The 61,016-nt window shown below is 50.9% G+C and overlaps 2 protein-coding genes across 4 annotated transcripts; both read right to left on the bottom strand.

The window, feature by feature from the left end:
• Positions 1-5,091: 5,091 nt before the first annotated feature.
• On the bottom strand, positions 5,092-23,297 carry LOC147097431 (RCC1 domain-containing protein 1-like). Of its 2 annotated transcripts, none has more exons than XM_085972405.1 (8): positions 22,994-23,297; positions 21,056-21,292; positions 17,831-17,984; positions 13,265-13,386; positions 12,319-12,438; positions 10,138-10,317; positions 8,452-8,481; positions 5,092-7,839 (listed from the first exon to the last, which is right to left on the bottom strand). In XM_085972405.1, the coding sequence occupies exons 1-8, from the start codon at positions 23,232-23,234 to the stop codon at positions 7,691-7,693; spliced, it is 1,233 nt and encodes a 410-aa protein (XP_085828531.1). In that variant the 5' UTR covers positions 23,235-23,297; the 3' UTR covers positions 5,092-7,690. The 2 variants fall into 2 exon arrangements, with proteins under 2 accessions (XP_085828531.1, XP_085828530.1); XM_085972404.1 differs by having other exon boundaries at positions 5,093-7,839; positions 10,175-10,317.
• A 163-nt stretch (positions 23,298-23,460) lies between these two features.
• On the bottom strand, positions 23,461-59,962 carry LOC147097432 (protein unc-45 homolog A-like). Of its 2 annotated transcripts, XM_085972418.1 has the most exons (20): positions 59,790-59,959; positions 56,082-56,240; positions 55,909-55,945; positions 53,154-53,329; positions 51,738-51,830; positions 49,797-49,964; positions 48,576-48,744; positions 47,633-47,803; positions 46,139-46,310; positions 44,773-45,073; positions 43,472-43,566; positions 36,991-37,132; positions 36,142-36,282; positions 35,302-35,429; positions 33,465-33,531; positions 32,534-32,647; positions 31,433-31,548; positions 29,447-29,564; positions 28,636-28,791; positions 23,461-26,390 (listed from the first exon to the last, which is right to left on the bottom strand). In XM_085972418.1, the coding sequence occupies exons 1-20, from the start codon at positions 59,799-59,801 to the stop codon at positions 26,118-26,120; spliced, it is 2,808 nt and encodes a 935-aa protein (XP_085828544.1). In that variant the 5' UTR covers positions 59,802-59,959; the 3' UTR covers positions 23,461-26,117. The 2 variants fall into 2 exon arrangements, with proteins under 2 accessions (XP_085828544.1, XP_085828545.1); XM_085972419.1 differs by lacking the exons at positions 23,461-26,390; positions 28,636-28,791 and having other exon boundaries at positions 29,471-29,560; positions 59,790-59,962.
• Positions 59,963-61,016: the final 1,054 nt, after the last annotated feature.

Below are 61,016 nucleotides of genomic sequence, written 5' to 3' on the forward strand. Positions count from 1 at the left end.
AGTTTCACAACATCCTCCTCACAGCTTACCCTCCCACCCAGCTTGTGCTGCACTGTCGGAGGGGCAGTACTGAGGTAGCACTGCACTGTCGGAGGGGCAGTACTGAGGGAGCGCTGCACTGTCGGAGGGGCAGTGCTGAGGGAGCGCCGCACTGTCGGAGGGGCAGTACTGAGGGAGCGCTGCACTGTCGGAGGGGCAGTACTGAGGGAGCGCTGCACTGTCGGAGGGGCAGTACTGAGGGAGCACTGCACTGTCGGAGGGGCAGTACTGAGGGAGCGCCGCACTGTCGGAGGGGCAGTACTGAGGGAGCGCTGCACTGTCAGAGGGGCAGTACTGAGGGAGCGCTGCACTGTCGGAGGGGCAGTACTGAGGGAGCGCTGCACTGTCGGAGGGGCAGTACTAAGGGAGCGCTGTACTGTCGGAGGGTGGCCTCTTTCAGATAAGATGTTAAACTGAGGCCCCGTCTGCTTTCTTAGGTGGATGTAGAAGATTCCACTGACACTAATTGAAGAAGAGCAGGGGAGTTCTCCCCGGTGTCTTGGTCCATATTTATCCCTCAACTAGCATCACTAAAATAAGATTATCTGCTCATTATCACATTGTGGGATCTTGCTGTGCACACATTGGCTGCCACATTTCCTACAATAAATCAGTAAGAAAACTTCAAAACTTCAATTGGCTGTAAAGCACTTTGGGACGTCCTGTGGTTATGAAAGGCGCTATAGAAATGCAAGTCTCTGCTTTTTACATAACAGGGCTGGAAGACCTTTCTATCAGCTTCACTCCAGTGTTGGGTTATACTCGGTTCTGTGGGACCAGATCTGCTGGAAATATGTAATGCTCTGCCTCTCCAAGCATAGAAACATAGAAGATAGGAGCAGGAGTAGGCCATTCGGCCCCTCGAGCCTGTTCCGCCATTTAATGAGATCATGGCTGATCATCCAAATTCAGTACCCTGTCCCTGCCTTCTCCCCATATCCCTTGATCCCTTTAGCCTTAAGAAATATATCCAACTCCTTCTTGAATATATTTAATGAATTGGCCTCTACTGCCTTCTGTAGTAGAGAATTCCACAGGTTCACCACTCTCTGGGTGAAGAAATTCCTCCTCATCTCTGTCCTAAATGGCTTACCCCTTATCCTTAGACTGTGACCTCTGGTTTTGGACTCCCCGACCATCGGGAACATCCTTCCAGCATCTAGTCAGTCTAGTCCTGTTAAAATTTTATAAGTTTCGATGAGATCCACTCTCATTCTTCTAAATGCCAGTGAGTACAAGCCCAATCGACCCAATCTCTCTTCATACATCATTCCTGCCATCCCAGGTATCAGCCTGGTGAATCTTCGCTGCACTCCTTCCATGGCAAGAACATCCTTCCTCAGGTAAGGCGACCAAAACTGCACACAATACTCCAGATGTGGCCTCACCAAGGCCCTGTACAACTGCAGCAAGACATCCTTGCTCCTGTACTCAAATCCTCTCGCTATGAAGGCCAACATACCATTTGCCTTCTTAACCGCCTGCTGCACCTGCATGCTTACCTTCAGCGACTGGTGCACAAGGACACCCAGGTCTCGTTGCACTTCCCCTTTTCCCAATCTATTGCCGTTCAGATAATAATCTGCCTTCCTGTTTTTGCCACCAAAGTGGATAACCTCGCATTTATCCACATTATACTGCATCTGCCATATCACCCAACCTGTCCAAATCATAGCGGAGTTTCTCTGCATCCTCCACACAGCACACATGCCCACCCAGCTTTGTGTCGTCTGCAAACTTGGAGATATTACATCTAGTTCCCTCGTCTAGATCATTAATATATATTGTGAATAACCGGGGTCCTAGCACTGATCCCTGCGGTACCCCACTAGTCACTGCCTGCCACTCGGAAAAAGACCCGTTTATTCCAACTCTTTGCTTCCTGTCTGCCAACCAGTTCTCTATCCAAGTCAGTACCTTGCCCCCAATCCCATGTGCTTTAACTTTGCATGCTAATCTCTTATGCAGGACCTTATCGAAAGCCTTCTGTGACTCCAGACCCACAGCAACGTGGTTGACTCTTAACTGCCCTCTGTGGTTCAAGAAGGCGGCTCACCACCACCTTCTCAAGGGCAATTAGGGATGGGCAATAAATGCCAACCTTGCCAGCAATGCCCACATCCCAGGAATGAAAAAAAACCCAACCAACCTTAAAAAGGTGACATGAGGAAATACTTTTTTACATAATGAGTGATTAGCCTTTGGAATGCACTGCCTGATAGGGCGGTGGATACAGATTCAATTGTAACCTTCAAAAAGGAATTGGATAAATACTTGAAGGAGAAAAAATTGCAGGGAAATGGGAAAGAGCGGGGGAGTGGGACTAACTGCATTGCTCTTCGAAAGAGCCGGCATAGACTCGATGGGCCGAATGGCCAAATGGCCTCCTTCTGTGCTGCACTATTCTATGATTCTGGTTGGTGATGAGGGAATGGAGTTCGTGGTCAGGGCCGAAGATGTCGGATTCAATCTTCCCAAGTTCATCTGGAGGAGGTTAAAGCATCCCCGTCAGATAGAAAAATGCTACAGATGCTGGAAATCCGAAATTACAACAGAAAATGCTGGAAAAATTCAGCAGGCCAGGCAACATCCGTGGAGAGAGAAATAGAGTCAACGTTTCAGATCGAAACCCTTCGTCAGGACTGAAAAAACACAGGAAATGAAACAGATTAAAAGGCCAGTTTGGGGGCCGGGAAATGGTGATGAGAGAACAAAAGAGAAGTGAAGAGACATTAAGAGGTATTCAAAACCAGACGAGATGGTGATAGGACTGGTGGAGAGTGGCTGTGAAACTGAGTCTGATCAAACACGAGAAGGGAAACTGAAATCAATGGAGATGAACAAGGTTGAAGAGCCAAAGGGAGATCCCGTCGAAGAGAAGAGCAGAACTTCTTCAAGGTAGGCATTCCTAGAGGGGGTGTGGCAGTGAGCCTTTTAATCTGTTTCATTTCCTGTGTTTTTTCAGTCCTGACGAAGGGTTTCGACCTGAAACGTTGACTCTATTTCTCTCTCCACGGATGTTGCCTGGCCTGCTGAGTTTTTCCAGCATTTTCTGTTGTTATCCGCGTAAGATGTTGCTCTGCTCCTCCAGCTCTATAATTCTTAATTTGCCATTTTCAAAGTTGATTTTAAATCTTTTTCTCCCTTTATCTTACCCGCTGAACCCATCCGTGCGGGGGAGGGCGAGTTGCTGTTTAAATCTCACTGAGCGGGGGCTTCCACCCACTGAGTGAATCAATGAGCAGGACAGTCGCTGGTGACAGGCTGCTAATATATGCAAATCACCTGCCTGCTGGGTAATAGCAGAATGACAGAAACTGTATTTATTTCTCACACAATTATAATTATACTAGCTGGAGTGCCTGGTGGTGCCGAGGCTTTTTCGAGGGCATGTTGTTGTTGGAAGAGAGAGAGAGAGAGCGACTGGGGGGGAAGAGAGTGCACGACTGGGGGGGAAGAGAGCGAGCGACTGGGGGGGAAGAGAGCGAGCGACTGGGGGGGAAGAGAGCGCGCGACTGGGGGGGTGAAGAGAGCGCGCGACTGGGGGGGTGAAGAGAGCGCGCGACTGGGGGGGAAGAGAGCGCGCGACTGGGGGGGAAGAGAGAGAGCGACTGGGGGGAAGAGAGAGAGCGACTGGGGGAAGAGAGAGAGCGACTGGGGGGAAGAGAGAGAGCGACTGGGGGGAAGAGAGAGAGCGACTGGGGGGAAGAGAGAGAGCGACTGGGGGGAAGAGAGAGAGCGACTGGGGGGAAGAGAGAGAGCGACTGGGGGGAAGAGAGAGAGCGACTGGGGGGAAGAGAGAGAGCGACTGGGGGGAAGAGAGAGAGCGACTGGGGGGAAGAGAGAGAGCGACTGGGGGGAAGAGAGAGAGCGACTGGGGGGAAGAGAGAGAGCGACTGGGGGGAAGAGAGAGAGCGACTGGGGGGAAGAGAGAGAGCGACTGGGGGGAAGAGAGAGAGCGACTGGGGGGAAGAGAGAGAGCGACTGGGGGGAAGAGAGAGAGCGACTGGGGGGAAGAGAGAGAGCGACTGGGGGGAAGAGAGAGAGCGACTGGGGGGAAGAGAGAGAGCGACTGGGGGGAAGAGAGAGAGCGACTGGGGGGAAGAGAGAGAGCGACTGGGGGGAAGAGAGAGAGCGACTGGGGGGAAGAGAGAGAGCGACTGGGGGGAAGAGAGAGAGCGACTGGGGGGGAAGAGAGAGAGCGACTGGGGGGGAAGAGAGAGAGCGACTGGGGGGGAAGAGAGAGAGCGACTGGGGGGGAAGAGAGAGAGCGACTGGGGGGGAAGAGAGAGAGCGACTGGGGGGGAAGAGAGAGAGCGACTGGGGGGGAAGAGAGAGAGCGACTGGGGGGGAAGAGAGAGAGCGACTGGGGGGGAAGAGAGAGAGCGACTGGGGGGGAAGAGAGAGAGCGACTGGGGGGGAAGAGAGAGAGCGACTGGGGGGGAAGAGAGAGAGCGACTGGGGGGAAGAGAGAGAGCGACTGGGGGGGAAGAGTGAGAGCGACTGGGGGGGAAGAGTGAGAGCGACTGGGGGGGAAGAGTGAGAGCGACTGGGGGGGAAGAGTGAGAGCGACTGGGGGGGAAGAGAGAGAGCGAGAAAGAGGGGGGAGGGAGGGGGAGGGAGGTGGAGGGGGCGGGGAGGGGGAGGGAGGGGGAGGGGGAGGGGGTGAGGGGAGAGGGAGGGGGGGAGGGGGGATGGAGGAGGGGAGGGAGGGGGAGAGGAGGAGGATGAACACAAAATGGCTGGAGCCAGGTGAGATCTCTCTGGTGATATGCAAATAAGAACATGAGGAGCAGAAGTTGGCCATTCAAGCCTGCTCTGCCATTCAATAAGATCGTGGCTGATCTTAGAGTTATACAGCACAGAAAGAGGCCAATCGCGTCCGCGCCGGCCATCAAGCCCTGTCTAATCTAATCCCATTTTCCAGCATTTGGTCCGTAGCCTTGTATGCTATGGCATTTCAAGTGCTCATCCAAATGCTTCTTGAATGTTGTGAGGGTTCCTGCCTCTACCACCCTTTCAGGCAGTGAGTTCCAGATTCCAACCACCCTCTGGGTGAAAAAGTTCTTCCTCAAATCCCCTCTAAACCTCCTGCCCCTTACCTTGAATCTATGCCCCCTTGTTATTGACCCCTCTACTAAGGGAAAAAGTTCCTTTCTATCTACCCTAGTTTACCTCACGGACGCAACAATTAAGCTCTGACTGACCCGAGGCTCTGCTTACTTAACGCCGATTAGACTTTGTGGCCTTAAAAGGACACAGGTCCACCTCAGCGTAGACCGTGCATTACATTGTACAACACTGCTGTCCTCGGGATCATCCGACTCTACCTCAAGTCCACTATCCCCATATCCCTGATTCACCTTAATATGACATACACATAAGACCCCAGTTGCAATTATGAGGTACAAATGGAGCGTGCACCACACACCTTCCATCAATTTGTACCAGGCGGTGTGCAGCCTAACCAGGGGCTCAAAACATCCCAGAAAATGCAACTTTCTATTGATGGGGCCAAGAGGAGGAGTGGCTTCTCCTGTACCCACAAAAAAGGTCCACCCCGTTATTAAAAATAAAAGTATTGAGTTTTTGCTGCTCTCCTCTGCAGATTTTGACCAACTTTTGTTTGTCTTTCAGCTCCTTTAAGATTGTCCTGTAACCTAACCGTGGATCATCCGTGATGGGAAAAGTCAATCGACCTCCCTGGATCGTTTGGCCCTGTGGGAAAGATCAGTGTTCTCCTGATTCCAGTAACTCTGACTGTTAATTTTTTTGGGGGGAAGAAAGGGATCTTTGACTAGAAATTTTTCATCTGTATCACAGCATCAATTTCTAAAGCTACAGTATTCAAAGTAATCATGTTTCAAAATATCAATATTTGATTTACACCAGGGAGGAGAAAAAAGTTATATTTTGTGACTAGAATGCTTACAATGACAGAAACTAACATTTATTTTTACTGTGTAATAAAGGTATTTTCATCCTAAGCACTCACTGTATGGGTCTCATCAGTTTTAGTCTCATTTCCAGCTCCTGTTTTTCCCCCTGCAGTATTCTCCCAAATGTGCTCCCCCAGCTAACATGGCCGAATGATGAATGTTTTTGGAAGCTGACAACTTCTCAAAGCCAACGCCAAAAAGCAGTGGGAGCTTTTCTGAGCAAGAGCAGGATCCCCAACAATTCTCTCAGATTTGCAATGCTACAGGACACAGGCAAAATAGAAACACACCGACACTGCGTACCTTGGGAGACAGGCTTGGAGAAAGCTAAATTCTTCAACGCTCATCTCTCCGCACCAAAACCAAATCAGAAAGAATTCAATAGTGGCTGGGAAAAGGAAGTGTACCATGACATCCCAACACAACCAGAATTGTTCCAAATACGAACACAGAACCTAGAAGAATACGCCCCCTAATAAAACGCAACTTTCTCGGCCCAGCTAATTGTTGCTGCTGCATTGCAGCAGATGTAAAGGAGCATGAGAGAAAGCCCCAGGAGAGGATGGTATCACCAAAGGTATGTTCAGGAAAGCACTTGGGAGACAATGGCCACGGCAGCCGAGGGCTTCACCAGCCTGTTGAGGCCGGGCTAATTCCCAAGGTGCTGGAAGCCTAATGGGAACCGTGTTCACAATGGTCCACATACCAGACAAAGATGTTAAGGATCCCAGCCTCAGGCATCACACACCGTCTCTCTAATAGCAACTTGAGGACACGGATTTCAACTCAGGCCAGGGTTCAGGAGAGGATAAGGAACAGGTTTGAGGACCCATTTACTGTCAAATCTATCAAGGGGGTCTCTTGAACACTCCCTCGCTACAGAAAAGTTAAAACTTTTTAATGAAGTCAACTGAAAATTAATTTAGTTTATTTTAATTTCCACCTTATGAATATTAGGTGCTTATAAAAATGCATTTGTTATTATAAAATACTTAATTTTAATATTGCATTAATATTTACACAATGGGGTTTGGCCAGTATGAGCTGGGAGCGCGCTACGGGAAACAGCCAAAGGCAAGGGTGGAGAGATGGATAGTGAGGAAGGGGGGACAACAGAGTAGGAACAATGTACGTGTAAAAGGAGAGCGATATGGCAGGAAATCTGGCCCATACACAATGCTTCCTGTATCAATAGGAACTAATAATTTAACAAAGTCTCTAACTTATTGCTGTCTTTTATAAACATTTTCTGATCCTAATCATTGTGTCATTCGGTCATGCTGTTCTGATACCAAGGCAAATTTTTATCTTTGGCAACACGGCTTTCCTCCTTTTCCTTAGAGTGCCAACTCCTGCAGCGTCAGTCCTGTGGGCACTTTAGATCCTCCGATACTTTGCCCATGTGACCATTCTTCTCAAAAGTTAAGATGTCAGCAGACAATCCTGCCCTCATCAGGAGCTATACGTGCACAGTTTCCAACACTGGATAACAAATCAGGAGCAGGACACACAGCCCAGTTTGTCCCTTTCCTAACCCATGAGCACGCCAACTAGTGCGTTGGGTAACTCAACCTCGACTGGGAATCAAAACCAACAATCCCAGTTCCGTGTAGTATGGTTCAGCACCACACTATTACCTACGAGGCCGCTGCGCTGATTTTCCACACAATCTTAAACACCACTGAATTGACACAACACAGTCCGTCCAAGGTTTAAAGTTCTTCCTGTTGTGCAAAGACAAAAGTGTTCCACGGCCCACAGACAACATCCAGGACAGAAAGGTGGTTTTGTGTGAAGTACTCAACAAGCCTTGGAAGATCAGAGCTATCGGTCTGTCCGTGGCCAAGTTGTCCATAGTTACCTGGAAAATATAAACAATCTGTAAAACCTACTGTGGAAATAATATACTTAATATCCAATAACATAAATAGGAGCAGGAGTCGGCCCTTCGAGCCTGCTCCACCATTCACTAAGATCATGGCTGATCTTCACCCCCACCTTCCCTCACTATCTCTCGAGTCCCTTAGTATCCAAAAGTCTATCGATCTCGGTCTTAAATATACTCAATGGTTTACTTGCATTCATACAGCACCCCATCACACTGGTAAGTCTCAAGGCACTTCAACGGTTATGTAGGAAAAGGCAGCCGCCATTTTACCCCAGCAGCATCCCACAAACCACACCGAGGTGAATGACTAATTGGCCCATTTGATTTGCCGATAGTTGGTTGAAGGATCAATATGGGCCTGGACACAAGCAGAGCTGCCCAGTCTTTAAATAGGGCCGCGGCACCGTCAATGTCTGTCGGAACAGCGAACAGGCACTCACTGGGAAAGATGGCACCTATAACACAACGCTCGCTCAGGGGCAGTCCAGGTCACGAGCTCAAACTCTCAACCTTCTAGTCCAGAGGCTACTAGCAACTCAACCAAAAAACCAACACTAAAGCTTGTTTCAATCGATGAATACTTACCCCAGCCCCATGTGAAGAGCTTACCTCCCCCTGGAAAAGAGGGAAAATAACAGGATTTAATAGTCAACACTGAAGCTGTGTCCCAAGTTACTTAGAAGCTTTCAATGAGTAGTTCTATTGTCAAAATCTATATATATAATGTGACGATTAGGCCACATTTTGCCAACTACACAACTGGATAGAAGGTCGAACGTGAGCTCAAGTTCTGAGGTTTGCTAGTGATGAAAAGACATCGAAGACCTTAATAATCTCAATAACTAATCTCTCAACATAGTGAAAGAAATGAAATCATGATGTGATGAATGGTATCTGATTTATGCCGTAGAAATTTCTAGACAATGTACTCAAATAACGAGACCCAGTAACTTTACTGAAATCAGTGATACTGTTCGCAACAGACGTGAGAGAAAGCGCCAGAGATAAACAGCATATCAGCGTCTGAAGATAGGTTAATGTTTCAAACATTAAGCAGGGTTTCTCGTTTCAGTAGCTGATGGACCGGTTGTGTATTTCCAGCACTTTCGGTTTTCATTTCAAATTTTCAGTTTTCTCTTTTTAAGGACAGATTTTCTGCTCACTATGAATGGTGTGTGGAACTGAAATCATCTCTTATTGACAATCTGGTAGATATGAGACAGTACTGCACTCTCACTAGGAGACCCGAATCTCAGTCGGGAATGGCATCAGGCACCTTCACAGCCAGAGTTTACCATCTCATCTGGACAGGATGGAAGGAAACGGGGAAAAGTGGGTTAAGGAAAGCACGTTTTCTGACCAACCAGCCAAGGGATGGTAGTAACAGTCCGCAGACTTCTTATTCACATAGATTCTTTTATCTTGTCTACTGAGGAACGCTTAAGAGATTTGGGGTGGGAGGAGACTTGGAGAGCAAAGATCTCCGACACATTCACAATCTAAGATCTCAGCTGTACAGCCAAGACCTTTCACTCCTAATGTTAAAATCCTGCATTACCACAACATTAAAATGGCTAAAATAACAACAGAAAATGCTGGAAAAACTCAGCAGGCCAGGCAACATCCGTGGAGAGAAAATAGAGTCAACGTTTCGGGTGAAAACCCTTTGTCAAGACTAAAGAAGCACAGGGAATGAAATAGATTAAGAGGCCAGGCTGGGACAGAACAAAAGAGAAGAGACATTAAGAGGTATTCAAAACGAGACGAGATGGTGATAGGACTAGTGGAGACAAAAGACGGCTCCAGATTAGGTGTGAAATGCGCTGGCAGAATGGGAGACAGCTGCCATGTGGGAGAGAGGAAAAAGAAAGGGGGGGGGGGAAGGGCCAAAACAAAGGTGTGGATAAAAAATATAAAGTAAAAATGTAATGGGGCCGAGGTTATGATCTGAAATTGTTGAACTCGATATTGAGTCCGGAAGGCTGTAAAGTGCCTAATCGAAAGATGAGGTGCTGTTCCTCGAGCTTACGCTGAGCTTCCATGGAACAATGCAAGAGGCCGCGGACGGTGAGGTCCGAGTGGGAATGGAGCGGAGAATTAAAGTGACAGGCGACCGGAAGCTCGGGGTCACTCTTACGGAATGGCTAATTTTACAACGGAACTTAGTAGTTACACTGAGAAACTATCAAAACAAAATCAGTATTGCCACAGACCAGTCCGCCATTCTCTGGAGAAACCGTTAACCGTTACTGAGCGCCTGCTGGTACGTACTGGTGACGGCCGCGGTATGCCGTGACCCACAGCTGACCTTGCCGACCTCCGACTCCTCTGGTAAATCCAGCAGTGCAGGAAATGCCTGGATTGAGATGAACACGTTCAGATCGCCCGCGGCCGCTTCTTTACTGGTAGATCTCGTCACCGTGTCGCCTGCATCGCTCAGGCTCGGAGTGCCTGTGTGTAAAATTGAAGTTACAGTTTAAGCTCAACATCGATATGCAAACACCAGCGAACTGTGACAAGCACGGAATGTTTACTGCTGTTTAAAATAAAGTAACGGCTAACAATAAAAGCGATGCCCACTTTATGTAACTGAACTGCATCAAGTGAAAGCAAGTAATTGAGTAGTTTGCCGGTTCCCACTGAATCCGTCTTATTTCTACTGTGGGTCGGACTCTGCACCAACTATATGTGTGCGAGGAACACGAATGTGTAGTCACGAATAGCTTTTAACACTATTGTCCATGTGCTAATCTCTCACATGCAGTTAGTGCAAAACCAATTTTTGTAACTTTGCTAGTCTTTGCCATATCGGTGGGGAAACCACATTGCTGTCCTGTACTGACCCGCTCAGAGCTCAGCCTGCCCACAGCAAGACGCTAAAGTGCCAACACAAAAGCAAATGCTGTCGGGGGCTTTTGGTCAAAGCAGAGCAAGAGAGCGACCATTCTGGGACGATTTTGCTACTTCCAATGGCAAGAGTGTCTTGACTGCCACTGATGCTGCACTTACTGTTGGAGGCAGCCCTGTAATATAAAGGGACATGATAGAATCTGGGTCAGCTCATACTGAAAACAGAATGAGCAGCTCGCTTAGTTAAGCAAGTAGCTGAGCCATGAAGAGCAGGAAGGTCTCGGGACCGACGTGTCGATGGAGTTGGCTAATGGAGCAGTAGTAGGGGCACTGCAATCGCTCTCAGTGTTCCTACGTTTGGGAGAGGCAGATTCTATCAAGCAACCCTTGCTGGACAGTGCATGTGTAACATGTCAGATGAGGACAGCATCAGGATCAGAGTGATGCTCCACGCAGTCAAACTGCTGAAGTGTACTGTGTAAGCTCAAGAATGATCACTCAGGTGAGGCACCAGAGGGCAACCAGTACCCGTGAAACGGTATCCCATCAAAGGTCTTTAGGAGAGGAGAGGAGAGTGATGAGAAAAGACAGTACTCTGAATGGCAATAACTAAAATGCAGTTTGTTCGCAAAGACGATTTGTTCTGCTATGTTTCCTTGTTAATCAGGATTGCAAAGTAATGCATTGGTGGCGACCATTCCAGAATAAATTGTGTAAACCCTTTCTAAGCTGCTGTGTGATAAGGTTTTAAAGAACAGTTGCAACTAGAAGTACCAATTACAAGATACTGTTTATTTTACAATCGATCAGCAAAGTTCACATAAGACACATATACCACATTTCTGTATGTTACTTTTATATAAGGGGCAACCTATACACAAAGTTTTCAGACTGCAGCAAGAGGATAGCACCTGAGAGAGACAGGTCATGTTAGGTAGACTGGGAGGGAAAGGGGAACATGAAACACAGTCCAAGAGGTCATATTTTCCTCCACCTATTGTTAGGGAAGAACTCACACTGACTTTATCACCAACATCGGTAGTAAAATATACCTGCTTGTGTGAGATGACTGGCTCTTCAAAACTAGTACAGTGACCTGGCCAGTCTCTGCTCTACACACAGAACAAACCTCTTTAGGTCGCACTGCACAACTGTATTTATCTAGGGTGCAGAGTGTCAATGTAAACAGGGGATCTGTAACGCTGCAAAACCAAATCCCGAGTTCTTGTTGAAAACATTCTTACTTCTAAGAGGAAACTCTCGTTTAAACGGCACCGAAATATCCGGAATTCTCTATTAACCGGCAAAATTCATACTCCGAAAACACCTTAATAACTGGCAATGTTGCCGAGTCCGAGTCTCCCGCGGTGGCCGAGTTAGTCAGTGTGGGTAGTTCTCCAAACTGCCACTACTCGGCTTCTTGGTGCTGTCGGAAGTCCGAACACCTCAATAACAGGAGTGTGACTCTTTGTTTGTTAAAAATAGCCTCGGTAGATAACCCTCTCAGTCATCCGGAATTTTTAATCAACTGGCACCATCCCGGTCCCGTCGGTGCCGGATACCAAAGAGTTTCCTGCAGTTTAAAACCACGAGTCTCCTTACCCTCTCCGGAGAGCCGCTTGTGCGGAGAGGGCTTCCGATGCTCCTCCTCGGAACGTGACTTTGTCGGCAGTCCCAACTGCCCGGACTCATTCCATCCCCAGACGTACAGATCTCCTGATGCTAATTGTTGTAGAAAGAAAACACGAGATCTAATAGCGACAAGTTCGAATTAAATACATCGCCAAACCAGACTTGTACATTTAACCGATGGCAGAGGATGGGAAACAGCTCACATTTACAGTCGAGTTGTGCTTGTGGTTTCTGTTATTGAGAGAGCTCTAAATAATCAGGCTACCTCCCTGTGTGGTACATTAACGGGTCCCAAACAAATTACTTTCAGAAACTGCTATTACTGGGTAAATGCATATTGTGGCTCAAAGTCCCAGGCTCAATCCTTGCTCTGTCCTGAGTTAGCAGAGGCCAGTAAGGTCACCAGATGGGTCACCGAGGATAAAGAAGGGGCCAAGGTTTCTACTGCTGATCACTATCCTGTGACTATTGCTAGAAAATGTCCACCTGTGGACATTCAGACAAGATCAGGCTCAGCTGGGATGGTTTCTTCAGTTGAATAACCTGCAGTCACTCAACATCTAGGCTCACAAAGGTTGGTCACTCGGACGAGGTACCGGGGGGCAGGTGGTGCCCACGGAAGCTTACCCCAGTACGAGTCAGTGCCTGCAGGAGAGGCAAGGAAGAAAAACTGGAGGAAAAACTATTTCAGCGCAGTCTAGTAGATATGGATCAGGGCATGGGGATGAGTATAGCTCCATCGGCACGCAGTAGTGGCGGTATCGATGCAGCTTCTTGATGGAGAAGATAAACTCCACACTATCCTTTGCCTCCAGTCCCACAGGAGAGCCAGCAGCGGAGAACTGCGTATTAGGGGAGAAATCAGGGGTCCGTAAATATATCGCAGATAAGATGTTGCTGCGGTGACGAACCTTACCACTTGCACTTACGGAATGCCAGGCCCCAGCTGCTACCTCGGCCATTGCCAGCCCGTGCAACGCCTCCACGATACGCGGCTCTGCTTCACCTTCAACACTACCGTGTCCCAACTGACCATGCCTGTGAAAAGTAACAGCGCGTTGCTGAAAAATAAGCACCGATTGGATATTTACAACAAGTTGAAGTTCTTTACACCTTTAACACAAAGTGTTTCACAGAGGAGAGACAGACAGCAATGGTGGCCACTCTTCTTCTCTTAGGCAGTCCCTCGGAACTGAGGATGACTTGCTTCCACATTAAAAATGAGTTCGCAGGTGACTGATGAGTCCAATGTGGGACCTACAGTCTCTGTCACAGGTGGGGCAGACGGTGGTTGAAGGGGCGGGTGGGAGGGGTGCTTGGGTTGACGTGCGCTCCTTGTGCTGCCTGCGCTTGGCTTCCGCTTGCTCCCAGCGAAGAGACTCGAGGTGTTCGGCGCCTTCCCGGATGCTTCTCCTCCATTTTGTGCGGTCTTGGGCCAGGGATTCCCAGGTGTCGGTGGGGATGTTACACTTTTTCAAGGCAGCTTTGAAGGTGTCCTTGAAGTGTTTCCTCTGCCCACCTGGGGCTCTCTTGCCGTGCCGGAGTTCCGAGTAGAGCGCTTGTTTGGGAGTCTCGTATCGGGCATGCTCGAAATGGTAGGTGTCGAGGATGCTTTTAAAGGTGGGAGAAGTAGAAAGGTGGAGGGGGTTTAGAGAGTAGGGTTGAGACAGCCGATAGCTGTCTCCAACGGGAGAATGGGAGGGGGTAAGGAAAGATGTGTTTTGGACCAAATTTACCATCGGATGCCATCAACGGTGTTTTAAAAAACACTCACCACCTACAGGAATGTCAAATCTGCTCCGTGTCAACACCCACTCAGCATTTTACCCAGTGAACGAGACTCTTATTTTTAAAATCCTTTTTCCAATTTTCTCTCTCTCCCCCTCCTGAAGGCGCTGCTGTCCATTTCCATCGGTGGTCGTTTCTCACGCGCGGGTCTGTACAGCGAATTTCGGCAGGGTATTTAATCTTGGGGCATTTATTCGAGCCAAGCCTAATCCTGCCGAAAAGGGTCAGTGGAGATGAAACAGGAGCTGGAACCCTGGCTGGTACTTTTCTCCCCTGGCTCAAATGGCCGGTAATCCCAACGGTAACATCCAGCTGACCCGGTTGGGATCAACTAACCGGCAAAAGCCAAGAATCAAACTGGGCCATCAGGGCTTTATGCCTTTTTTTTTAAAGCACTAGGCCATCAGGGCAGCTAATTATAGCTAGTTTATGCAGAAATGTTATCGGCGTGTTTCAGATGGGGAATGACTGTGGGATGGCTAGCTTGCTCCCCGATAAGGGGTAGGCCATTTAGGACAGAGATGAGGAGGAATTTCTTCACCCAGAGAGTGGTGAACCTGTGGAATTCTCTACCACAGAAGGCAGTAGAGGCCAATTCATTAAATATATTCAAGAAGGAGTTGGATATATTTCTTAATGCTAAAGGGATCAAGGGATATGGGGAGAAGGCAGGGACAGGGTACTGAGTTTGGATGATCAGCCATGATTTCATTAAATGGCAGAACAGGCTCGAGGGGCCGAATGGCCTACTCCTGCTCCTATCTTCTATGTTTCTATGCTCCAGTCAAAGCTCCACAAGCCCGTTTGCCAGTCCTTGTCCAATATGTAACGTGTATGTCACTGCTGCTGAGATCAGGGCAGGACCATGTTTCAAGAGATTAAAATGATCCCGGACAAATACCAGAAAAGTCACGAGTACAGAAAAATATACTTAACTTCAATCAGATAACATCTGGAGTAATGAGGGACTGAAATAATGGTTTGAAAAGTAAAGCAGAACTGATTTTAAAGATAATAAAGTGGGAATTAAGTGAATGGGAAGTTTTATTCAATGATCAGGGTTATTTTCACAAAATCTAGTTACTACTACCCAAGTTCAAACATTATTCGAAACTTTAATATGCAAGACAACTTGCATTTATATAGCACATTTAATGTAGTAAAACTGCTCAAGGTGCTTCACAGGAGCAGAATCAGAGAACAATTACACCGAACCACTTAAGGAGATATTAGGGCAGGTGATCAAAAGCTTAGTTTTAAGGAGCGTCTTAAAGGAGGAGAGAGAGGCGGAGAGGTTTAGGGAGGGAATTCTGGAGCTTAGGGCTCAGGCCGCTGAAGGCACGGCCGCCAATGGTGGAGCGATGGAAACCGGGGATCAGTAAGAGTTAACCGGCAGAGTTCTCAGAGGGTTGTAGGGCTGGAGGAGGTTACAGAGATAGGGGCAGGTTCATGGAGGGGTTTGAACGCAAGGATGAGAATTTTAAAATCGAGGGGATGGTGGACCGGGAAACCAAAGCAGGTCAGCAGAGGGATGAATGGTGAACGGGGCCTTGGTGAGGGTTAGAACACAGTTAGAGTTTTTGGATGAGCTCCAGTTTATAGAATGTTAAAAATGGAAGATCACCCAAGAGTGATAATGGATTCTGGAGGTAAAAAGCATGGATAAGGGTTTCAACAGTTGATAAGCTGAGGCAGGGGCGAAGATGGGCGATGTTACGTAGGTGGGAGTAGACGGTCTCTGTGATGGAGAGGATATGGGGTCGGAGGCTCTGCTCAGAGTCAAATAGGATGCGAGGTTGCGAACAGTCTGGTTCAGCCCGAGACAGTGGCCAGGAAGTGGGGTGGAATCGGTGCGAGGGAATGGAGTTTGTGGGGAAAAGGGGGGTGTTGCTGGAGATGATGACTTTGATCTTCCCAATGTTTAATTGGGAGGAAATTGCAGCTCAACCAGGACTGGAAGTCGGATAAGCAGCCTGACACCACAGAAGCAATGGAGGGGTGGAGAGAGAGAGAGAGGTGATGGTGAGGTAGAGCTGAGTGCGGTCAGTGTGCATGTGGAACCCAACGTCATGTTTTCGGATGATTTCACGGAGGGGCAGCATATAGATGAGAAATAGGAGGGAGTCAAGGATAGATCCTTGGGAGACTTCAGAGGGAACAATGCGGGGGTGGGAAGAGAAGCCGTCGAAGATTATTCTCTGGCGACAACTGGATCGAAAAGAATGGAATCAAGCATGTGAAGATTCAATTTGAAATGGAAGTCTGAAATCCAACAGAACTGTAAAAATACACGGTTTAGTAGTAAAAAGCAGTAATGCAGCATCGACAGGAAACTCTCGATTTACCGGCACCTAAATAACCGGAAATCTCTGTTAACCGGCAAAATTCAGGAGTAGGTTCAGGTCAGTTTTACTTCATATTAGTGGCAGTTCCTGGATCTGTGGCTGTGTAACCGGGGTTCCTACACTTGTTGCTAAGCAACAGGGACGCTTGGTCTGTGGCCGGAGTTCCTGCACATGTTGCTAAGCAACAGGGAAGCCTGGATTTGTTGCTGTGTACGGAGCTCTCGTACCTTTTAAACTATACCTCTCTGTAATCCGGACTTTTTGATAAACCGGCACCACGCCGGTCCCGTTGGTGCCGGATAATAAAGAGTGTCTTGTAGCTTTGGACACTACAGATTTTTATTAGCAGTCATTCAAGTACTTCACCGAGAGAGTACCGAGGGCATCCATACACTTTTGTGGAGACTAGGTGGTGCAGTGACTAAGTGGTGCAGTAAGTTAGACACTAGTTTTTTCCCCTTTCTGGGACTTGGGCTCAAATTCAGTAAACGAATGAGATGCAGCACAGAGTGCCCTGAATTTCCACTAAACTGACCATCTCACTGAGAGGAGCCACAGGGTGGCTGGTGTGCGAAATGGAACAAGTGTCACACTGGTGCAGCAGACATGCTTTTTTGACACCAAGGCCAGTGCACATTGCTGGGGAATAATAGCAGGGAGCTTTACTCTGTATTTACCCGAGTGCTTAATACTGACTCTCGGTGTCTGAAATGAAAAGAGTAACATCTACAACCTTCGAGGTGACAGGGCATACGACACCAGGAAACTCTGTGGACCCGCACCCATTATGAACAGGGTTGAGGTTGCTCAAAGTAATTTTGCATCAGCTGGTTAAAGGAAGGAGCGAGAGATGAAACTGTCACCCCATCTGAAATAAAAACATGAAACGCTGGAAATACTCAGCGGGTCAGGCAGCATCTGTGGAGAGAGAAACAGAGCTAACGTTTCAGGTCGATGGCCCTTCGTCAGAACAGAACAGGGAAGGTCATCGACCTGAAACGTTAACTGTGTTTCTCTCTCCACAGATGCTGCCTGACCTGCTGAGTATTTCCAGCATTTTCTGCTTTTATTTCAGATTTCCAGCAACTGTAGCATTTAAAAAAAAAAAAAATGTCACCCCATCTGTCTGGCTGTGTTCAAATAGAGGTGAAAACACAGTGTTTTAACCCACATGGGTACCACAATGGTCCCTTAGGATTAGATCCAAAAAACACATTCACGAGTGACTAGATTCAAACCAACAACTTTAATGCAATGGATCTTTTAACGACTATATATATATTGAGCTCACAATCCAGAACACGGCTCGGTTATACAACAGCATATACATCATTAAAAATAAACCTTACCGTCCTGAGCCCCAGGAATACACCGTCCAATCAAAGCTCAGCAGGAGAGCATGCTCAGTCCCAAGTGCCAGCTTTCTTGCACAAAGCAGTGGTGACAATGGTTTGTAAAATGGAAGAGATGTTGTAACGTAGCCACCAGGGACCAGTGGAAGTGCTGTGAGGATGAAAAAGAGAGAAAGTATGTGTTTTCCCTCTGCTATTCCCCAGTAATGAAAGGAATTACACAACGGAGTCATATAGAGCAGACGACCCAAGGTTTGATTCACGGTCCGTGCCGAGTTAACTAATTTATCTGGACAAACAACAGGGTGCTTTGCGGAACACCTCCGTTCAGTCCGTAAGGGTGACCCTGAGCTTCCGGTCGCCTGTCACTTTAATTCTCCGCTTCACTCCCACTCTGATCTCTCTGTCCTCGGCCTATTACATTGTTCCAATGAAGCTCAACGTAAGCTTGAGGAACAGCACCTCATCTTTCGATTAGGCACTTTACAGCCTTCTGGACTCAAAATTGAGTTAAACAATTTCAGACCATAACCCCTGCCCCCATTTTTCAGGCAGTTTATGATTTTGCCATTCCCATTTGCAACATTTCATTCTCTCCTGCCTCTACCCTAGCACAGAATGTTCCTTCCTCCCCCCCCCCACCCTGTCTCTGCACCTGCTTAATACCTGTTACATCTCCAGCCTTTTCCAGTTCTGACGAAGGGCCCCAGACCTGAAACGTTAACTCGGTTTCTCTCTCCACGGATGCTGCCTGGCCTGCTGAGTTTTATTTCAGATTTCCAGCATCTGCAGTATTTTGCTATTGTGACAGGGCGCTCCCGATGGCCTTCGTGCCCCCGAGAGCAGTAACGCAGCCCAATTTCCCACTACTATGCAGCAATTCCAACTCTCAACACACAATAACACTGCACACACACAGATCTGTCAGCATCTGTAAGACAACGTTAAGGTACTGGATGTGGACCCTTCACACCTAAATGTGAACTTTTTCTTCTCTTCTCTTTACAGACGCCGGGAGACCTGCTACAGTTTCCCAGAATTTTCTGTTTTTACTCCTGCTTCCTAAGGGGCAGCGAGGCGAAGTGTAGCACCCCTACCACCTTGGCACTGATCAGGGAGTGAACCCCAGACCGTCTGGGCTATAAGACTTGGCGCTAGCTTCAGCCATGCATTCACCCAGCAAGCCACATCGGCGAGCTTTCACTCTCTTAAATGGGTAAATGAGCGTTGGTGCATCAGCCCGACACCTTGTGTAATCAGAGGGGAGTATTAACAAATCGAGTATCATTTACATTGGGGCAGGTACATCACTCATTGCTCCCTCTACACAATAGCTCCCATTTAATTCCCTGCGTTTATTCACTACATAAAGACGAATTGTGTGGGGTATTAGGACATTTGTCCAGGAGAATCGTGTTGATTGCAGAGCATGTTTAGACAGCCGCTGTACTACGGGATTATAGGCAAGAGAATAGCAACTCCTCGATCACAAATACAGCTTACATTTTGTTCTCAGATGTTGGATTTTCTGCTGGCTGCTGTAGAAACATAGAAGATAGGAGCAGGAGTAGGCCATTCGGCCCCTCGAGCCTACTCCGCCATTCAATGAGATCATGGCTGATCATCCAAATTCAGTACCCTGTCCCTGCTTTCTCCCCATATCCCTTTAGCCTTAAGAAATATATCTAACTCCTTCTTGAATATATTTAATGAATTGGCCTCAACTGCCTTCTGTGGTAGAGAATTCCACAGGTTCACCACTCTCTGGGTGAAGAAATTCCTCCTCATCTCTGTCCTAAATGGCTTACCCCTTATCCTTAGACTGTAACCCCTGGTTCTGGACTCCCCCGCCATCGGGAACATCCTTCCTGCATCTAGTCTGTCTAGTCCTGTTTGACCCAACGACGATGAAGGAACGGCCGATATATTTCCAACTCAGGATGGTGTGTGACTGTACAGTGTACCCAGCTTACAGCTACAGGAGTTATGACAGGAACGTATACATGTCATGCTGCACGGGCACGGAATAAATTAACTGCTTTTCCCGGTGCCCTGATGCGCACTATGCCTAATCTAGACAGAAATTATTCACTCACCGTTGAGTTTTAGTTACAATACTCAATAAATAAGTTAGTTAATACAGCAGGTGTAACAATTGTAGGGTAATGTTATTCACTAATTTAGTGCTGGGGTCACAATCCTAACCAACGTCTTGTTCGAGAGCTGCTCCATAAAATGCTTTATTACAAATAATGGGACGTGGGTCTGCACCCGTGATTCGCCAATTGGTCAGATCCTGATTTCAGCGACGTCATTGTGGAGGCAGGCCACCTCCCCGCAGGAAGAGAAAGAAAACAAAATCAACAGCTCTATTACAGAGTGCCACTTTAACAGGGCGCTTCAGTCACTGCGCAGACGTTGCAACAGGTCTGTCTCTTTTTGCTGGGACGGCAACAACGTTGAATCCTAAGCTTGGTCAGCACAACTAAGCTTCAGAGATCACGAATGGAGGCCAAAAGTCACAAGGAGCAGCAAGTCTTCCGAGGGCCAAAGAGGAAGGGGCCATATTGCTTTAAGGAAGCTTTAAGTCCATTACGTCAGTGAAATAAACTGGAGGTTAGATGAACTTGTGAGCCAGCACCATCAATGAATCCAATTCCAATAACCATCATCCCACCTCAATCTCTCCACCAGACTATCAAAGTGTTTATACTTTTATTTCGAGAAACCTAGGCGCTTAAGAGAATTTAAGTAAAAGGCAAGAAGCTGTGGCAGCAAGGCTCGACTAGCTCCGCTGGCTACAGTAATAAGCAGCTCAGCTACACAGACTCGAAAGCTCAGGTTCAATGCAGTCTGTGCGGAGCGAGTTGCACAGCTGGTAGGGGTACTACAATCGACTTTAATTACAGTGCCTGTACCAGGAGGGAAGGAAAAAAGCACGTTTTAAAATAAAATCAGTCAGGATACCTGCTCCAAATCCAGTAACCGTAACTAAAAGGGCAGATGTAGATGTAGGACAAGGCCAGTGATCAGGCTCAGAGGCAATCCCCACCTCGGACTGACACTGTGTCACTGGGTAAGTACTGAAGTGGCACCCATGCAAACACACCCAGCAAGGCATCAATAGCCTGGGAGGGCAAAAAATGAGAGATAAACAAAGGATAGCAGCAGTAGAATTAGGGAAGGGGTGAAGACCCTGCATTGCATCCTGATTTACTGTACCTGTACTTGGCCTCTCCCCCTCCTTCAGCTGCCTTGTCCAAGTCACGTCTCCCGTGGCCGCTCCGGAACACCAGAGGTTTTGGATATCCCGGCATTCCACTCTGTCCTGCCACAGCATGAGCAAGTATTTCTCCGAGGACAGGATGTCTAGGCAACCTGGATGACCTTGGTTACTAATGCACATCTGTTGCCAAGGGCGACCTCCGACAAAACCCCAGAAATAAATAGATCCATCACCTGGAACAAAACTGAGACAAAGTTAATGAGATGGAACTTGTTCTGGGGGGTTTAATTTGATCTGCAAAAGGATAGAATGGACCATTATATTATACAATCAATGATACAGATCTGTAAACCTGTATTTTTCCCTCTCCTGAAGGTACTGGTCCCAGCATCACTCCTGGACATTCAAGGACCAAATTTCATCTCAATTCAAGCATTGCTCTTTCCAGTGCAGGTGCAATGGGTTAAATGGTCTCCTGTGCTACAACTTCTATGATGTATGGAACAGGGAGTATTGACAAGAGATTTCAAGACTGAGATTGGTAGATTTTGTTAGGTAAGGGTATCAAGGGAAGTGGAGCAAAGGCTGGTAAATGGAGTTGAGGTACAGATCAGCCATGATCTAATCGCATGGCGGAACAGGCTGAATGGCTTCCTCCTATTCCTATTTACCCATGGGGAGCATTAAGTCAGAGTCCAGTCCTTCTCCCACATGAAAGACTTGCATTTCTATAGCACCTTTCACGACCACCGGACGTCCCAAAGCGCTTTACAGCCAGTGAAGTACTTTTTGAAGTGTAGTCACTGTTGTAATGTAGGAAACGCGGCAGCCAATTTGTGCATAGCAAGCTCCCACAAACAGCAATGTGATAATGACCAGATAATTTGGTTTTTTTAGTGATGTTAATTGAGGGATAAATATTAGCCGGGACACCGGGGAGAACTCCCCTGCTCGTCTTCAAAACTGTGCCATGGGATCTTTTACATCCACCTGAGAGAACAGGTGGGGCCTCGGTTTAATGTCTCATCCGAAAGTCGGCACCTCTGACAGTGGAGCGTTCCCTCAGCACTGTACTGGGAGTGTCACCCTAGATTTTTGAGCTACGAGGAAAAATAAGCTCATGCTGTACAGACTAGAGAAAGTTTAGGAAGAACCTCAAAGTGGTTTATAAAATATTAAATGGTAATATTACTTCAAAGAAAGCCATGAAAGTAGGTCAGGTGGATATCAGATTAGCTTACTAAAAAATCTTAAAACAGGTAAGAATTCTTTTTTTTAACACAATAGTGATGTGTTTGGAATAATCCTCCGGAGGCAAGAACATTAGGGCAATTCAAAATATAGATGGATGCTATCATGGAAGAGTCAGAGTCATAAAAGAGCGAATGTCAATGGAGTAAATGGCTGCTTCACAGCCTTTGTCTTATTTTTATATTCATGGGATGTGGGCGTCGCTGGTAAGGCCAGCATTTATTGCCCATCCCTAATTGCCCTAGAGAAGGTAGTGGTGAACCGTTGCAGTCCGTGTGGTGAAGGTACTCCCACAGTGCTGTTAGGGAGAGAGTTCCAAGATTTTGACCCGACGACGATGAAGGATCAGCCAATATATTTCCAAGTCAGGATGGTGTGTGACTTGGAGGGGAACTTGGAGGTGGTGGTGTTCCCATGTCTGCTGCCCTTGTCCTTCTAGGTGGAAGAGGTCGCGGGTTTGGGAGGTGCTGCCGAAGAAGCCTTGGCGAGTTGCTGCAGTGCATCTTGTAGATGGTGCACACTGTAGTCACGGTGCACCGGTGGTGGAGGGAATGAATGTTTAAGGTGGTGGATGGGCTGCTTTGTCCTGGATGGAGTCGAGCTTCTTGAGTGTTGTTGGAGCTGCACTCATCCAGTCTATCTATATCCAAGATGCGCACTCACCTGGGGACACGCACACTCACCTGTCAGACACGCAGAGTGGCTCCAGGAAGGGCGGATTTTGGACCCGGGGTCTCTCCCCACCGGACACCACCCGGCGCCGGGCCTCCCCTCGCTGCCCACCTCCGGCCCCTCACGGCTCTCCTCCGGGCCCGGGCCGCAGGCGCTCACCTCGCGGGGCTGCAGGACGCTCCCTCCCCCGCTGTTAGTAATCTGCCCGAATCGGTTAAACCCGAAGCCAAACCAACGCCCGGGGGCCGCCATTCCCCGCCAGGCGGACAACCGGCCGACCTCACTCCCAGCACCCTCCGCTCCCCGCGACCTCACTCCCGGCATCCTCCGCGACCCCACTCCCGGCATCCTCCGCTCCCCGCGACCTCATTCCCGGCACCCTCCGCTCCCCCCACTCCCGGCATCCTCCCCGCCCTGCGACCTCACTCCCGGCACCCACAGCACTTTCTCCTATTTGTAAACAAGCTGACCAACAGGACAAAATTCAGTGACTTTATTGCTGGATATTTATATATAATTGCAGCAGTAGTTTCATTACTGGAAGGATTACACCTTGAAGTGGATCATTCCATTACTTTATATGTGCAAAAGTAATAGAGAGCATAATATACAAGACTTATTCAGGAATGATGCAGACTGTGATACAATGCATACAAGCCAGGTCACCAAGTTGGACCAGGATCAAGGCCACGCCCACCAAACCACAAGAACAGTTTATCACATAAATTCTTAAGTTTGCCTCCTGCAGGATTTAACTTAGGGAATGTATACAATTATTGTGATTTTTAAATTACTTTTCTGATTGAAACTCCCTCGACACAGACGTGATGGGCCTCCATCTTGTGCTGTAAACTTCTACAACATGCTAAAAGTAATCTGTAGCTTTTCTGGAGGATAAGTGGGTGAATGTCTTGCCTGGTGTGGTAATAACCCATATAGGCGGTGTGATGCAATGTCAGTCATATGATTTACCTCGGCCAGCATGCGAGGGCATTGAACCTCTTCCTGCACATTACATGGTGGGGGGTGTTGAGGTGGAGCCAGGGCAGTAGGTCAGGGGAGTGAAGAAGTGTTTAGCCATGATGGCCATGGTGGTGTGGGGCAGGCTTGCTGGGCCACAGCTGGTCTTTTCCTGCCCGTCAATTTTGTATGTTGCATATATCTCACCCTAAATATAAAAGGCACTAACCCGCAACAGCGAGATTAACAACCATCACCTCACAGTACGGCCCACGTTCCGAGCTTTGAATGATTATGGTTAATTAAACACAAGGCATCAATACTGATGATACTCAATCTTCATTTAACTTAAGTGAAAATAATGATTTATTGTGCGAAGTGACAAAGCTCAATGATAATTAAACCGGCTCATCATCTTACCTCTCACGCAGGCAGCTGGTTGATAGAGAGCCACTAATTCTACTAAGTGTGTGCATTCACACAAGTTTAGCATTGACGTTTCTGTTGTGAACGAGAGGTGATCTTATCGAAACATATAAGATACCGAGGGGGCTCGACAAGGTAGATGCAGAGAGGATGTTTCCCCTTGTGGGGAAATCTAGAACTCGGGGGCACAGTCTCAGAATAAAGGGTCGCCCTTTTAGAACTGAGATGAGGAGGAATTTCTTCTCTCAGAGGGTCATAAATCTGTGGAATTCTCTGCCCCAGACAGCCGTGGAGGCTGGGTCATTAAATACATTTAAGGTGGAGATAGACAGATTTTTGCAAGATAAGGGAGTGAAGGGTTATGGGGAGCGGGCTGGGAAGTGGCTTTGAGCCCAAGATCAGCCGTGATCTTATTGAATGGCGGAGCAGGCTCGAGGGGCCAAGTGGCCTATTCCTGCTCCGATTTCTTATGTTATGAATTTTCTTTTAAATCCAAATATCTATGGGTATTTTCTTTTTAGAATCTAAACATTTAACCTACGCTTAAAACAAGCACCATATCACTGCGACATCTCCGAGCTGTTCATCTAATGAATTACTTGAAGTGCAGTCACTGTGGTTTTATGGGTAAACACAGCATGTTCCCACAATGAGAAGAGTGAGCGGTCATTGCCGCTTTTGCTTTGGTGACGTTAGCCGAGGAAGATGGGTAGAAATCCCTGCTCTTCTGTTGAACAGTGCCAGGGGGATCTTTTAACATCCACCAGACGGGGCCCGTGGTTGAAGAGCTGAACCCTGGCCCTTGCAGTGGCAGCACAGATTAGACCTTCAAAGCACGATACAGGGTTCAAACCCACAACCTTCTGGCCCACAGGTGAATGTGCAACGAACTGAGCCCAACGGTATGTGTAAAATATTATCGGATTCAATAAAGGCGCCGTGTACTATACCAGTAATCAGTGAAATATTCTGCTCCTTTCAAAACTCAGAGCTTCCCCCAGCCAGACCAGAAGCAGATCTACATCTCTGTTCCACCTGTGTTAGCGTTCCATCTAGTTTGTGGTTCCTTCTTAACTTTATATTGAAGAAAATAGTGTGACTTTTTTTTTCTGCATGATCCTGCATTCCTCGGTCCGAGTTAGCAGACCCCAGCTGGGGAGGTGAAACTGGCTTCATTCAGCAACCCGGGGTTGGGCGGCGGGAGAAATCAGCCAGAAGCCCTCCACCCTCTTGTCCAGTGACCCGCGGGAAGAGGACAAGATCACGCTCGGCTGCGATGGCCTCCACGGCCAATTAGCCCGCTAACTCGCACTGACAAGAGTTCACAGATCGGGAGGGGTCATTTGGGCGGGGGGAGACGACGACGAGGAGAGGTTGCGGGTGGCCATGGAAACGAGCCAAAAAGCTGGCAGCTGTTGGAGAGGTGGGAATGAACAAAGGGTAAAGGATTCTGACCCGCACACGGGGAGAACGGGTTCTCCTAAAGTGACTGACTGACACTGCAGGAAAATCCCGCTATACCTTAATTATACATCCCATGTTACACGAGCCAAGCCCTGCCGCTGTTGGTACTGATGCTGGTCACAGCGAAGGACTGTGATCGAAATATTCAGTACTCTGCTGTAAATAAAGGCACTGTGTAGGACGGATTACCCCAAGATCATTCGTTAGCAGTGTAGCGCACAGTGGGAGTGCTTCTCGCCTGCAAGCTGGCCTGTCTCTCCCTGGAATGCCCCGCGTTTGCACTCACTACGGGCTGGTCCCCTCCACGTTGGGCTTTATTAGTCCGTACTCCATGGCTCGGGCGAGGCAATCCTTGGCAGCAGCTGACACTTTGCACTTCTTCTCATCGCCGTCCCTGGTCAGAGCGGACAGGATTTCCAACATCTCCGTCTCCATGAGCAGGGCTGCGAGCTCCCGCTCCGCGCTCATCACGTTGAGCGCGATGACGAGCCCTCGGTGCTGCAGGTCGACATTCGAGCTCAGCACGAGCGCCTGCAGGATCTCCAGCCAGTGGGTTGTCTGTCGGGGAAGAGAGAGTAAAACACAAAGATGTCACTTTCAGCTGCAGTTCAGATTCGTTTCAAAAGGAGCAGACGTGAGAGAGAACAGAACCGTGCCAATTATCTCTCCTCGTCCAGTTCCTGCGGAGCTCCACAGACACTGGCTGCTCTCCTAGTGATTGATCTCCGACTGTGAGCCTAGACAGTGAGTGTCTGCAAGACCACCTCTTCTTGCCTTGAATATCTCTTAATGTCTCTCAATCTCTCCTGCTTTCTATCCTATCACTGACCTTCCCTTCTGTTCTTTCATCCCTGCCCCCTCTTCCCAGCCCCTACACTTGCTTTAAAATCTGTCCCCTTTCCTGTTTTTTTTCCAGTTCTGACGAAAAGGTCATCGACCTGAAACGTTAACTCTGTTTCTCTCTCCACGGATGCTGCCTGGCCAGTGTTTTCTGTTATTTCGGATTTCCAGCATCCGCGGTATTTTGCTATTGTATTAGTGTCTGCGGGCTATTTGATCAGGAGATGTATCATAGCCGATTGGCTGTGGCTCAGTGGGCAGCACTCTCGCCCGAGTCAGATAGGTCGTGGGTTCAAGTCCCCACTCCAGGGACTTGAGCACAAAAACCCAGGCCGACTCTCCCAGTGCAGTGCCGAGGGCGAGCCGCACTGTCGGAGGCGCCGTCTTTCGGCTGAGACGTTAAACCGAGGCCCCGTCTGCGTAAAAGATCCCGCGGCACTATTTCGAAGAGGAGCAGGGGGGAGTTCTCCCCGGTGTCCTGGGCCAATATTTATCTCTCAACCAACATCACTAAAGTAGATTATCTGGTCATTGTCACATTGCTCTATGTGGGAGCTTGCTGTGCCCAAATGCGAGTCTTTCTTCTTTCGGCTAATCCTATTCCTCACTTGATGTCTGTAGTCATGCAACCTTTCAGCAGAGGTCACTAGGTAGTGGCCAAGAGCAGGGACCTCAGGCTGAATTTCCGCCCACACCCCCATCCAAACAAGGCAGCACAGTTGGTGTTCTGGCTGAGAGAAGATGGCTTTCCACAGGCAGGGGATCAAACCTGGGAACTCCCGGCACAGTAATACATGGGGCTGTGCATTTAACCACCGCATCATCGTGGACCGTGCGTTTTCCAGAATAGCTGCAGTTTCCCCACCCCTATTTATAATCCCACAAAAGCTGCCATCTCGACACTGCCCCCTGTCGGCAGAGGCGGTGCTCCACTGGCTGTGGACCTCACGGGGAGTCGAACACTCTCAGCACAGGGTGCTCCACCTGGTGGTTCATCCAAGAATTGAAATTACAGAACGATACCGAGCGACAAAGGTATTCCACACAATTCTCACTGCCTGATCACAAAGTGCCAGTCGCCGCTCAGTGTCGATTTGTGACACACAGTGCAGGACGAGCCTACGTTTGATCACCAGGTCGTCTTGTTCTGGGTCCCTTCACTTTGTGCTGGCATTTGACTCAGCTATTTTGCTCCTGAACGTTTTGCGCGATCAATAAAATATTGCAATACCACACACCCCTACCCCCGCAAAGGAAGCGCGGCATTACTGAAGCGCGCAGGTCCAATCCCCAGACCGTGCGGATTTAGAGGGCCTCGGGGGAGGGGAGGGCGGGAGGCAGCAGGAGCTACAATCAGCCTCAGTGGTCCTGGATTGTGGAACTGAATAAACACCATCAGCCAGGCTTCCCGACTGCTATCCAGCGCCCCTGCTGGAATGAGCGTGTGGATGGCGACAAGTTCATTGCTGCTGCCCCCCTTGGTCGAATATCTTGCTGACAGACACTGTCTCGGCTCACACGTGAAGATACCATGGGGGGGGGGCGACAGGCATTTGCACCCCAGCCAGGAGTCAGCGCCCTCGGCAGAGGAGGGGAGAAGATTGCAAGCAGGACAAAAAAGCCTCTGTCTTCTAGAGGGAAGCTGGAGGGAGGTGAGGAATGAGTAAGTAGGAGGCAGGGCGACGAGCCTGGAGTGCAGCACAGGGAGGATGCAGGGTGACCTAAGAAAACTACTAGGCACTTGGTCTAAGCGTTAAACAAAGCTTTAATCAACTGTTTTACAACATGGAGGTCTAGTTGTGTCCTTCACTAGTTCCTGTTAATGTCCTGCGCAAGCTGGGCCCGTGCCCGAGTATTTATACTCTCCTTGGACAGCGCCACCCGCAGGCTGCTCAGTATTATTTCATAAGTCTTTCTTTCATGAATGACTGATTCATGTCACAGGGTGTGTAGAGGCACTCACCGCCTGTGTCATTTTCATACAGAGTTTGGGTTGCAGCGATGTTAAGAAGGCGACAGCTCCCGCAGCCGCACACCTCAACTTCTCGTCATCTTCACCGCTGTACAACACCAGCAGCTTCAGGCGATCTGTCCCCTCAGCCAGGAACAGCTCCTGCACCTGAAACAACATCCAAACAGGAAGGCAGAAAAGTCAAGGCAGCTGCAAAAATGGGTTCATTTCCCAACAAAACTAAAATCCACGGCACAATCTATTATGGCGAGTAAAAGAAAATCGTTCAGTGTTTTTTCCTCTGCTCTCCTTGCTGGGGGCCAGTTCCATGTGCACCATCGGGCCTCGTACTGCACCCTCGGGACTATTTCAGGTGTCAGACTAGACAGCGAGTGTCAGCAGGACATCTGCCCCTCAGAGCTGATCTCACCCAACCTGCAGGGGTCACTGGACAGTGATCAGGACCAGGCCAATGATCCCCGTAGTTTTTTTTTTTGGGGGGGGGGGGGGGCGCGCGGCCCATTCAAAAGTCCGCGCATGCGCGGTTTTTTCAATTTAAAAAGCCGGCTCACTGGCCACACAGCTTAAAGGGGAGCCAGGCAGCCTGGCTGGCTTTTCCCCTCCCAGGAATGCTGAAGCCAGGTGTAGTTCACCCAATGAGATCAGCAGAGAGTGGGGAATGGTACCTGGGGCCTTGCTAGTCGCTATGGTTCATACCACGCCAGGCAATGCTTTACCCATGCAAGGAGTTCCCGAAGCCACAGACCACACTGCTGTGGGGTGAAAAGAAAGCAGCAAGGGTTTGTATCTAGCGATAACACACCTCCTCACTCAGGACCATGTTGCACATGCACTCAGTAGCTGCCAATCGGATCATCTCGTGGTCTTCAAACATGTAGCTCTCAATCATTGGAATGGTTTTTTCCTTAATTATCTTCTGGCTTAAAAAAAAAGTCAAGGGATTACTCAGTAAATTAGTGCCAGCCTTGACCCAGTGGTAGAACCCTCACCCGAGTCAGGAGGTTGTGGGTTCAAGGCCCACTCCAGCATCCGAGCACAAAATCTCGGCAGACACTCCAGCGCGATACGGAGGGAGTGGTGCCCGTTTAGGCATTCGAGGAGTTCCCCTTAATGTGGTGAAGTTCAATCTGTTTAAAGATTTACATTTCTATAGCGCCTTTCACGACCACCGGATGTCCCAAAGCGCTTTCCAGCTAATGAAGTGTAGTCACTGTTGCAATAGAAACATAGAAGAATAGGAGCAGGAGTAGGCCATTCGGCCCCTCGAGCCTGCTCCGCCATTTAATGAGATCATGGCTGATCATCCAAATTCAGTACCCTGTCCCGGTCTTCTCCCCATATCCCTTGATCCCTTTAGCCTTAAGAAATATATCCAACTCCTTTTTTAATATATTTAATGAATTGGCCTCAACTGTCTTCTGTGGTAGAGAATTCCACAGGTTCACCACTCTCTGGGTGAAGAAATTCTTCCTCATCTCAGTCCTAAATGGCTTACTCCTTATCCTTAGACTGTGACCCCTGGTTCTGGACTCCCCCGCCATCGGGAACATCCTTCCTGCATCTAGTCTGTCTAGTCCTGTTAGAATTTTATAAGTTTCAATGAGATCCCCTCTCATTCTTCTAAACTCCAGCGAATATAAGCCTAATCGACCCAATCTCTCCTCATACGTCATTCCTGCCATCCCAGGCATCAGTCTGGTGAATCTTCGCTGCACTCCCTCCATGGCAAGAACATCCTTCCTCAGATAGGGCGACCAAAACTGCACACAATACTCAAGGTGTGGTCTCACCAAGGCCCTGTACAACTGTAGCAAGACATCCTTGCTCCTGGACTTGAATCCTCTCGCTATGAAGGCCAACATACCATTTGCCTTCTTAACCGCCTGCTGCACCTGCATGCTTACCTTCAGCGACTGGTGCACAAGGACACCCAGGTCTCGTTGCACTTCCCCTTTTCCCAATCTATTGCCATTCAGATAGTAATCTGCCTTCCTGCTTTTGCCACCAAAGTGGATAACCTCGCATTTATCCACAATGTAGGAAAAGCAGCAGCCAATTTGCGCATAGCAAGCTCCCACAAACAACAATGTGATAACGGCCAGATAATCTGTTTTAGTGATGTTGGTTGAGGGATAAATATTGGCCCAGGACACCAGGGAGAACTCCCCCTGCTCTTCTTCGAAATAGTGCCATGGGATCTTTTACATACTCCTGAGGGGGCCTCGGTTTAACGTCTCATCCCAAAGACTTGCATTTCTATAGCGCCTTTCATGGCCTCAGGACGTCCCAAAGTGCCTTCCAGCCAATGAAAGACTTTTGAAGTGCAGTCACTTTACCACAGAGGGGAGCAACAGAAATAACGCAGCGCAAAGAATCAAAGGTACGAAAACATTAAGGAATGTGGGTTGTTTTCTTTATGAGGAGATATTGAGGTGACCTAATTAAAGATTGTAAGAATTGGCAAAGATGGTGCCGGGAAATAGCTTACTGTGGTGAAGGAACTTTTTCACCCAAAGTGTAAGAGAGTTATAGAAACAGTAGCCAGGGAAGGGCACTGAAGGAAATAAAAACAGAAAATGCTGGAAACACTCAGCAGGTCAGGCAGTGTCTGTGGAGAGAGAAACAGAGTTAACGTTTCAGGTCGATGACCCTTCGTCAGAACTGGAAAAAGTTGGAGATGGAGCAGGGCACTGAAGGTGGAGATTCATCCATTTTTAAAAAGGGACGTGCTTATCCACGGAGACATTGGAGGAGCCCCCCCACCCGGCCCCTTCACCCAGTCGCTTACCGCAGCCTCTCGCTGATTCCAGCCAAATTGGTTAACGCCATCAGCGACTCAAAGTTCTGCAACCCCGTACGGTCAAGGTGCAAGAGGCCGACCAGAGGTCGGATTACCTCGTAAACCTGGGGAAGCGAAAGCAGAGTGTTTTACATCAGTGACCACTTCGGAAACTCGTCAATAAAGTGCCTCAGTCCCAGCCTCGACAGAGTGCCCACCACCATAACCAGTGGGGCTTTCTTGACACCAGCCATCCTTAGTTAGACCCGTGTGAGTGATGTGGCAAAATAGGGATAGATTTGTGCTGTCGGCCCGTGTTCACTAGGAACTGGATCAAGACTATCCAAACCCATTCACATAGAACCTTTACAGTGAGCAGACAGGCGGGTGTCCGTCCCATCACTCCGGATTGGATTTGAACCCGGTTCCCAGTAGGGAAAGGCTGGTGTCTCACCCATTATACCATCAATTCCTTAAAACTACATCAACACCACTTGAAATTTTCTGCAGAATATTTTGCAGCAGAAAACAAGGCTGTATTTTGAAAGCTGTGACGCTAATACAGTACTAAAAAAATCCTACAGCAGTGGATAGAAATCCTCAGGCTTTGGAGAGGGTACAGAAGCGATTTACTGGCAGGGTTCCAGGGATGAGGGATTACAGTTACGTGGATAGACTGGAGAAGCTGGGGTTGTTCTCCTTAGAGTAGAGAAGACTAAGAGGAGATTGGATAGAGGTGTTTATTTACTCTATCTAAACCCTTCATGATTTTAAAGAGAAACTGTTTCCAATGGCTGAAGGGTCGATGACCAGAGGGCACAGATTTAAGGTGATTGGCAAAAGAACCAGAGGCGACATGAGGAAAAACTTTTTTACACAATGAGTGGTTAGGATTTGGAACGCGCTGCCTGATAGGGCGGTGGATACAGAGTCAATAGTAGCCTTCAAAAGGGAATTGGATAAATACTTGAAGGAGAAAAAATTGCAGGGATATGGGGAAAGAGTGGGGGAGTGGGACTGACTGGATTGCTCTTCGAAAGAGCCGGCGCAGACTCGATGGGCCGAACGGTCTCCTTCTGTGCTGAACTATTCTATGATTCTATGACTCACCCTCTCTCCAGGGAAAGCAATCTCCGGGTTCGAGGTGATTGTGATCTTCGCCAATGCCTGGGCTGCCTTGGTCTTGCCGAACTCTGTGCCTTCTGATGCCAGAGGGAGCAGAGCCTGCGGGAATGGAGGAAGTAAAAGGCCAGGTTATTGGAAGCACATTTGTGCCATCACATCGACGTGAGTCCGATCTCAGTCACGGTGCTGGTAGGGGGGTGATAAAATCAGTCACAGTTCCCTCACTTAGGGACCTTTAAGTTAGACACAACTCCCATTCCTACATAGAGAAGATGTTTTCACTTATGGGGAGAGTTCAAAACTAGGGGCCATAAATATAAGATAGTCACTAATTAATCCAATAAAATTCAGGAGAAACTTCTTTACCCAGAGAGTGGTCAGAGTTGAGGCGAATAACATAGATGTACTTATCTACCTTCCCCTTAAATGCATGAGGGAGATGGGAATAGAAGGTTATGCTGATAGAGTGAGATGAAGTAGGGTGGGAGCAGGCTCGTGTGGAGCACAAACACTGGCAGTTAAGGCAAATGGCCTGTTTCTGTGCTTTGTATACTATGTCATTCCTGATTATTCTTCAACCCTTACTGGGAGTGAGGGTGTAGGAGTGCTGTGGGACAGCAGGATCGGGTTGAGCTATGATGGCCTTTATAGTCAGACAGCCTGTTCGACACATTGTCAAGAAGAATGGGCACTTGCGAGACATAGCAGGGCTATTGGCACCCATGGCATCGTATCCCAGTGCCTTAAGAGGAAATGAACACATGCAGATACTCGCTGTCCTTGGACCACCTCACTGTCTTCTAACCACTGTCTCCAGTCATTATCCCACAAGGGCTGCAGTGCACTTTTATAAATAAACACGGGCCATCGATGCGGAAAAATGCCGAGGAGCCAACGTGCTCACTGCCGCACTCACCTTCCCTCCTCCCTGAGCGACCACGATTCCACGGTCCTCCGGGGCTTCCACCAGAGCCAGGAACACCCTGAAATACAGAAAGGGCAGGAAGCTCTCAGTCTTGCGCCGCTCCCGCTCACTGTTACAGGGCTGCAAAGTAACGCAGCAGCAAGGCTGCATTTAACTTGGCAGCAAGTGACTGAAAAGGACCAAAATTCTCAAGTGCTAGACGCCGGCACAGCATCCAACAGTTGCTTGGAGTTGGTAACACTGAGGTAGATCGACAAGCAGCAACGACTGCTCCTACAGTAGCACCCTTAGTGTCAGCATCGCTGAGCAAGAATTAAATGTGGGGCTTCTGCTCAGTACCATACTGGGCAGTACATTTATAGACCGAGCCATGGGCTGGGTAAGGGGCAAGAGAGAAATTAAATTCCTGTATAATTTAACACACAGCTTGGCATAATCCTGTAACCAATTCTACGACCTCGCAAATCGATCGACTGAGAAACCTCGGTTGGCAGTGTTGTCCTCTTGTCAGTTACAGAACGCACACTCAGCCCCCCAGCCTAAAGATCTTGGGCGCTATTGGCAAAGGTAATGTTTAGGGACCAAGCGTTTGCCGAGGTTGTGGTGCGGGAGGGGAGCGCTGCACTGTCGGAGGGGCAGTACTGAGGGAGTGCTGCACTGTCGGAGGGGCAGTACTGAGGGAGTGCTGCACTGTCGGAGGGGCAGTACTGAGGGAGTGCTGCACTGTCGGAGGGGCAGTACTGAGGGAGCGCCGCACTGTCGGAGGGGCAGTACTGAGGGAGTGCCGCACTGTCGGAGGGGCAGTACTGAGGGAGCGCCGCACTGTTGGAGGGGCAGTACTGAGGGAGTGCTGCAATGTCGGAGGTGCCGTCTTTCAGATGAGACGTTAAACCGAGGCCCCGTCTGCCCTCTCGGGTGGATGTAAAAGATCCCACGGCCACTATTTCGAAGAAGAGCAGGGGAGTTCTCCCTGGTGTCCCTCAACGAACATCACTAAAACAGATTATCTGGTCATTTATTTCAATGTTTGTGGGAGCTTGCCGTGCTGTGTGCTGCGTTCCCTACATTACAACAGTGACTGTACTTCATTGGCTGTAAAGCGCTTTGGGACGTCCTGAGGTTGTGAAAGGCGCTATAGAAATGCACGTCTTTCTATTCTTTTTTGCTGCCGTTTGGTTAACACAAGTTAACTTCCTGCTGCTTGTCCACCCGCGGGACCACCGGCTTGCACAGCATCGGGTGCTGAGCGAGAACAATCGCAACTCCGAGCAATAAAGCAGGCTGCTTAGTAAAGCCAGTAAACACTGCGCCCGGTTTTGTTGTGTTGCGCATTAGTTTGGGTCTGTGGTAGCACTCTCGCCTTTCAGTCATAAGGTTGTGGGGGGGTCAGGCCCCACGCCAGAGACTGGTGTCATTTAGTGCATTGCTGAGGGAGTGCTGCACTGTCGGAGGTGCCATCTTTCTTTCTTTGTGGGTTCGAGCCCCACTCCGAGACTTGAGCTCACAGGAGTGGACTGATGGGAGTTGAAGGTGCCATCCTTTGGATGAAATGTTAGGCCGAGGCCCTCTCTGCCTGTTGCAGTGATTCAGGCATACTGAAGATCCCCCATGGCACTACTTGAAGAGCAAGGAGATCTTCTGGTATCCCGGCTGACATTCATCCCTCAAACAACTGGTAGCTGTTTGAGGCATCTTGCTGTGCATAAATTGGTGCTCTGTTTGCCTACATAACAGGAGGTCACTGCACTTCTAAGTAAGTCACTGTATGTGAAACGCTTCCTATGCAACAATGGTTTGATTAATGCTGTTGTATCGACCACACACGTACCGAGCAATCATCTCCTTGCACGCATCTGTCAGGGCCGGACTCTCCTTCTTTGTCATACACACCAGTGCTGACACCACCCCCGCCTTCAGCAGTCTCCCGATCCGTTTCCCCACGTACTTGGGTTTATCCTGAAATGCAGCAAGTGCCAAATCGTTTTTCAGTTCTCTTAGCAACCAGGATTTTACAAAATCATAGCCCGAACCATTGTTATCCACCATAATAGAGAGAGAATGGTCCACTGGTCAGAGAGACGGTAACTACAGGGCACAAAGCTATGGTCATCACAAAAAGAATTGAGGTGGTGGTTTGGGGAGTCTTTAGCTTGGTAGCTTGGGGGGGGGGGGGGGGGGGGGGGGGAAGGGTAGAATGTGCCAGAAACCGCTGACGGAGTGAAATCAGGAAGCACGTCTTCACACAAAGGTTGAAATCTGGAACTCTCGCCCCCAAAGGTTGTTTCCCGTGGCTGGAGAGTCTAGAACCAGGGGTCACAGTCTCGGGATAAGGACCCTGCCATTTAGGACTGAGATGAGGAGGAATTTCTTCACTCAGAGGGTTGTGAATCTTTGGAATTCTCTGCTCCAGAGGGCAGTGGATGCTGAATCATTGAGCATATTGGACTCTAGGGGAATCAAGGTATATGGGGATTGGGCGGGAAAGTGGAGTTGAGGTCGATGATCAGGCCTGATCTGATTGAATGGCGGAGCAGGCTCGAGGGGCCGTGTGGCCTACTCCTGCTCCTAATTCTTATGCTTTTAAGTCTGCATGGCTCAGATCCACGCTGGGCAGAGCACAAGTAACAAGTGTCATTCCCTGTAAACGTGGGCAGCAATCGTAGCGTACCTTGGGGTGCTCCTCGGGAACGTGCTGCTTGGCGTACTTGGCCAGTTCCAGTAGCTGTGGGTCGGGCGTCTCCTTATCGTAGCTGTTTGTGCAGTTCACAAGGGTCGAGGCAACTGCAAAGAGAGCGGTTTTATCTTCTGACTGGGGAAGGACGAAAGTGAGAGATCGTTGTACACAAAACAGGAAGGAAGGCGGGGCAGAAAACACTGATCAGTCATCTCAGTACGGATCAGAAGATAAATACAGATCGATCATTAGTACAGCTGGTGCTTCAACTATTCATCCTCTCCAGAAGGTGACCTTCTCCTGCTGGGATCCAGTTGCTCAGGCACCAGCAGCTTCCAGCATCTCACCCAGGTAGTCCCGTGTGAGCAGAGACTGAGCGTTAGCAGTCTATTTGATTACATAGGATATACAGCACAGAAACAGTGTGGAGAGCATCACAGTCGAGCCCAGTCCTGTCCTCATTTCGCGTGCACACTTCCAGTGAGAACCACCAGAGAACAAATCAGGAGCGGGAACGCTGACCAACTCTTCTCCTCCCGATGCCAAGGACTAACGGGCTAATTGTAGCCCGCACTACTGCCCTGGTTGACTAACGGGGCACAGACTAGGGATCAAACCTGGGAACTGCTGGTCAGTGCAGTGGTTTTACCCACAAGGTCACTGAGGACCTGAGCACTATCTCTGCATAACCGCACAGAGAGCCAAACGCGTGAAGGGTTAAACATTCACCGCGTCACAATGGCTCCGACCATCCAAGTGGTGCGGCTGGAGGCTGGGATACAGACCATCGACCTCACACGGCTTCCATTCTTCCCTGTGCCGGTCGCTTAATTGCCTGCTTACCTTCGCCAGCTCAAACATCGCGTGCACTGCAGGCTGGTCCTCCACAAACTCCTCCTTCACATCAGCGTCGAAGGTCAGATAGGCCAGTCCCTCCGTTGCCCAGCGTCGCATGCTGGACTGAATAGAGTCGTTGCATAACCACCTGACGAGAGTAGAACAGCAGCGTGATCAGTCCTAGGACCCCAGCTATTCACAATATATATTAATGATCTAGACGAGGGAACTAGATGTAATATCTCCAAGTTTGCAGATGACACAAAGCTGGGTGGGCGTGTGTGCTGTGAGGAGGATGCCGAAAAACTCCAGTACAATTTGGACAGGTTGGATGAGTGGGCAGATGCATGGCAGATGCAGTATAATGTGGATAAATGCGAGGTTATCCACTTTGGTGGCAAAAACAGGAAGACAGATTATTATCTGAATGGCAATAGATTGGGAGAAGGGGAAGTGCAACGAGACCTGGGTGTCCTTGTGCACCAGTCGCTGAAGGTAAGCATGCAGGTGCAGCAGGCGGTTAAGAAGTAAAATGGTATGTTGGCCTTCGTAGCGAGAGGGTTCGAGTACAGGAGCAAGGATGTCTTACTGCAGTTGTACAGGGCCTTGGTGAGACCATACCTTCAGTATTGTGTGCAGTTTTGGTCGCCTTATCTGAGGAAGGATGTTCTTGCCATGGAGGGAGTGCAGCGAAGATTCACCAGGCTGATACCTGGGATGGCAGGAATGACGTATGAGGAGAGATTGGGTCGATTGGGCTTATACTCACTGGAGTTTAGAAGAATGAGAGGGGATCTCATTGAAACTTATAAAATTCTAACAGGACTGGACACAGGAAGGATGTTCCCGATGGTGGGGGAGTCCAGAACCAGGGGTCACAGTCTAAGGATAAGGGGTAAGCCATTTAGGACAGAGATGAGGAGGAATTTCTTCACCCACAGCGGCTGACCTGGGAGTGCAGTGAGCAGCGACGCCCGACCAGAGCGGACCTGCGTGAGGTAGAGGCAGCGCGGCAACTTTAAAAGGAGGGGCGAGGCGAGGCCCGACCACAGCGGCTGACCTGGGAGTGCAGTGAGCAGCGACGCCCGGCCAGAGCGGACCTGCGTGAGGTAGAGGCAGCGCAGCAACTTTAAAAGGAGGGGCGAGGCGAGGCCCGACCACAGCGGCTGACCTGGGAGTGCAGTGAGCAGCGACGCCCGACCAGAGCGGACCTGCGTGAGGTAGAGGCAGCGCAGCAACTTTAAAAGGAGGGGCGAGGCGAGGCCCAACCAATTGAACAGCAGGGGAGAGAGGTAAAAAGTAATCGAAGTGTGACGTCACCAGGAAGGAGGTAAGTGATTGGTTGGTGAGTATTTATTCTTTTTATTACAATCTTAAATTCTGCAGTTTTTTTCTAGGGTCTCTGTGCTGTAGTGGAGACAGTTGGTAAACCATTTAACTGGTGTAATTAGAGGGATTGATTTAATTTAAATCCAATTAATTAAAGGGGATACTAGCATCTATAATCGGGAAGAGGGTGTCCATAACTAACAATAAAAATGTGTTAAATTAATTACATAGAATGGAGCAGGTGATGTGTTACTGTTGCGAGATGTGGGAGCCGGTAGACCCCATTGAGGCTAACGGTGAGTACATCTGTGACAAGTGTCTGCTGCTACAGGATCTCCAGCTCCGTGTTGATGAGCTGGAGTCTGAGCTTCAGATACTGCGACACATCAGGGAGGGGGAGAAGTACCTGGACTCTGTGTATCAGGAGGTGGTCACACCTATGAAGTTAATTAATTCAGATGTAGCCCATGGCCAGGGTCAGGACGGTGTGACTACGAGTGAGGCAGGTACGGGGAACCAGGAGGTAGTGTTGTAGGAGCCGCAGCCCTTGCTCTTGACCAACAGGTTCAAGGTTCTTACTCCCTGTGGGGACGGGAGCAGGGGCTGCAGGGAGGATGAGCAACCTGGCCACAGCACCGTGGAACGGGGGGCCATTCAAGAGGGGGGAGTAAATAGAAATGTTGTAGTGGTAGGGGATAGTATTATTAGGGGGATAGATAAGAGTTCTCTGCAGCCAAGAGCGAGAGTCCCATAGGCTGTGTTGCCTACCCGGTGCCAGGGTTAAGGACATCTCCTCTGGGCTGGAAAGAAACTTGCAGTGGGAGGGGGTGGATCCAGTCGTCGTGGTCCATGTTGGTACAAACGACATAGATAGGACTAGGAAGCCGGTTCTGTTAAAGGAGTATGAGCAGCTAGGGGTCAAATTAAAAAACAGAACCTCAAGGGTAATAATCTCTGGATTATTACCTGAGCCACGAGCGAATTTGGCTAGGACAAATAAAATCAGAGAGTTAAATGCGTGGCTCAAAGACTGGTGTGGGAGAAATGGGTTTTGCTTCCTGGGACACTGGCACCAGTACTGGGGCAGGAGGGAGCTGTTCCGTTGGGATGGGCTTCACTTGCCCAGTGCTGGGACTAGGGTCCTGGCGGATCATATAACTAGGGCTGTAGAGAGGGCTTTAAACTAACTAGTGGGGGGGGGAGGTTCCTAGAGAACAAATAATAAAAATGACAACAGAGAAGGTCATAGACTTAGGTAGCAGTGGGGAAATGAAAAACCAGAGCGTGTCAGGAAGGGGCAGAAGGTATGGAGTAAAAGGTAAAGTAATAAAAAGGGCAAAAGCAGGAACTAAGTGTCAAAAAACACATTTGAAAGTTCTCTATCTGAATGCACATAGCATTCGTAACAAAATAGATGAGTTAATGGCACAAATAGCTACATATGGGTATGATCTTGTGGCCATTACAGAAACATGGCTGCAGGGTGACAATGCCTGGGAATTAAACATACCAGGTTATTTAACGATCAGGAAGGACAGGCAGGAAGGAAGGGGAGGTGGGGTGGCTATGTTAATAAAGGAAGGAATCACTGTAATACAGAGAAATGATATTGGGTCAAAAGATCAGGATAATGAAACAGTTTGGGTGGAGATAAGGAATAATAAGGGGAAAAAAACACTAGTGGGCGTAGTCTATAGGCCTCCGAACAGTTGCAACTCGGTTGGACGGAGTATCAATCAGGAAATAGTTGAGGCTTGTAATAAGGGAGCATCTATAATTATGGGGGATTTTAACTATCATATTAACTGGACAAATCAAATTGGGCAGGGCTGCCTTGAGGATGAGTTCATTGAGTGTATTAGGGATGGGTTTCTTGAGCAGTATGTAACTGAACCGACCAGGGGGCAAGCAACCTTAGATCTGGTCCTGTGTAACGCGACAGGATTAATTAAAAATGTCCTAGTAAAGGATCCCCTTGGAATGAGTGACCATAACATGGTTGAATTCCATGTTCAATTAGAGGGTGAGGAGGTTGTATCTCAAACAAGCGTGCTAAGCTTGAATAAAGGAGACTATGAAGGTATGAGAGCAGAATTGAGCAAAGTGGATTGGGAAAATAGATTAAAGGGTAAGACGATACACGATCAGTGGTGTACATTTAAGGAGTTATTTTACAACTTCCAAAAAAAGTATATTCCACTGAGAAGAAAAGGGTGTAAAAGAAAAGACAGCCATCCGTGGCTAAGTAAAGAAATTAAGGATAGTATTCGACTAAAAACAAGGGCATATAAGGTAGCCAAATCTAGTGGGAGGATAGAGGATTGGGAAAACTTTAAAAGACAGCAAAAAATAACAAAAAGATTGATTAGGAAAGGGAAGATAGATTATGAAAGTAAATTAGCAAAAAATATAAAAACAGATAGTCAGAGTTTTTATAGTTATATAAAAAGAAAAAGGGTGGCTAAAGTAAATGTTGGTCCCTTAGAGGATGAGACCGGGAAATTAATGGTGGGAAATATGGAGATGGCAAAAACACTGAATGAATATTTTGTATCAGTCTTTACAGTAGAGGACACCAAGAATATCCCAACACTGGACAAGCAGGGGGCTATGGGGGGGGGAGGAGATAAACACGATCAAAATCACTAAGGAAGTGGTACTCGGTAAAATAATGGGACTCAAGGCGGATAAATCGCCTGGGCCTGATGGCTTACATCCAAGGGTCTTGAGGGAAGTGGCGGTAGGGATTGTGGATGCATTGGTAATAATCTTCCAAAACTCCCTGGACTCAGCAAAGGTCCCAGCAGACTGGAAAACTGCTAATGTAACACCCTTATTTAAAAAGGGCAGTAGACAGAAGGCTGGAATCTATAGACCGGTTAGCCTAACATCTGTGGTAGGTAAAATTTTGGAGTCCATTATTAAGGAGACAGTAACAGGACATTTGGATAATCATAGTTTAATAAGACAAAGTCAGCATGGTTTTATGAAGGGGAAGTCATGTTTGACAAATTTGCTGGAGTTCTTTGAGGAAGTAACATACAGGGTGGATAAAGGTGAACCAGTGGACGTAGTGTATTTAGACTTCCAAAAGGCATTTGACAAGGTGCCACACAAAAGATTATTGCTTAAGATAAAAAATCACGGGATTGGGGGTAATATTCTGGCATGGATAGAGGATTGGCCATCTAACAGAAGGCAGAGAGTTGGGATAAATGGTTCATTCTCAGACTGGCAATCAGTAACCAGTGGTGTTCCGCAGGGGTCAGTGCTGGGTCCCCAACTCTTTACAATCTATATTAACGATTTGGAGGAGGGGACCGAGTGTAACATATCAAAGTTTGCAGATGATACTAAGATGGGAGGGAAAGTAGTGAGAGAGGAGGACATAAAAAACCTGCAAGGGGACATAGACAGGCTAAGTAAGTGGGCAGAGACTTGGCAGATGGAATACAATACTGGAAAGTGTGAGGTTATGCACTTTGGCAGGAAAAATTGTAGAGCAAGTTATTATCTTAATGGCAAGGAACTGGAAAGTACTGAAGTACAAAGGGATCTGGGGGTCCTGGTGCACGAAACTCAAAAGGTTAGTATGCAGGTGCAGCAAGTGATTAAGAAGGCCAATGGAATGTTGGCTTTCATTGCTAGGGGGATAGAATATAAAAATAGGGAGGTATTGCTTCAGTTGTACAAGGTATTGGTGAGACCGCACCTGGAATACTGCATACAGTTTTGGTGTCCATACTTAAGAAAAGACATACTTGCTCTCGAGTCAGTACAAAGAAGGTTCACTCGGTTAATCCCGGGGATGAGGGGATGGACATATGAGGAGAGGTTGAGTAGATTGGGACTCTACTCATTGGAGTTCAGAAGAATGAGAGGCGATCTTATTGAAACATATAAGATTGTGAAGGGGTTGGATCGGGTGGATGCGGGGAGGATGTTCCAGATGATGGGTGAAACTAGAACTAGGGGGCATAGTCTTAGAATAAGGGGCTGCTCTTTCAAAACTGAGATGAGGAGGAACTACTTCACTCAGAGGGTGGTAGGTCCATGGAATATGCTGCCCCAAAAAGCTGTAGAAGCTACATCATTACATAAATTTAAAACAGAAATAGACAGTTTCCCAGAAGAAAAGGGAATTAAGGGTTACGGGGAGCAGGCAGGAATTTGGACATGAGTCTAGGTGCGGATCGGTCATGGCCCTGTGGGTAGCGGAGCGGGCCCATGGGCCGTGTAGCCTGATCCTGCTCCTGTTTCGTGTGTCTAATTCTGTTAGATTCAGGAGATAGTCTTGTCATAGTGGATTGGCGGTTAGGATCAGATCAGCCATGATCTTATTGAATGGCGGAGCAGGCTCGAGGGGCCAATTGGCCTGCTCCTGCTCCTATTTCTTATGTTCTTATGGTGAACCTGTGGAATTCTCTACCACAGAAGGCAGTTGAGGCCAATTCATTAAATATATTCAAGAAGGAGTTAGATATATTTCTTAAGGCTAAAGGGATCAAGGGATATGGGGAGAAAGCAGGGACAGGGTACTGAGTTTGGATGATCAGCCATGATCTGATTGAATGGCGGAGCAGGCTCGAGGGGCCGAATGGCCGACTCCTGCTCCTATCTTCTAGGTTTCTAGAAAAAGCCTTTGTGTATCATCCACCGCTTTTCACCTCCTCCTCGACTGGTTCACAGTCTACGGAGCCCGTTAACTGGCGCTGTACGAGTAGTTAATACAGCTGCACTTTTTGCCTCTGCCCCTGTCGCTCTCCTCTCTCTGGCTGTTTATTAATTGCTCCTGCACTGGTGCAGTCAGCAGCCGTATCATAAAAAACCAGACAGATCGATTGAACCGGCTGGGGCTCTTTTCTCTAGAGGTTTGATAGGGTAGACGTAGAGAAGATGCTTCATAGAAACATAGAAGATAGGAGCAGGAGTAGGCCATTCGGCCCCTCGAGCCTGCTCCGCCATTCAATGCGATCATGGCTGATCGTCCAAACTCAGTACCCTGTCCCTGCCTTCTCCCCAAATCCACTTCCACTTGCGGGAGAGACCAGAACTGGGGGGCCATAAATCCAATCGGGAATTCAGGAGAAACTTCTTTACCCAGCGAGTGGTTAGAACGGGGAACTCACAGTATCACAAATATCAGAACCCAGCTCACCTGCGGCACTGCTTTGCCAGTTTGCAAGTCGACCCTTCGGCAAACTGCTTCATGCTGCAGTCCGTTCCACCTGCAGACCCCACCTTGCACAGACCCTGAGAACAGGAAACAGATCAAAGGGTGGGGTTACACCGCACGGGCTCGACATCCACAACAGAAAGCAGGGCAGTAAAAGTTTGTACAGCATTTATGGGATGGTGAGGGTAGGAATCAAAGTGTCCTCTATGTAGAAAAGCTCAGTAAGGTTTATAACAGTCCCTTTAATAATCAGATAGGTCAAAGGAGAAGGGAAGTCTCGGGGTTGAGGCAGTACTTTAAGTGTTTCCTCAACATCTTTTAAAAAAGTATTATTTCCTACCAAGTTTGTCCCCTCCACTCATGATGGTGCTGGTACAGCATCTAGACCGGGTAGCCTTTATTCATGCGTGAACCTAGACACTGAGTCCTGGCAGTTATTCAACTACAAGGGGCATCGCAGACAAATCCAGAGATGTGCATGTTTCAGCAGTGGGTGCTGTAACACGTACCTGAGCAGCAACCCTGGCCCAATCTACCCCTCCCTAATCCAGGAGCACTGAGGCACCTTTCCTACCACCCGGGCAGAGCTTAGCGAACTCATCGCAGACTGGGAGTCAGAGCTGTGACCTACTGGGCCCATGCAGCTCGGTTACTCACCGGACCACTAACTCAGCAAGCCAGCAGGAGGAAGCGGGGGAGGACCCCTCGCCGGGTCTCCCTGTCTCCAGGCCGCATTGGGAAGTGGAAATGAAACGAGATTGGGCCTGTACTCTCTAGAGTTTAGAAGAATGAGAGGTGATCTCATTGAAACATATGAGATTCTGAGGGGGGATTGACAGGGTAGATGCTGAGAGGTTGTTTCCCCCTGGCTGGAGAGTCTAGAACTAGGGGTCATAGTCTCAGGATAAGGGGTCGGCCATTTAAGACTAAGATGAGGAGGAATTTCTTCACTCAGAGGGTTGTGAATCTTTGGAATTCTCTACCCCAGAGGGCTGTGGATGCTGAATCGTTGAGTATATTCAAGGCCGAGATCGATAGATTTTTGGACTCTAGGGGAATCAAGGGATATGGGGATAGTGCGGGAAAGTGGAGTCGGAGTCGAAGTCGAAGATCAGCCATGATCTGATTGAATGGCGGAGCAGGCTCGAGGGGCCGAATGGCCTACTCCTGCTCCTAATTCTCATGTTCTTATGAGATGGGCCAAATAGCTGTCCGTAGACCTTTTGCAAAGTTTGCCGACCGCTTCCCCAAGCTTTCATCTGATGAAGCAGCCAATAACCTACCACCAGGGCCCGAATCTTGATCTGATCACTCTCATTGTGCTTGTAGATGTCCTTCAGCAGGGTCACCCCGTTGGCAGTGATAAACGAGGCCCGCTTCGATTTGCCTGCCGCGTGGATCAACGCTTCCACGGCAACCAGCTGGTCGATCTCCCGCTCGGAGCTGCACAGCGCGATCATGCACTCCAAGATCCCGCTCATCTCAAGCACCCGGTTTCCAATCTCCGAGGGTCCCTGCAGCAGGGTGGACACGGTCTGGATGGCCTGCAGCTTCCCGTCCATCCCCGGAGACTCAAAGCGGCCCCTGTGCAGAAGAAATTTCACCTAGTTTTTTTTTTTTTTAAATTACATTATTCCTCAATTTCTGCTTTGTTCCAAGGCAGGACCCCCTGGTGCGTGAGGTTCGACTCCCCCCGCCCCCCCACCCACCCGGGCACCTTGGTCCTGCCCCTCACCCCAGGCTCCTCGGAACCTCCAGAGCTTAGGGCCTGGGCAGCTGAAGGCACGGCTGCCAACGGTGAAGTGAAGGAAATAGTGGGTGCGCAAGAGGCCAGAATTGGAGGAGCGCAGAAATCTTGGTGGGTTGTAGGGCTGGAGGAGATAGAAACATAGAAACATAGAAGATAGGAGCAGGAGTAGGCCATTCGGCCCCTCGAGCCTGCTCCGCCATTCAATGAGATCATGGCTGATCATCCAAATTCAGTACCCTGTCCCTGCTTTCTCCCCATATCCCTTGATCCTTTTAGCCTCAAGAAATATATCTAACTCCATCTTGAATATATTTAATGTATTGGCCTCCACTGCCTTCTGTGGTAGAGAATTCCACAGGTTCACCACTCTCTGGGTGAAGAAATTCCTCCTCATCTCTGTCCTAAATGGCTTACACCTTATCCTTAGACTGTGACCCCTGGTTCTGGACTCCCCGGCCATCGGGAACATCCTTCCTGCATCTAGTCTGTCTAGTCCTGTTAGAATTTTATAAGTTTCAATGAGATCCCCTCTCATTCTTCTAAACTCCAGCGAGTACAAGCCCAATCGACCCAATCTCTCCTCATACGTAGATTACAGAGCTAGGGAGAGGACGAGGCCATGGAGGGATTTAAATACTGGGACGAGTGTTCGACTGTGAGGGCCGAGCCCAATAATTAGACACACTTCTCTTCTAGCAGGAGTCACCGGGTACAGCTCGGGAGTGGGAACTGTGGCTGATTTTTCTCTTCCATGAACAGGGGCTAAGTACTAAGCGCAATTGTTGTGTGCACACTGCGGCTCCAGCTAAGATCAGCCAACTCGGCACAGGCCAGGGATTGCAACTTGGACCTTCTGGTCTCATTAGCATTCATCTGTCATTCACATTCCAGCTCCCTACCGGACGTAGTCCTCACAGAGTTTGTGAAAGGCTTCTCGCTCTGCATCACATTTGAGATCGTCGTAGAGTTTGTTCAGCAGCACCGACACGCTCATCCGACCACTGTCCGTTATGGGAAGGCTGTTGGGAACTTCCGACACCACCCCGGCCACTTCTAGAATCTTCTTCATTCCTGACCGGCACAGACAGACGACAATTAGATATTTTTATTATTAACTTCATCTCGCCTGATCAACATAAGAGGTCGGCCATTTTGGACTGAAATGAGGGAGAAATTTCTTCACTCAGAGGGTGGTGAATCTTTGGAATCCTCTACCCCAGAGGGCTGTGGCGGCTCAGTCGTTGAGTATATTCAAAACAGAGATCAATAGATTTTTGGACTCTAGGGGAATCAAGGGATATGGGGATCGGGCGGGAACGTGGAGTGGAGGTCGATGATCAGCCATGATCTTATTGAATGGCGGAGCAGGCTCGAGGGGCCAAATGGTCTACTCCTGCTCCTATTTCCTTTGTTATGTTCTTCTGGGAGGAGGCTTGTGTGGAGTACAAACACCAGCATAGACCTGTTGGGCCGCAAGTCCTGTTTCTGTGCTGTGTGACTGAATTATACAGCAATCACTGTGAAACCAAACCATCCGGAATCCAAACCAGCGTGAAATGCACCCCCGCCCGAGGGCCTCTCCCACCCCTTAGCTCTAGTGCATCTGGGAGTGATTTCAGAACACTGAGTTTATGCCCACCTAAAACCGCAGTCAATCAATGTAAAGGTGGCTGAATAACCACACCCAGAGTTTGTGTGCAAGAGAGACACAAAGACAGGCAGCCCCTGACCTCGTAGGCAGTAACAGGGAATTTCCCAAAGCACTCACACCTCGTCTGGATTTGGACGGGTATTAGAAATGGGTCATCAGACTAGACCAGTTCCTGTGAAGGCTAGATGATGCCAGATCAGTAAATTCTATCTTACCACGGCCAGATTTACAGCATTCACAAGTTTCCTCTAGTCTTACATACTGCACTCAGCAGTTCTGCTCCCCGCCAGCCCCATAACTTCAATAAATCTCTCTATAGTGTATTTTTATTATAGCAATAGGACAGGCGTCTCCACAAGCTGAGCCCAGATAGGCAGGCCCTCAAAGCCCAGGTAGTTCAATTTTATTCGGACGAAAGATCATCGACCTGAAACGTTAACTCTGTTTCTCTCTCCACAGATGCCACCTGACCTGCTGAGTGTTTCCAGCATTTTCTGTTTTTATTTCAGTTCTATTCCCACTGATTTTAACCAGTTTGTGTCTCATGTAGCTGGAGGTTTGTAAAGAAATGCTCTTAACATTGTTGCTGGGTTGGTAAATAATTCTAAATCAGAACACCAGGCTCTGTCCATGTCCGTGGCTCGAGATAGCTGGGAATTAACAGCAGCTTTGTATTGGAACAGCGGCTCATCAGACACACATAAAACCATGCAGTCACCTAGCTCCTTCAGCTCTGCCTTACCCTGATCGATTACCCAGATCGTCATGGAGTTGTTGGGGTCCCGCAAGGATTTCCGTGGAACGTTCTTAATCAGGAGGTTTATGGAATTGTCTCGGCCGTGGGTGGAAACCTGCCGCTGAATCAACATCTCCATCAGCTGGTAGACCATCATCTTCAGCTCTTTCATGGAATCTAAAGACCAGCAAACAATGGTTAGTTATCTGAACACGAGGCTTAGTTAACCTTTTATTATACAGGAGAACTGGAGTATTTTAAGCAGCTGCCACCCTCCATAAACCTCAGCTCATCCAAAGCTCGTATTCTCCTAACTCACACCGAGTCCCGTTCACCCATCACGCCCTGCGCTCGCTGACCCACACTGGCTCTCGGTCCGGCAACGCCTCGATTTTAAAATTCTCACCCTTGTTTTCAAATCCCTCCCTATCTCTATAACCTCCTCCAGCCCGACAACCCTCGGAAATCTCCGCGCTGCTCCAATTATGCGCATCCCCGATTTTAATCGCTCCACCATCGGCGGCCGTGCCTTCAGCTGCCTTGAACCTAAGCTCTGGAATTCCCTCCCTAAACCTCTCCGCCTCTCTCTCCTCCTCCAAGATACTCCTTAAAACCTAACTCATGGCGACCAAACTTTTGGTCACCTAGCCTATTGCATGTGGCTCGGTGTCAAATTTTGTTTGATAATCGCTCCTGTGAACTGCCTTGGGATGTTTTACTACATTAAAGGGGGCTATATAAATGCAAGTTGTTCAAATCTTCCCACGTGTGGACCCCTATAAAATACCAACGCACTCTCGGGGACCCCCTTGCAAAAGACAATGCCAATTACCTAAAAAAAAACAGTACTTTTATTGCAGAAACCAGTTAGTGACAGTGAAACTCCCGTTATAAAGGACAGGAAATCATTCCCACACACAGTTACAACACTATTATATTTATCACTCACCCAGAACCACTGCTTCCTCTTTCCCTCGAATGTCACTTTTTATTCCACCTTTCAGTGCATCGAAGATGCCTTGCAGGACATTGCATGCTGCCAGGGAAACCTGCTCCTCATCACTGCCCATCACATGGCAGAACCTGTCCATTCCTATTGTATGCAAAATCACCATCGCCTACAAACACAAATCAAAGCTTTAAACACAGGCTTTTAGATAAACAGCGAGGCATTTTATAAATGCAAGCCCTTTCTTTCGTTCTATACCAAAAGGTAGCGATCCGCCTTAAACTGGATACACTCCAGATGACGGACAAGTATCATTTGCTAGAGAACCGCTGGTGGGTGATTGAAAGATGCGTAGCGAGCTAAAACAGGGGAAATAAAAGTTATAAATTTATATATTAAAAATCTTTCAGAGCGCCCACTTCCTATCCACAGACCTTACTTCCTGTGGTCAAATTTTATCTGATAACAATCTTGGGACATTTTTCTACATTAAATCGCTATATATATAAGTTGTTGTTGGTCACGATTCTTCATATCAACATTTCCCATTCAATTTTGCTATGTCAACTCTGGCTGGCCTCCCACATTGTACCCTCCAGAAACCCTGAGGATATCCAAAACTCGCACCAAGTCCCGTTCACCCATCACCCCAGTGCTCGCTGACCTACACTGGCTCCCAGTTCAGCAAATTTTCAAATCCCTCCACGGCCTCGCCTCTCCCTATCTCTGTAATCTCCTCCAGCCCCTCCCACGCCGAGATATCTGCCCTCTTGAGCATCACTGATTATAATTGCTCCACCATTGGTGGCCGTGCCTTCTGTTGCCTGGGCCCTTAACTCTGGAATTCCCTCCCTAAACCTCTCCGCCTCGCTACCTCTCTCTCCTCCTTTAAGACGCTCCTTAAAACCTACCTCTTTGACCAAGCTTTTGGTCATCTGCCCTAATTTATCCTTATGTGGCTCGGTGTCAAATTTTGTCTTATAATACTCCTGTGCAGCGCCTTGGGACGTTTTACTACGTTATGGGTGCTATATAAATACAAGTTGTTGTTGTCAAGATGTAACTGGGAGTTTCTGGCCACTAGGTGGCTCTGCGGAGCGAGATTCCAAATTCTCAAACAGAGGCAGGATTACATTAACTTAACCGTGGGCAACGTCACAGACAATTTATTTAAAAAGGAGATTTTTTTTTTTCCTTCCAATCTTTCTCGGCCTGACTAACCCGGGACTGGTGGCCTGAACACAATCCCACGAGAGTCCGCAGCGAAGCCAGCATGATGTCCACATTCCCGGTGTCCAGCATCTTCTGGAGGAGACGCACTCCATCGCTGCGAAAAATCCTTTCGGCCCCTGCGTCTTCCCGAGCAAGAACAATCAGATTCTGGACAGCCTGCAGGGCAAGGAAAACATTAAAAACCATTGTAACAACAGGAAACGCTGGAGAAACTCAGCAGGCCAGGCAGCATCAGTGGAGAGAGAAACAGAGTTAATGTTTCAGGCCGAAGACCCCTTCGTCAGAACTGGAAAAAAGCAGGAAATGGAAAGCAAGTTTAGGGGCTGGGAAAAGGGGGAGGGGATGAAAGAACAGAAGGGAAGGTCAGTGATAGGATAGAAAGCAGGAGAGATTGAGAGACATTAAGAGATATTCAAGGCAAGGGGCGGTGGTAATGGGACAAGTTAAGGAAGGGGTGTGAATTGCACTGGCAGAATGAAGGACAGCTGCCCTGTGGGAGGGAAGAAAAAAAGGCCAAACAAAGTGTGGATAAAAAAAAGAAAATATATATATATGTGATAGGGAGCCAAGGTTATGATCTGAAATTGTTGAACTCGATGTTGAGTCCAGAAGGCTGTAAAGTGCCTAATCGAAAGATGAGGTGCTGTTCCTCGAGCTTACGTTGAGCTTCATTGGAACAATACAAGAGGCCGAGGGCGGTGAGGTCCGAGTGGGAATGGAGCGGTGAATTAAAGTGACAGGCCTCCAGGAGCTCAGGGTCCCCCTTACGGACTGAACGGAGGTGTTCCGCAAAGCGGTCACCCAATCTGCGTTTGGTCTCCCCAATGTAGAGGAGACCGCATCGTGAGCAGCGAATACAGTATACTAAATTGCAAGAAGTACAAGTAAATTGCTGTTTCACCTGGAAGGGGTGTTTGGGGCCCTGGACAGTGGGAAGGGGGGAGGTATAAGGGCATGTGTTGCATCTCCTGCGTTTGCACGGGAAGGTGCCGGGTGAAGGGGGTGGTAGAGGAGTGGACTAGGGTGTCGCGGAGGGAGCGGTCCCTACGGAATGCTGAAAGGGGAGGTGAGGGGAAGATGCGTTTGGTGGTGGGATCTCACTGGAGGTGGCGGAAATGGCGGAGGATGATCTGTTGAATGTGGAGGCTGGTGGGGTGAAAGGTAAGGACAAGGGGAACCCTATCGTGGTTCTGGGAGAGAGGGGAAGGGGTGAGAGCAGAAGTGCGGGAGATAGAACGGACACGGTCGAGGGCCGTGTCAACCACAGTAGAGGGGAATCCTCGGTTGAGGAAAAAGGAAGACATGTCGGAAGCACTGGTGTGGAAGGTGGCATCGTCGGAGCAGATACGGCGGAGGCGGAGAAACTGGGAGAATGGAATAGAGTCCTTACAGGAGGCGGGGTGGGAGGAAGTGTAGTCCAGGTAGCTGTGGGAGTCAGTGGGCTTGTAGTGGATGTTAGTCAAAACCATTGCTTCAGCTTGGAATTAGAAGATATGGAAATTTTTCACTCACTTTAGTAGTTTCAGATATATATTTTTTATTTAAATTCCAGCCATGGCACAGCTGGTAGCATTGCCACCTCGAAGTAGTCAGCAGGTCGAGGGGTCAAGCCCCACGCTAGGACTTGACTACATAAACCACAATGACACTCCTGCATAGTACTGAGGGAGTGCTGCACTGTTGGAGGTGCCGTCTTTCGGATGAGATGTTAAACCAAAGCCCTGCCTGCCTGCTCAGGAGGGCGTAAAAGATCCCACTGGCACTACTCAGAGATGTCCTGGCTGGCAGAATGAAAATATTATAGACCAGCATTACACCGTACTGCAAACCCTGGGGCAGCTGTCTCTAACCCAGGCACTCACTATCTGCAGCACCATCTTAAGGTCAAAACATTCTCTCTAACGAGAATACTTTTAGGAAAGCACAGACCTTTTGTTTCTTGTCAGAGTCTTTCTCCCCGGGATCCAAGAGGATGTTAAACATCTGCTCCACTCGAGCGTCAGTGGAGGATTGTAATCGGACCTGGAATCGAGAGATGGGGACACAGTAGTGAGGACTTTACACTGGAAGTGAAAAAAACACATCACCAGACCAGAGCTCAGCAACCATAAGAGTCATGGGTGATATTTAGCATCTTTGATCATTGGTACAAATTCAGTATTTTTAGTGAAAAACTTTTTTTCAATTCACACTTCAATATTGAGCGATATGCTTCTTGTGAACTGCTCCAAGAACTCTCTCCAATCACAGCCAATCACAGAAGGACGGGCTCTAGAATTGTGCGGCTGGGTGTGTTTCACAGTTCAGCTGGACACAGTATGAAAATTTCACATACCCAGTGTTATAGTTTACTGAAACCCAGTGATAACTCAGAATTAATGCACAGGTAAGCTGCTGTGTCAGGTTAAGGACAAGCTGTACAACTGAAAGAAACAAAAGTTGATCTTTATTACCATGTAATACTGACAATATGCGAGGACCGGGTTACAAGAGTATCTACAAATCCAATCCCAGAACTGCATCTTCATTAATATATTAAAACCCTTATGTCGGTCCACACTTCCCTCCCCTGCCGATCTGGCCCCTCCTCCCCCCGACCCATCTGCCCCTCCTCCCCCCCCCGCCGATCTGGCCCCTCCTCCCCCCCCCCGCCGATCTGGCACCTCCTCCCCCCTGCCCATCTGCCCCTCCTCCCCCGCCGATCTGGCCCCTCCTCCCCCCCCGCCGATCTGGCCCCTCCTCCCCCCCCCGCCGATCTGGCCCCTCCTCCACCCCGCCGATCTGGCCCCTCCTCACCCCGCCGATCTGGCCCCTCCTCCCCCCCCCCGCCGATCTGGCCCCTCCTCCCCCCCCCGCCGATCTGGCCCCTCCTCCCCCCGGCTGATCTGGCCCCTCCTCCCCCCCGCCGATCTGGCCCCTCCTCCCCCCTGCCGATCTGGCCCCTCCTCCCCCCTGCCGATCTGGCCCCTCCTCCCCCCTGCCGATCTGGCCCCTCCTCCCCCCTGCCGATCTGGCCCCTCCTCCCCCCTGCCGATCTGGCCCCTCCTCCCCCCTGCCGATCTGGCCCCTCCTCCCCCCTGCCGATCTGGCCCCTCCTCCCCCCTGCCGATCTGGCCCCTCCTCCCCCCTGCCGATCTGGCCCCTCCTCCCCCCTGCCGATCTGGCCCCTCCTCCCCCCTGCCGATCTGGCCCCTCCTCCCCCCTGCCGATCTGCCCCTCCTCCCCCCTGCCGATCTGGCCCCTCCTCCCCCCTGCCGATCTGGCCCCTCCTCCCCCCTGCCGATCTGGCCCCTCCTCCCCCCTGCCGATCTGGCCCCTCCTCCCCCCTGCCGATCTGCCCCTTACCATCTCCTGAACCTTTGTTGCAATTTGCCGCAGCGATTCCTGAAAGACTTTGTTCTTTGGTTCCAAAACAGCGCACCTCTGGATATCAGCGAATGCCTGATCCAGTCTCCCCAGCTCTTGCAGGGCTTGGCTCCTGCGGAACAGAGCCTTCACATCCTTCCCATCTGCCTCAATCACTGAGAACAAAGGGACAATCACTGCTGGTGAGCAAACAGTCCGAGAGTTGATGCGGCTCTACACAGAGATTTAACTAGCTGAAACAAGGGGCACTGGCGGGTGGAATCCACTGTCCAGGGAAGCACAAGTGTAGAATGACTTAAGAGAGAATTGGATAGATTCAAGGGGTACAGTTGCATCGTGGTTATGTTACTGGACCAGTAACCCAGAGGCCTGGGCTACCACTGACCAGGAGTTCAAATCCCACCACGGCAGCTGGGGAATTTAAATTTTTTTAAAAAGCTAGTAGCTGGAAACTGCCGGATTGTAAAAACCCATCTGCTTCACTAATGTCCTTTAGGGAAGAAAATCTGCCATCCTTACCCGGTCTGGCCTGTATGTGACTCCAGACCCACAGCAATGTGGTTGACTCTTAACTGCCCTCTGAAATGGCCGAGCGAGCCACTCCGTTGGACTAAACCACTACAAAGATATATACTGAGAATACAGACTGCAGCGGTTCAAGAAGGCGGCTCACCACCACCTTCTCAAGGGCAATTATGGATGAGCAATAAATGCCGGCCTTGCCAGCGATGCCCACATCCCATGAACAAATTTTTTTTTAAAAAGCTATCTGATGGACGGACAGACGCTTATAGGACTGGCCAGATTCACTGCAGAGTCTTTACCGGTCCAATACTTTGTCCACACTCTGCAATCTGCATAATTTCATCAGCATCACAAACTGGCCGCACACGCACGGCGGACGCAGTCTCCCCACGCGCACGCCGTCTCCCCACGCGCACGGCGGACGCCGTCTCCCCACGCGCACGGCGGACGCAGTCACCCCACGCGCACGGCGGACGCAGTCTCCCCACGCGCACGGCGGACGCAGTCTCCCCACGCGCACGGCGGACGCAGTCTCCCCACGCGCACGGCGGACGCAGTCTCCCCACGCGCACGGCGGACGCAGTCTCCCCACGCGCACGGCGGACGCAGTCTCCCCACGCGCACGGCGGACGCAGTCTCCCCACGCGCACGGCGGACGCAGTCTCCCCACGCGCACGGCGGACGCAGTCTCCCCACGCGCACGGCGGACGCAGTCTCCCCACGCGCACGGCGGACGCAGTCTCCCCACGCGCACGGCGGACGCAGTCTCCCCACGCGCACGGCGGACGCAGTCTCCCCACGCGCACGGCGGACGCAGTCTCCCCACGCGCACGGCGGACGCAGTCTCCCCACGCGCACGGCGGACGCAGTCTCCCCACGCGCACGGCGGACGCAGTCTCCCCACGCGCACGGCGGACGCAGTCTCCCCACGCGCACGGCGGACGCAGTCTCCCCACGCGCACGGCGGACGCAGTCTCCCCACGCGCACGGCGGACGCAGTCTCCCCACGCGCACGGCGGACGCAGTCTCCCCACGCGCACGGCGGACGCAGTCTCCCCACGCGCACGGCGGACGCAGTCTCCCCACGCGCACGGCGGACGCAGTCTCCCCACGCGCACGGCGGACGCAGTCTCCCCACGCGCACGGCGGACACAGTCTCCCCACGCGCACGGCGGACACAGTCTCCCCACGCGCACAGCAGTCTCCCCACGCGCACAGCAGACACAGTCTCCCCACGCGCACAGCAGACACAGTCTCCCCACGCGCACAGCAGACACAGTCTCCCCACGCGCACAGCAGACACAGTCTCCTCACGCGCACAGCAGACACAGTCTCCCCACGCGCACAGCAGACACAGTCTCCCCACGCGCACAGCAGACACAGTCTCCCCACGCGCACAGCAGACACAGTCTCCCCACGCGCACAGCAGACACAGTCTCCCCACGCGCACAGCAGACACAGTCTCCCCACGCGCACAGCAGACACAGTCTCCCCACGCGCACAGCAGACACAGTCTCCCCACGCGCACAGCAGACACAGTCTCCCCACGCGCACAGCAGACACAGTCTCCCCACGCGCACAGCAGACACAGTCTCCCCACGCGCACAGCAGACACAGTCTCCCCACGCGCACAGCAGACACAGTCTCCCCACGCGCACAGCAGACACAGTCTCCCCACGCGCACAGCAGACACAGTCTCCCCACGCGCACAGCAGACACAGTCTCCCCACGCGCACAGCAGACACAGTCTCCCCACGCGCACAGCAGACACAGTCTCCCCACGCGCACAGCAGACACAGTCTCCCCACGCGCACGGCGGACACAGTCTCCCCACGCGCACGGCGGACACAGTCTCCCCACGCGCACGGCGGACACAGTCTCCCCACGCGCACGGCGGACACAGTCTCCCCACGCGCACGGCGGACACAGTCTCCCCACGCGCACGGCGGACACAGTCTCCCCACGCGCACGGCGGACACAGTCTCCCCACGCGCACGGCGGACACAGTCTCCCCACGCGCACGGCGGACACAGTCTCCCCACGCGCACGGCGGACACAGTCTCCCCACGCGCACAGCAGACACAGTCAGTATTCAGACTATTCCAGGTTAAAGCATTCTGGGTCAGCATGTACACACAACCAGGTAAACATGGCATCACTGAGAGTTGATACTTTATACACACAAGTCAACAGAAATCACATCACTCACCTTTCGAGGCATCAGCTTCAGCTTTTGAGTACTCCTCCTGATAAGTAATGGGAACATACAAAAATCAGACACGGGCCTGAGCTGATTAAAGATTCATTACAAACCACAATTATTCAATTCACAATTTTTCCAAAGGTCACCTGTGAAATCCTGGTCATTTTGATTTTACTCACCAGTTTGAGGTAGCAGGCTGCTCTATTGCGGTGAAGGACTGTGCTCTCTGACAGGTCTTGGGAAAGCTCGATTGCTTGTGTATAGCAGGACAAGGCCGTCTCGTAGTCTCCCAATTTAAAATGTTTGTTGCCGTCCTCCCGCAGCTCTGCCACACTGGCCTGCAACAAGAAAATGATGAGAAATTGGACTGTGCCAATCCAGCTCCTCATGGGCATTTGTGGGAACAACTGACCCTGATTTGGCACTAAATTAGAAATTTAACTCATAGAAGTCAAAATGGTCCTGCACTGGGCACTTTACTGAGGTTGCGACTGAGGTGCATTATTAGAGCAGTGTAGAGGGAGCTTTACTCTGTATCTAACCCGTGCTGTACTGTCCTGGGAGTGTTTGATGGGGCAGTGTAGAGGGAGCTTTACTCTGTATCTAACCCATGCTGTACCTGCCCTGGGAGTGTTTGATGGGACAGTGTAGAGGAGCTTTACTCTGTATCTAACCCGTGCTGTACCTGTCCTGGGAGTGTTTGATGGGGCAGTGTAGAGGGAGCTTTACTCTGTATCTAACCTATGCTGTACCTGTCCTGGGAGTGTTTGATGGGGCAGTGTAGAGGGAGCTTTACTCTGTATCTAACCCATGCTGTACCTGCCCTGGGAGTGTTTGATGGGACAGTGTAGAGGGAGCTTTACTCTGTATCTAACCCGTGCTGTACCTGCCCTGGGAGTGTTTGATGGGACAGTGTAGAGGAAGCTTTACTCTGTATCTAACCCTGGGAGTGTTTGAAGTCGACATAAAGTGTCTAAAATGTATGGAGCGTGACTTGAAGCCGCATCTTGACTCGGGGCGAGAATGGCACCAACTGAATAAACATGGCGCGGTGCTGAGTCCATGTTCCTGAAATCTCCGGGTCCCCACAGCTCCCGGGAGTTGCAGCAGCAGCCCGGCCTCCCCGCACTCACCCCCTCGGCACACCTGCAGTCCCCACTCTGCCGCCCCCCTCCCTGCCCTCCTCCCCCCCCGGGTCCCCGCTCTGCCCCCCTTTCCCCCCCCCCACCCCGGTCCCCGCTCTGCCCCCCTTCTTCCCCCCCGGGTCCCCGCTCTGCCCCCCTTCTTTTCTTTCCGCCCCCCCCCCGGTCCCCGCTCTGCCCCCCTTCTTCCCCCCCGGGTCCCCGCTCTGCCCCCCTTCTTTTCTTTCCGCCCCCCCCCCCCCCGCCTCCCCGCTCTGCCACCCTTCTTTCCCCCACGGGTCCCCGCTCTGCCCCCCTTCTTTCCCCCACGGGTCCCCGCTCTGCCCCCCTTCTTCCCCCCACCCCCCGGCCCCCGCTCTGCCCCCCTTCTTCCCCCCCGGTCCCCGCTCTGCCCCCTCCCCCCCGGTCCCCGCTCTGCCCCCCTTCTTTCCCCCCCGCCCCCCCCGGTCCCTGCTCTGCCCCCCTTCTTTCCCCCCCGCCCCCCCGGTCCCCGCTCTGCCCCCCTCACACACCCCCGGTCCCCGCTCTGCCCCCCTCACCCCCCCGGTCCCCGCTCTGCCCCACCCCCGCCTCCTCCTCACCCCCCTGTCCCTGCTCTGCCCCCCCTCACACACCCCGGTCCCGCTCCCCCTCTGCCCCCCCCCTCCGGTCCCCCGCCTCTGCTCCCCCTCCGGTTCCCGCTCTGCACCCCCCCCCTCCTCCCCCCCCCCGCCCCCACCGGTCCCCGGTCTCCCCCCCCCCTCCCGGTCCCCGCTCTGCCCCCCTTCTCCCCCCCCCCCCGGTCCCCGCTCTGCCCCCCTTCTCCTCCCCCCCCCCCGGTCCCCGCTCTGCCCCCCTTCTCCCCCCCCCCCCCCCCCGGTCCCCCGCTCTGCCCCCCTTCTCCTCCCCCCCCCCCCGGTCCCCGCTCTGCCCCCCTTCTCCTCCCCCCCCCCCCCGGTCCCCGCTCTGCCCCCCTTCTCCTCCCCCCCCCCCCCGGTCCCCGCTCTGCCCCCCTTCTCCTCCCCCGGTCCCCGCTCTGCCCCCCTTCTCCTCCCCACCCCCCTGTCCCTGCTCTGCCCCCCTCACACACCCCCGGTCCCCGCTCTGCCCCCCCTCCGGTCCCCGCTCTGCTCCCCCCCCTCCCCCTCCGGTTCCCGCTCTGCACCCCCCCCCCTCCTCCTCCCCCCCGCCCCCCCACCGGTCCCCGGTCTCCCCCCCCCCTCCCGGTCCCCGCTCTGCCCCCCTTCTCCCCCCCCCCCGGTCCCCGCTCTGCCCCCCTTCTCCTCCCCCCCCCCCCCGGTCCCCGCTCTGCCCCCCCTTCTCCTCCCCCCCCCCCCCGGTCCCCGCTCTGCCCCCCTTCTCCTCCCCCCCCCCCCCCCGGTCCCCGCTCTGCCCCCCTTCTCCTCCCCCCCCCCCCCCGGTCCCCGCTCTGCCCCCCTTCTCCTCCCCCCCCCCCCCCCGGTCCCCGCTCTGCCCCCTTCTCCTCCCCCCCCCCCCCGGTCCCCGCTCTGCCCCCCCTTCTCCTCCCCCCCCCCCCCCCCCGGTCCCCGCTCTGCCCCCTTCTCCTCCCCCCCCCCCCCCCCGGTCCCCGCTCTGCCCCCCTTCTCCTCCCCCCCCCCCCCCCCCCGGTCCCCGCTCTGCCCCCCCTTCTCCTCCCCCCCCCCCCCGTCCCCGCTCTGCCCCCCTTCTCCTCCCCCGGTCCCCGCTCTGCCCCCCTCTCCTCCCCCGGTCCCCGCTCTGCCCCCCTTCTCCTCCCCCGGTCCCCGCTCTGCCCCCCTTCTCCTCCCCCGGTCCCGCTCTGCCCCCCTTCTCCTCCCCGGTCCCCGCTCTGCCCCCCTTCTCCTCCCCCCGGTCCCCGCTCTGCCCCCCTTCTCCTCCCCCGGTCCCCGCTCTGCCCCCCTCCCCCCCCCCCGGTCCCCGCTCTGCCCCCTTCTCCTCCCCCCCCCCGGTCCCCCGCTCTGCCCCCCCTTCTCCTCCCCCCCCCCGGTCCCGCTCTGCCCCCCTTCTCCTCCCCCCCCCGGCTCGCCCGCTCTGCCCCCCCTTCTCCTCCCCCGGTCCCCGCTCTGCCCCCGTCTCCTCCCCCGGTCCCCGCTCTGACCCCCTTCTCCTCCCCCGGTCCCGCTCTGCCCCCCTCTCTCCCCCGGTCCCCGCCTGCCCCCCTCTCCTCCCTCCCCCCCCCCGGTCCCCCGCTCTGCCCCCCTTCTCCTCCCCCCCCCACCCCGGTCCCCGCTCTGCCCCCTTCTCCTCCCCCCCCCACCCGGTCCCCGCTCTGCCCCCCCTTCTCTCCCCCCCCACCCCGGTCCCCGCTCTGCCCCCCTTCTCCTCCCCCCCCCACCCCGGTCCCTGCTCTGCCCCCTTCTCCTCCCCCCCCCCGGTCCCCCGCTCTGCCCCCTTCTCCTCCCCCCCGGTCCCCGCTCTGCCCCCTTCTCCTCCCCCCCCCCCCGGTCCCCACTCTGCCCCCTTCCTCCCCCCCCCGGTCCCCGCTCTGCCCCCCTTCTCCTCCCCCCCCCCGGTCCCCGCTCTGCCCCCCTTCTCCTCCCCCCCCCCGGTCCCCCCCCGCCCCCGCTCTGCCCCCCTTCTTTTCCCCCCCGCCCCCGCTCTGCCCCCCTTCTTTTCCCCCCCGCCCCCGCTCTGCCCCCCTTCTTAACAACCCCCCCCGGTCCCCGCTCTGCTCACCCCCCTGTCCCCGTTCTGCCCCCTCACCCACCCCCGGTCCCCGCTCTGCCTCCCCCCTCCGGTCCCCGCTCTGCCCCAAGCCTCTCTCACCCTCGCCGCCATCTTCTCTCCCGTTGCCCCGGTGACCACAGACGGGCCCGAGCTTGTCGCGGGATGATGACGTCAGTGGAATGCCCATATACGGAGAGAGGCGCTGTCAATCAAAGGAGCTGAGCACTGGCACTTCTGTACATGGGACAGGATGGGCTGCATTTGAATGAATCAGGACTTGCCCAATGATTAAACATAGCTTGCACAATCTATATCCACCATTGTGACTTTTATGATAAAGAAAAAGACTTGCATTTGTATAGCGCCTTTCACGACCAAATGTGCAAGCTGTGGGTCGCACTCTGGCCTCTGAGTCAGAAGGTCGTGGGTTCAAATCCCACTCCAGGGACTTGAGCACAAAAATCCAGGCTGACACTCCCAGTGCAGTGCTGAGGGAGTGTCGCACTGTCGGAGGTGCCGTCTTTCAGATGAGACGTTAAACCGAGGCCCCGTCTGCTCTCTCAGGTGGACGTAAAAGATCCCACGGGCACTATTTCGAAGAAGAGCAGGGGAGTTCTCCCCAGTGTCCTGGGGCCAATATTTATCCCTCAACCAACATCACTAAAACAGATGAGCTAGTTATTATCGCATTGCTGTTTGTGGGAGCTTGCTGCGCGCAAATTGGCTACTTCAAAAAGTAAATCATTGACTGTAAAGCGCTTTGGGTCATCCGATGGACGTGAAAGGTGCTATAGAAATGCAAGTCTTTCTTTTTCTTTCACAACTACAGGACGTCCCAAAGCGCTTTGCAGCCAATGAAGTACTTTTTGAAGTGTTGTAATGTAGGAAACGCTGCAGCCAAATTGCACACAGCAATACAATTGCATTTAGTTGGAGACAAAACCCGTAGGAAGTTTCTGTTGAAATTGCCCATTCATTATTTCTATCTAATTGATTGAGATCAGGTTGAATCTTCTCAGTACTGCGCTGCAATCAATGGGGCTGCTCTGTGGCACCAACCTCTGCTGGAGTAAGGAAGCTGACGCCTGCTAAACTGTCTTTTTTTGGCCAGGTTTCTCCCCGCCCTTTAGGACAATGACTCCTTGCTGAGATTCAGTTCCATGGATTCTGGACTCCTCGGGTGCAGCACCTTGAGAAAAAGTCTCAGCCGACCATTCTGTCTGCTTCACTGGCCTTCCCCAGTACCTTATTCCGTGATAAGTCTTAAACCCCTTGTGCATAAAAGTTCCCCCCCCCCCCCGACCCTCCCATCTTACTCCTAACTTG

This window comes from Somniosus microcephalus, chromosome 32, assembly GCF_052327205.1.
Source record: "Somniosus microcephalus isolate GS21.2 chromosome 32, FLI_Smic_1.0, whole genome shotgun sequence".
Classification (NCBI taxonomy): domain Eukaryota; kingdom Metazoa; phylum Chordata; class Chondrichthyes; order Squaliformes; family Somniosidae; genus Somniosus; species Somniosus microcephalus.

What these genes read in the sequence shown, in the direction of transcription:
- LOC147097431 (XM_085972404.1), bottom strand. Translation starts at nt 23,234, where the DNA reads ATGGCGGCCCCCGGGCGTTGGTTTGGCTTCGGGTTTAACCGATTCGGG. An exon ending in CAAGCGGCTCTCCGGAGAGG is followed by an intron (nt 10,318 to 12,318) that starts GTAAGGAGACTC and finishes TTTTACACACAG; the next exon opens with GCACTCCGAGCCTGAGCGAT. An exon ending in AGGAGTCGGAGGTCGGCAAG is followed by an intron (nt 8,482 to 10,174) that starts GTCAGCTGTGGG and finishes CCTCTTTTCCAG; the next exon opens with GGGGAGGTAAGCTCTTCACA.
- LOC147097432 (XM_085972418.1), bottom strand. An exon ending in TGAAGCTGATGCCTCGAAAG is followed by an intron (nt 53,330 to 55,908) that starts GTGAGTGATGTG and finishes CTTTGTTCTCAG; the next exon opens with TGATTGAGGCAGATGGGAAG. An exon ending in GTATGAAAATGACACAGGCG is followed by an intron (nt 26,391 to 28,635) that starts GTGAGTGCCTCT and finishes CTTCCCCGACAG; the next exon opens with ACAACCCACTGGCTGGAGAT.